This window comes from Panthera pardus, unplaced genomic scaffold (genome assembly GCF_024362965.1).
Source record: "Panthera pardus isolate Hobbes unplaced genomic scaffold, ASM2436296v1 HiC_scaffold_11, whole genome shotgun sequence".
Taxonomy (NCBI): Eukaryota; Metazoa; Chordata; class Mammalia; order Carnivora; family Felidae; genus Panthera; species Panthera pardus.
In genome coordinates, this window is record NW_026526666.1 from 295,094 (window position 1) to 359,762 (window position 64,669).

A 64,669-nucleotide genomic window follows, 5' to 3' on the forward strand; every position below is an offset into this window, starting at 1 on the left:
AATGTGGAAATATATATATATATATATACATATATATATATATATATATACACACACACACACATATATATATATATACACACATATATGTATATATGTATACATATATACAAATATATATATGCAAAGAAGTATTACTCAGTCATCAAAAATGATGAAACCTTGGGGCACCTGGGTGGCTCAGTCAGTTGAGAATCCAACTTCAGCTCAGGTCATAATGTCACGGTTCATGAGTTTGAGCCCCACATCAAGTTAGCGGCTGTCAGCACAGAGCCTGATTTGGATCCTCTGTCCCTTCTCTCTGCCCCTGCCCTGTTTGTGCTCTCTCTCTCTCTCTCTCTCTCTCTCAAAAATAAATAAACATTAAAAATAATGAAATCTTTCCATTTTCACTGACATGGATTGAACTAGAGGGTATTATGCTAAGTGAAGTAAGTCAGTCAGAGAAAAAAATACCATATGATTTCACTCATATGTGGAATTTAAGAAACAAAGCAAATGAACATAGGGGAAGGGAAGGAAAAATAAAATAACATAAAAACATAGAGGGAGGCAAACCATAAGATACTTTTAACTATCAAGAACAAATTGAGGGTTCATGGAGGGGAGTTGGGTCGGGGCGGGGAGGCTAAATGGGTCTTGGACATTAAGGAGGGTACTTGTGATGAGCACTGAGTGTTACATGTATGTGATGAATCACTAAATTCTACTCCTGAAACCAATACTTGCTATATGTCAACTAACTTGAATTTATACTTGATCTTAGCCAAAGAAGTGATCAACTAACTTGAATTTAAATAAAATCTTGGAAGAAAAGAAAAGAAAAAAAAATCCATTGCATTTCATAAGAACTCCACCTAGTGTCTCTAAGATGTTTTAGCTCTTGACCAATTCCTGTGATTTGTATCACACCATGATTCTTGCCTGTCAAGGACACAAGATCACCTAAGTTTGCACCGAAAATGCTTGTTCCTAAAAACCACAGGTGATGAAAAAAAGTCAATGTCAACTCCTGGAGTTCTCTGAGCTCTAGATTAAGTTGGCCCCTTTTCCCCACAAAAGAGCTGAATTTTCCCTTTAGGAACATTCATCACTGTTGTGTTTGATGCCTGTCCTATTGGTTAGTTACCAAGCTCTCTGAGGGCAGAGGCTGTATCTCTCTCTTTCACTGGTGGATCTTTGATGCTGAGTGTAGTGACTGGCCTACAGCTGATGCCCAACAAGTGGTTTTTCAATAAAGAAGCATGGGGATGAATGAGTGAGAAAGAATTCCAGAACAGAAAGCAGGTGATGGCTCAGGCCAAATCTCAGTCTTGTGTAATGGAAGACAGGGAAACAGATAAGAACTGGGCTGGCAGAAGGCCCAGGGTTCCCTGATGGTACCCTTTCCCTCAGGCTGCCCTCCTCCCTCTGCCATATTCTCATGCCCAGCTCCACTGGGAAAGTGAGGGTGGTGGTGCAAATAGAGCTAAGTTTCCTTCCACTCCCTCCTCTCCTGAGCCACATCACTTAGTCTGGCATTCCACAAGGGCTTATTTTCATCCTTTGTAATTGTCTCTTTTCATGATAGTATCTCCATGGGAGGATGGAATGAGTGGGTGTGAGCTCTTAATAATATAAAGGTAGTGTTGCTTCCAACCTAGCTCTGAGGGTAAATCAGAACCTAGTACCCTGGGGACCCCATTCCGCAGGCAGGAGTGTGTTCCTCAAAACATGGTTGCTTGCCCCAGCCTCTCACCAGCTCCCCATCTGAATCCCAATTCCCTGTTTTCAATTCCACAGAATATTTGAATGAACTCATAGTATGGCAATTGTTCAAAGGAGAGCAAGAGGCAAACGGGAAGAAGGAACTAACATCCTCTTAGTTGTATTTTGTGCCAAAGGAGAAGTATGTTATTCTACGGTCTTCCATTTACTCTGACCAAAATAATGTTATGTTTAAGATCACAGTATAATTTAAGTTCATAATTATTAGAAACTTAACACCATCTTAATTGTGATGATTTTCTTTGAAAATGTCTAGTATAATAAAAAGTTCTTTTTGATTCATAACAGTGGTTTTCCTTGGGAAGCTATAACATATTTTATTATATTATTACAGAAAGATTCAATATGAATTTATCACAAATATTAATTTAATTTAAACCAAATGGAAAATAAAATTCAGTTTACATGAATTCACCATATACAAACCTCAAGGATTACCAAAGCTATTCATTAAGTAAAATGCATACAGCTCCATCGACCTCATCATTATCAACTAATTTAACAAAATCTTCATCGATTATCAATATAACACGTAGAATTAGATTCAGCCTCATACATCCCACAGATAGCTGCAAACAAATGTCCTTTGTGTTTTCCATTAGCCCCACAGATGAAGGTCACATTTTTACATCATCTTGCTCCTGCAAGGAGACCTACCCCGCACTGCTTCTCTTCTACTCTCCCCCACCCCCACGTCCCCACCCCTCACTGCATTCCAGATACCACAGGTTCTCTTAAGGTCTCTGTGTCAAAAGCCATGGTCCCAGCCCCATTCTTCCACTTCTTACCAACTCGCTCCCCAAGATCCAGTAAGTTCAGCTTAATTAACACCCCTAAAACTTCACCCTCTGAGGGTGCTGCTCTACAGAGCAGTGGGGGATTGACCCCCAAAGTGGCCCTGGGCATGATGCCTTTGCACACACCTGTGCTATGTCAGTGAGAACATAAGCTCTACATAATTGTCCAGTGGTCCATTCTGTCCTTCTGAGACACTGAGCTAGCCAAGGGCAGCTCTGTTTGTCTCCATATTACCAGTGCCCACAAGGATGTATCCTGAGGGCAGGCTATGTGAGCCGAATGTATAAATAAAAGCAGAATGGCAGCTAGTGGGACTGAGCCGGGGGTAACTGGACTGTTACCGAGATTTCCTGCTTCCTTTTTGTCATTCCTCAAAATCCGTGGAAAATGTGGAAAGCTTAGTCCTGGGTTGAGAAGAAGGACACATACACTTGTGCCGCTGGTCATAACGCTCAGCATACGAGGGCTCAAGTCCTGGGCTCCTTGGTCCACAACTGCCTGAGGCGGAGCCTTCTTCTGTTTCCACAGAATCAGTAAATGTCCAGCTGGGGGCAGCCTGAGCTGATGGGGTTGAGCAGATGTGTCTGTGCTTCAGCAAAGAGAGGGGAGCCGGAAGACAGGATAGAGGTGGACAAAGAGACCCACGGCGGGCAGCTGATGGGAACCGGGCTCATGAGGAGGAAGCGTCCACAAACCCTGAGAGGGGCTCTGTGACTCATTTGACCTCAGGGCCTCTCCTTCCTTGTTTTTCCAGACGCTTCCTCCCCGCCTGCTCACCCCTGGGTGGTTTACATCCTCAGGTGCAGAGACGAGGGGCAGTGTTGCAGTGCGCACCGAATGCCCACAGGGGGGCGTGTTCACTGCGTCTGCGGGACAGGCCCGCTTTGGGGGCGTCGTGGGGGAGAGAGGACGTGCAGGTTGGGGAGACTCCTGCACAGAGCAGGGGGCAGGACAGCATACCCCCAACCCCCGGCGCTACTCCAGAGAGTTTCCGGTGCCCGCCTGCTCTCGGCTTGGGGAACAGTGGACCAGAGAAGAAGGATCCACAGATGAACGAGGAAACAAGGCCCGAAGCCTCTGCACTGACACACACTTGGTTTGGGTTGTGGTTTGCTCAGGCTCCCTGCCCTCCCGCCGCAATGTCCTGCGGGCAGAGCCAGCAGCAGTGCTGGCCCCCTCCCAAGTGCCCCCCGAAAAGCCCAGCACAGTGCTCGCCCCCAGCCCCACCCCCCCCCCCCAACTGTGCTCCAGTCTCCGAGGGCGTCTGTGGCCGCAGCTCCGGAGGTGGCTGCTGCCTGGGTCACCGCAGGCGCCACGGATCCCGCAGATGCCAGCGCCACAGCTCCAACTCCTGTGACGGTGGCGGTGGGCTGCAGTCCGGGGGTTCCTGGTGTGGCCATGGCTCTGGGGGCGGCTGCTGACCCTGGTCATGAGATTAAGTAAAAGCATTTGGGGGGAAAAAATTCCAAAATGACTGAAAGCCACCTGAGGGGGTGCATCTTCTTCCTGTCCCCTCTCTCTGGCAGAGATACTCCTTAGATTTCAGAGTATTCCCCCAGAGGGTGTATCTCCAGACCTCCAGAGGGAGGTCTCCAGGAGGTCAAAGCTTCCCCTCTCCTTTATGTCCCTGTGAAAAAACAAAGCTTCTCATTAGCATTGCAACCTTTGTCTAACATGTCCAAGTCTTTGCCCCAACAGGCCTTCTCCTGTCTCAGGAACAGAAACATAGCCATTCATACCCACCTCCCCAGCTCACAAGAACCTTTGGGGGTTTGTGCATTACATAGAAGGGGGTTAGGCAGAGGTATTGGTGAAGACAGATTGGTGAAAGCCTGGAGTTTTCCTGTGTGAAATGAGGTGAGATCTAATGTGATGTTGGGAGGCCCAGGGTCTGCTTACCGAGTTCCTATAAGAACATGGTTCTGAGCTCCCTGACTGAATGACGGGGTGAGAGGGACAGGGAATCAGAAGTGGGCAAAGAAGAATAAGACCAAAATGGATGGTGGAGGAGAGCATTAAGCCACCCATCAAATGAAGACCAAGAAAGGAGAGGTTGCAGTGTATAAAAAGTGAAGAATTTGAAATGGGGGACAGGGGAAAAGACTGCCAAGGGAGGGGTTCTAAGGGTGTGGGCCTGGCAGATGCACGATGGAGAGCCTGGGTCGATGGGGAGGAGCACTGTGAAGAAGAGGAGGAAGTGGGGGCAGCAAAGATGTCCCATGACTGCAGGGTCCTGCTCGTATCAGGGTCAAAACACACGAGGCCTACTTCCATCATGATTCCTGATGTTTTACCTGACTCAGTTTCCAAAGACTCCCTTTGAATGGAGGAAAACCTACTTCTTCACCCTCCTCTGGTCCTGTGGTCCCCATCACATGCAGCATAGGGCTGTTCTCTGGGCAGCAGAAGAGAAGGGAAAAACCCAGGTTGTCTGGGAAGGGGAAGGTGGGTAGTGGAGCGGTACAAATGCAGCCCACAGTCAGATAGTGTTCAAGTGGAGAATCTTTATGATTCCACAAGGCCAGAGACAGTGGCATAAGTTGAGATAACACAGACCTCTGGAGAGCAAAAGGAATGAGCTTCATGGGCCAGTTCAGACCCTTAAGGGTGCCATCGTGAAAGCTCAACCCCAGATGTGGCAGAGAGGAAGAGGAAGAGAAGCTCCAGACTGGGACAGGCATGTGCTTCCTTGTTTCCTCCAACTCTGATGCTCTGTGGTCCTCATGACACAGGAGAATAGCCCCTCCCCCTGCAGGGCCACAGCAGCAACTGTGGCCTCCAGAATGCTCTTATGGTGCTGTCAGTAGCATTTGTGGGTCTCATAGTGGCTCAGGGAGCAGCTTCCCCTAGAACTGGAATCACAACAGAAAGAGAGGTAGAGCCAGACTTCTAAAGGATATTTGAGGTTAGGCAGTTGGGACAGGCTGACACTGCTATTGATTTATCCTGACAGGACTTCTCAGTCCAGTAATACTGGAGGAAATAAAGAATAAAGTAATCCATTACCTCACGTTGATACAGGAGTATAAATGTAAAAATTACTATAAACCCTGTCCTGTTGCCCCTTTACCACTATTGCAGATCCTGACCCTATGACCCTCAGCCCACAGTTTAGGTCATCTACAGGCAGCAGGGAAATAGAAAGGGTGTCAGGCGGAAATGACCTGGCTCAATATGATTACTGATCAATCCCAAAATTTTCTTTCTTACTTCTTTGATTTAGGCAGGAAAAAAAGGTGCTGAGACATGGAGAGTGGTGACAGTGATAAGTTATAATCTGAGTAGCAGATCTTTAGGTCCAGGCCTTCAACATTTCCTCATTAGATGGCCAGATGTTTTTCTGATAGCAGGGAAGTCCCTCCATGGCCCAAAAATATCTGGCCCTGACCCTCAGGACTTTTGAAGGCTAGTTTTTCATTCATTCATTCATTCATTCATTCAAACATGAATTGAGTGCACACTTCAGAAATGTATACAACAGTTCCCACTCTTGAGAATCTTACAGTGCAGCAGGCATAGTGCAGAGTGATGAGTAACAAAGTTATTATGAGCTAGAATGATACCTGCTATAATGTAAGTGTGTAGGAATTCCAGAGGACTTATGTCATAGCCTTTGGTATCAATTTCCCGTTGCCCTGACAGGAGTGAGGTGTCCAGACATTGTAACTAGTCTCACTTGTGGGTGGTGGGTGAGGTCTTTGGCCTTCAAAATGGCTTTTGAATAGGAGGCAGAAGCTGAGATGTCCTGTGGTGGTCCCGTTAAGGTTGTTTAAAAGAACACAGGGGACCCAAGAGCCAGGAATGCCTGGGCAGGAAGTTTCTTGGAAGAAGGAGGAAATAAAGCTGCCATCTGAGGGAAGTTGAATCTGAAAGGGGAGGAAACTAAGATAATGGGAGGCAGGACAATGTGCTAACTAAGAACATAGACATTGGAGTCAAAAATCCCATCCTTCCTCTTCTCTTTTAAATAGGAAGATAAAGCTAGAAACGTCTAAGAAAAAAAAAACAAAGCTAAAACCACAACCATTACAGGCAAAATGAACCAGAGATGTTGGAATTAAAAGCAGAGCCAGAGATTAGCAGTCTACACTTGGCAATGTGGCAAGACTCGCAAATCTAACTATGTTGTTTGTGCTATTGATCAAAGAGTCATGGGAGTGGTCAGAGATAGGGATGCTCATGTCCTATTGGCCAGAAAGCTTTGGGGCAAAAGGAAGATGAGATTTGAATAACAATTGGTGGAAATAATAATGATGTGATTGGTAATAGAAGTGGCTGATATCATTTTACTAGTGTTTCTGGTAGATATATATTAGTTTTGTAATATTTTCTCACTGTACTTTATTTTAGTTTCCTAGGATGAAATAATAATTTAACGTGACATAGGTAAAAACCTTTGATATCTTTGACAGGACGTTATCATTGCAATAATGATTCTAGGTACATCAGAGCTACAGGACCAGCCATCCTCTTCAAAGCTTGAATATATTACAACCATGGCCAAAGCTGAGTCCTTTAAAAACACTGTGGGAACACAAGTTTACACTGGGGCTCCAGTAATAAGTAATGTGAACTGGAGAGAGGACGAGGATAGTGTTCAATACCCCCATATGATAGTTTTTTTAACTTTTCCCAAAATTCTTTGGCATGTATCTCATTGAGAGATGGGGACTGTATTCTCCCCTTTTGAATCTAAGCAGGCTTGTGATTGCTTTAACCTACCAAATATGGTAGAAATGATGCCATGTGACTTCTGCATGACAAAAGGTCATGCAGATCTCATCTGGTGCTCTTGGGAGGCTCTCCCTGGGAGGTGTCCCTGGGGAACACCAGGTATCTTGTAAGAAGTCTCAGGACAACCCTATAATGTCAGAGAGGCCATGTATAGGTGCCAGCTGTAGATCCCCCAGCTGACAGCCAGAATCAATAGCCAGCCATCTGAGTGAGCCTTCTTGGGTGTCCAGCCCAGTCAAACCTTCAGGTGACCACAGTTCCAGTCGACATCTAACTATAAATACTTGAAAGACTCAAAAGAGAATTGCCCAGCTGACCCCTTCCTGAATTCTTGACCCACAAAACTGTTAGAAAACTGCAGTAGTTGTTTCACACCACTAAAGTTTGAGGTGGTTTGTGATGCAACAATAGTAAGCAGGGCCCCCACTAACCTTTTTCCTTTAATGACTTGTCTTTCTCCCTCTAGTATTGTTGGCTCTGCTGAGGGGCCCATTGTCACTAGATGCCCTTGTTAACTCCCACACAATTCAACATCTTCATGCCTCAGATTTTGCCAAGGCTGAGTTTATCCCACCTATGCTGGTGCCCAGCACACACCAGATGAGAACCCAGCTTGTCCATTTCGTCAACTGTAATAAAATGCTAGCAACAGAAATTGGTTTCTCATAGTTCTGGAGGCTGGGAAGTGCAAGGCCAAGGCACCAACAGACTGTCTGGTGGGCACCCGCTTTCTAGATGGCCATTTTTTTCTGCAACCTCACATGGATGAAGATATGGGGTCTCTTTTATAAGGGCACTAATCCCATGGGACTTCATCACCTCCCAAATGCTCCACCACCTAACACCATCACTCTGGGGGTTAGGACTTCAAAATATGAATTTAGGGGATGCCGGAGTTCAGCTCCAGCAGGTCCAGAGTTCCCGAAGGATGAACAGCATCAGTGAAAAAGTGAAAATAAAACAAAACTAAAATAAAAAACTAAAATAAAAACTACAATAAAAAGCTAAAATAAAAGCAAAAAATAAAAATGGACACAGACAACAGCAGTGTGTTGAACTGGCTGATTTATTCCAGTAAACGTGGCATTATATATGCTAGTGATTTCCTTGTAGCATAAGTCATCTATGTTTTTCTAACATTACCTAATTTTGAAAATGTTCCTATGTATAAACAACCTTTAAGAAATAACATGGTGATTTTCCCCTAACTTTCCTGCATACCCTTTGATTATAGATCAATTTCTTACATTATTCCATTATGCATCTGCGTTTATCTATAATCTACAAAGCATTTGCTTTGCTGTTCTTGTGAAAGGCCCTCCATTTCCTAACACCTCAAGTGGAACAGTTACAGGGACATGACCTCCTAACCACATGAGGCCAGAAGAACAATGTGTTTGCCTTGGTCCAAGGTGCCAGAAAGGGGCTGAAAAAGCCTTAGAAACTCATGCCTCATACATTCTCAGAGAGACAAGGCACCTAGGAACTAATGAACCATTCTGTACCTTAACCAACTAGGTTCAGTCATCATCTGGAATGCCTCCGGGGGCCAGGTGGGCCTAGGGGTTGAAGTCACCTGTGCCCAGAGATACACTCCTTAGTTGCCGGAGTGGGGCTTTCAAATCCATATGTCTTTCCTTTACAGGCCCTCTTTGCTGGCAAATGTATAAGGCTATCCTTCCTGTAAGTGGAGTCTCCTTAGGGGATGGCAAGGGCTAAACGTAAGGCTGCACAATTTCTGGTGGAACTTTATTTTCTTCCCTAATAGTTCTTTTCCCAGGGGGCCTGCCGAGGGCAATTCCCCAACAGACAATACCCCAGGTACTTTAATAAGGCCAAATTACCTAAAAGCGGGAGTACAAGAAGCTTCACTGTCGGTGGGCCGCCCCGCAGTCACCAATCCGTCCAAAGCCCGGGCCCTGCCACTCGGGCTGGGATAGCTGGGCTTCCAGCAGGGGGAGACATAAATATTGAGACCATAGCACACTGGATGCACACCAAGAAAATCAGTCCCTACCTGCAAAGTCCCCACTTGTGTGTCTGCTCCAAGTGAGTAGCAACTTCGTCTGGTTCCCATTGTATCCCCACTGCCTAGAATGGCAGGTGGCACGCAACACATGCTTAGTAAGTATTTGTGTTATGAATGACTGAAAAAATGAATTGATGGTCCCAGGATGGCTTGATACAACCCTAACCAAGTATAAAGAATGGATTTTTCCTCCAGCTACTGGAGACAATGTTTAGTGTTGGAACCATGCCTAATTACATCTGACTTCCTGTGACTGCTCTAGTGTCTCATGTCTGAACTATATTCATTGACCCTGCTTCTTTCTTTCTTCAACCAGATTAGATATACCAACAGCAGGAATCCTTGGAAGCTTCTGAATTTCAGACTTTATTCTTTCATTCTTCATAATAAATGCCAATAAACACTAACATTTAAGTAATTTTCTGCATTATTTACATGCATTAACATAATTTAGTCACTACACAAAACACAATGTTATTATCCTCATTTTTTAGATGAGGACACTGACAGTCATTTGCTGAGCTCTTAAGTTGCATAGCTGGGATTTGAATTTAAGCACTCTGTATTCTTATTACACTGCTCCCAAGTTGATGTGCAGCTAGAATTTTTTTCATGTTATTTAAATCCAAGTTAGTTAACATACAGTGTAACTATGGTTTCAGGAGTAGAATTTAGTGATTCATCACTTACATATTACACCCAGTGCTCATCACAAGTGCCCTCCTTAATCCCCATCACCCATTTAGCCCATCCCCCCTTCTAATTCCCCTCCATGAATCCTCAAGTTTGTTCTCTATATTTAAGACTCTCTTATGGTTTGCATACCACTCTGTATTTATGTGATTTTTCCTGCCCTTCCCCTATTTTCATCTGTTTTGTTTCTTAAATTCCACATATGAGTGAAATCATATGATAATTGTCTTTCTCTGACTTACTTCACTTAGCATAATACCCTCTAGTTCCATCCATGTTATTGCAAATGGCAAGATTTCATTCTTTCTTTTTGACTGCCAAGCAATATACCACATCTTCTTTATCCATTCATTAGTTGATGGACATTTTGGCTCTTTCCATAATTTGGCTATTATTGATAGCACTACTATAAACATTGGGGTGCATGTGTCCCTTTGAATCAGCATTTTTGTAGCCTTTGGGTAAATACCTACTACTGCAATTGCTGGGTCATAGGGTAGCTCTATTTTTAACTTTTTGAGGAACCTCTATACTGTTTTCCAGAGTGGCTGCACCAGTTTGCATTCCCACCAACAGTGCAAGAGGGTCCCCCTTTCTCCACCTCCTCAACAACATCTCTTGTTTCCTGAGTTTGTTTTATGCAGCTAGAATTTGATCGATGAATCTCATATGCTAGCCACCTGAAATGTACATGGCCCCTGTGGATTTGAGGCCAAGCAGAACAGACTGATCAATGTTTGTGGCTTTGCGCAAACATAGTTGAATGTGGTGGCTTGCATGTTTCAACAGCAGGCAGCAAATCCTCTGCACCGAGCTTATGCGTCCTTTTTCCTTTTTTCTGTTGTGTATTTAAACTCTTACATTTAAAGAATATCTCTCAAGAATGTTTCAAATATCCAAGATCAAGTAGCCAATCATGTTCATTTCAAACTCTGCTTGAATGTAGGCCCCATGTCTGTGGCCACTTCCTCGAGGAGTTCTAAGCAAGTGTAAGCAAGTTGAGTGATTGGACTGACAGAACAGATTTGGGTTCATTTTGACACTTTTTATTTCAGTTTCTTAAGAAATTATATGTCCAAGAATATTGTAGCAAAACTAATTTTCAGATTACTACTTTTAAAAAATGAAATGACAAAAGTATACTTAATCCAGTTGAATTCCCAAAATATCACACAGATCTTGTGCTTTGTCTATAATTTCCAAGCTCTAACTCTGATTTCTCTCAAATATTTCAACTCTGCCTGTAGCCATAGTTACATAATGTCTTTTCATCTTTCTGAAATCATTTCAAGAGCCATCCTGGCTTGGGTGTAACAGACCCCCATTGTTTTGTACCATCTATTTCAAAAATCTAGTGATACAAGTGAAACAACAAATTTGGTTCTCATCAAGAATGACAAAGTCAGTTTGGCATACAGATAAATGTTCCCCTATTCCAAAGTTGGGGCGGGATCTCCCCCACTTGGGACCCCATGTAACTGTAGCATTGCCATGTCTCCTTGATACGTTGACTTTGAAAAGTGGCATTCAACGGCCAAAAAATAATGAAAATGAGTTTCATCCTACCTGAGATCTCTTGAAAGAAATTTATAGGTGTCCAATCTGTAACTCCCTGAGACATTTCTCATGTTCTATTTTTTTTCTCAGTTTTCTCAGAGCTCAGAGCCCCTCACACACTGAATGCACCAGGCACTCTCTCAGGGAACGCTCAACTCAGATTTATTTGGGATTTATTAACTTTGCAGCTCACCCCTCTTTCTCAAACCCATCATTTGTAGGTTAACTTGATCTTCCTCCCTCAGATCTTCCTTTCTGCCTCCTCTTTGGTTTCATTTTTCTCAATTTCTGATCCACTCTACTACCCTCAACAGAAATGTGGATTCCAGCATCAGATGGTCTCTTCCCACCATATCACATAAGCACGGTCAGGCCTTGGCTAGCAGACCGTGTCCACACTTCCACCCTGAAGTTCTCAGGGTCCCTCTGTATGAGAAACATACGAGCCCTTAATGTCTTAGTCCCATGCCAGGATTAGTCCTCGTGCTGGCATGCTGGACCCGCAGGAGTTCAGGGAGGGGACCCACTAAGTATCCTGGAACAATGCAGTCAAAGGACAAGTGAGAGACAGTTGATGTAACAAGAAGCTTTATTTTTCTACCTTGTCAGACAGAGGTGATAATGCTATGAAGCACCATGTGGGCTCCTGGAAAAGACATCTACAGAACCCTCTGGGGAGAGCTCACCACTTCCCCATCTCCATGAACAGATCATGTGCTCAGCCAGGAAAGGGAGATTAGGGGATGTTGGAAAGTCTGCATCACCAGGAGATTTCCCAGGCACTTTCGATTCTCATTCCCTCTAGGAGCACTTGTCTCAGCATCAGGATCCCAAGTCAGCAACCACCCACAGAGCCATGGCCACACCCAGAGACCCCGGACTGCAGCGCACTGCCACCATCACAGGAGCTGGAGCTGTGGCGCCGGCCTCCATGGGATCCGTGGCACCTGCGGTGGCTCAGGCAGCAGTCACCCCCGGAGCTGGGGTCACAGCTGGCCCCGGAGCCTGGAGCACAGCTGGAGGAGGCTGGGGGCAAGCACTGTGCTGGGCTCTTCGGGGGGCACTTGGGCAATGGGGGGCACTTGGAAGGAGGCTGGCACTGCTGCTGGCTCTGCTGGCAGGACATTGCGGCAGGAGGTTGATCTGGAACAAATAAAAGAAACATTTTTTTATGTGAACACAGAAGCTTCAGACAAAAGTCCCTTCCCTCTGGGTTTTGTCAAACACTTGTCCCCATGACCAAGCTGCTTCCTAAACCAAGCTGTGTGGGACGGACATGGGGACACGGAGTGGACATGCACACTAAGACACCAGATGGGTCTGTGTGCACCCCTGACCACATACTCAGAATAAGAATGGAAGGAATCCTGAAGACCTGAGACTTTGAGGGTTCACAGCCCCCTGACAGGTGCCTCAGTAGCTCTTTCCTCACCACCACCCCCTCCCCCGCTGGTGCCGCTGTCTGGGTCCCCTCCTGCTGGTTCTGATCACATCTGGACTTGTCTTCCCCACGCTCCCAACTGAGGGGACACTCACCAGATACAGAGGAGGCAGGATAAAGCTGTTCCTGAGGATGCTGCGGGTGAGGAGCCCAAGGTAGGAGCACTTTTATCCTGTGGCTGGGTTTGTCGTGCAGGCTGGAGCCATCTGCTGCTTTCACAACCCAGAGAGGGGACAGCCTGGCACACTCCTAGGACTGTCCTTGCATTCGTCACCTTCCTGTGACTTAGCAGGACATCTGATAAGGGAAACAGGAAATTTGCACACTGTCTACCTTCATGCCACCTGCATCATTCATTCAGCTCACATTTCTTAACACCAGGCTCTGCTCAAGGACTTTGCAGGAAACCAGGCATACATGGATGAATATCACACTTGTCTGTTCTTGGGTAGCTCACAGTCTTTCAGGAGAGAGCGACAGAACTATTAATACAAACACATTCAAAAATATGGAGTCAAACATCACATGCTAAATGCTGTAATGCAACTGTGCATAACATCTTCAGTCGTGAGGTCACTGTCTTTGGTGTCAGCCTTCCTTCACCCTGCACACAGCCCAGCACTCTGGTACATGCACAGAGAATTGCTTACTGTCTCCTGAGCTCCCAGAGTGAGATCAGGAGGTACAACAATGGAAGAATAGAGCTGAGACCCTGTCTGGGCTGACTGGGGCCTCAAAGAAGATTCATGGCACCCAGGGACTGAACTGGGATTCCTGGGAAAGAGAGCAGGAGGGCTGAGCTAATGTCCTAACATGGAGGACAACCCAATGTTCAAATCTCTTGCAGAAATGAACACTTATTTTACATATTTTATGACTCTCCAGAAGCAAGGACAGAGGCCTGTTTTGGCCAAATGGGTGAAATCTTGAGTCCTTTGGGGCAACAGTTGAAAAGTAACCCCAACAATTTTTTTGTAAAGTTCCAAATTCAAAGCATTCAAAAACTATCATTGGCTGTTTCTCTATTCTTGAAATACAAGTCACCTTCTGCTGGGTTTCCCTCAACTCCATCCCTACCTGGTTTAGGTTGGGGCCACAGAGAGGAATTCGTGAAACCCAGGAGTCACAGGGGTCCCTGCAAAGAGAGAGGTGATAAAGCTGATGATTGAGGGCAGATGTGGCTGATGGAAGGGACTAGAATGTTATGTTCATTAAGAGCATTGATTATAGAGTTAGATATCCATGGCTTTGTTTCCTTGGGTTTTTTTAAGCAATGGCTGTCTTAAGGTAGAGCTGTTTAGGGAGGGAAAAGGCTACAATGTTATCAAGGCAAAATGGACCATAGATTTTCAGAGTTGAAATAGAGATAGAAACAAGAAACTAACCTACATGTAATGAATGATGTGTCAGTAAATCACTCACTCTGTGTGTTTCTGGGTTTCAGGTTTTAGGAGTAGTTCAGAGGAGGAGGTGATTCATCTAGGCTGGAGTAGTCAGGGAAAATTTAGCTGAAAGGTGAGTTATCATTGGTAGAAGGTGAATAACAATTGGTACCTGTGGTAGTGTTATTATCTACACTTACCATGATGCAACTGATGTGAATAACTAACATTTGTAGAAATTGCATTTAAATCAGTTGTGTAGAATTGTCTCATTCATTTTATTATAACACTAGAGATTCTGGGATATAATTATGCATAAGAATAGACAGATGTTTTATATCACAGCTATAATTAAAAATAATAGCTGTGATAAAACATTATTAATAGTAAATGTGTTTGTTTACCTGCCACTGGAAGACCTGTGGTTGTGGCCACCCACTTTGAGATACTCAAACACAGCATAACAGGGAGCAAATGAGAGTACCTGCACAGCACTGGTGCAGGCATGGTTTTTCACTGGGACTTTGGAAGGAGCGAAGGAGAGAAATCCAAAAAGGCATGAGGGCAGAGGCCTATGTGTGCACTAGTAGGCTCCCCATCATAGTGAATAATTCATCCCTTGTTCTTACTTGACAATTGCCTGTGGTATGGAAGCAATAAGTCTCCACATGAACTTTTTTCCACCAGCAAAGCCAGTATGTTTAAGACTCGATATTTTTCCCAAGCTGAGGTCCTTTATTGTGTTAACCAAACGTACATCCCTGCTTCCCCAGTCCAAGAGTATGAGAAGCCAGCTAGACAGAGGGCTCCTTGTGCCTTATTCTACTGTGCTGCCAACAAACAAGGGGACTGTCTTTCTTGTTCTCCTTTATGTCTCAGGACCTACAGTGGTTTCTGCACATAGGAAATAAACATTTTCTGAATCAATGAATTATTGACTATTGAGTCCTGGACTGGGTGTTGGGGGCAGTCTTCTGATGAAAACTGGGCATCTCTCTACCCATTGAGCTCTCAGCTGTTGGGGTCCTCTCAGGGGCAGCATTGTAAACTGCATAACTTCTGGGTTTTTTTGTCCTGGTGTTGCAGGTCCAAACCTTATGGGTTTGTCCAACTCCTGTTTCTTCCCCCTCCTGAGTGGACTTATTGACTGCAGGAGTTCTTGGACACTTTGGCATTGAGAGCTTGAAACCAACGGGTACTTCTGAGGCTCCAACTATCATTCTACAGTACTTAGTGGATGTCAGGCTTTATTTTTTCAAAGGCTGAGTCCTATTTTTCTGGTAGTTGGTGTGCTACTAGGAATGTGGGCCAAGCTCCCAGCCACTTCTGTACAAGTGCGATAGTTCTGCCCAGATCTGTGTATTTTGTGATTCTGAGTCCACCAACCTCCCATCCTATGACTCTGATCTCTCAGTCAAGCCTATTCACCCTAAACACTTTTTTGGCATTTGTTACCTTTATATTTTTAATTTACATCCAAGTTAGTTAGTATATAGTGCAACAATGAATTCAGGAGTAGATTCCTTAATGTCCCTTACCCATCCCCCCTCCCACAACCCCTCCAGCAACCCTCTGTTTGTTCTCTGTATTTAAGAGTCTTTTATGTTTTGTTCCCCTTCCTGTTTTTATATTGTTTTTGCTTCCTTCCCTTATGTTCATCTGTTTTGTATCTTAAAGTTCTCATATGAGTGAAGTCATATGATATTTGTCTTTCTCTGACTGACTAATTTCACTTAGCATAATACCCTCTAGTTCCATCCACGTAGCTGCAAATGGAAAGATTTCATTCTTTTTGATTGCTGAGTAATACTCCATTGTATATGAGTATATACTCCACATTGTATATGAGTGTGTTTACTCCACATCTTCTTTATCCATTCATCCATTGATGGACATTTGGGCTCTTTCCATACTTTGACTATTGTTGATAGTCTGCTATAAACATTGGGGTGCATGTGTCTCTTCAAAACAACATACCTGTATCCCTTGGATAAATACATAGTAGTGCAATTGCTGGGTCCTAGGGTAGCTCTATTTTTAACTTTTTGAGGAACCTCCATACTGTTTTCCAGAGTGGGTGCACCAGTTTGCATTCCCACCAGCATTGCAAAAAAGATCCTCTTTCTCTGCATCTTTGCCAACATCTGTTGTTGCCTGAGTTGTTAACGTTAGCCATTCTGACAGGTGTGAGGTGGTATCCATTGTGGTTTTGATCTGTGTTTCCCTGATGATGAATGATGAACATTTTTTCATGTGTTGGTTGGCCATCTGGATGTCTTCTTTGGAGAAGTGTCTTTTCATGTCTTTTGCCCATTTCTTCACTGGGTTATTTGTTTTTTCGGTGTTGAGTTTGATAAGTTCTTTGTAAATTTTAGACACTAACCCTTAACCTGATATGTCATTTACAAATATCTTCTCCCATTCCATCAGTTGCCTTTTAGTTTTGCTGATTATTTCCTTTGCTGTGCAGAAGACTTTTATTTTGATGAGGTCCCAATAGTTGATTTTTGCTTTTGTTTCCCTTGCCTCCGGAGATGTGTTGAGTAAGAAGTTGCTGCGGCCAAGGTCGAAGAGGTTTTTTCCTGCTTTCTCAAGGATTTTGATGGCTTCATGTCTTAGATTTAGGTTTTTCATCCATTTTGAGTTTATTTTTGTGTATGGTGTAAGAAAGTGGTCCAGGTTCATTCTTCTGCATGTCATTGTCCAGTTTTCCCAGCACCATTTGCTGAAGAGACTGTCTTTATTCCATTGGATATTCTTTCTTGCTTTGTCAAAGATTAGTTGGCCATACATTTGTGGGTCCATTTCTGGGTTCTCTATTCTGTTCCATTGATCTGAGTGTCTGTTTTTGTGCCACACCCTGTACATTTTTTGAGGCATACTTTCATCATGACACCATATTGTTTTGGTCCCATAGGGAAGCAGTATCCAGGAATTTCTAAGGTTTTGAGGGGCAAGTAGTTCATGGTGATAGATCCAGACATAGAAGCTGTGGTTCCCACCTTAGAAAATTATGCTGAGCTGGAGAGTGGATCACACCTGGTCAGAGTATGTCTCAACAGCAAACTCCTTGGGAACGCTTTATTAAAATTAAATCCTGAAGACTTTAGAAACTTTGAGTCCTTGGATATTAAAGTGAAAATAAATAGCCAGTTTGATATTTTCTAAGAACAAAAAAACCTTTTTTTAAATTCAATGTACTCCCAAAGTGCTACACAGCATTACTATTTTGCTCTCTATATCCTGCCCTGCACTGATTTCTCCCAAGATTTCAATTTTGATTTCATTCAGGTTCTGTGATGTTCCCTTGGCTTTTTCCAACCATTGGTTGGCTTTATCCAACCATTTGGATAGCTTGGTTGGAATGCTTTCTACTCCAGTATTTCAACAGTCTAAGAGAGTGAGACTAATCTCTAAGCAGGTGATCTCAACATAAGGGCAATTGAATTTCATATTAAAGTTCCAAGTATGGAAGAGTAAATTTTTTTTTAAGTTTTACTGAAATTATAACACATGGCTGGGCTTTTGCTCTGCAGATCTAAAAAAAATAATAATAAAACAAAAATAAAAACCAAACACAAACAAGCCAACATAAATGCTAAGTGAAAAAAGTCATTGTTTCAAAGATCCCATGAAAAGTCTCTGGCAAAGACCAAATGGCAAGGAGGTCCAGAGCATGACCTCTGCAGCCCATCAGCTACACCACCTACTGGCTGTGTGCCCTCCGTCCTGGTACAAAACTGGATTCTTAGTTTCCCCATTTATAATCTGGCTCTTAAGAGCACCTACCTTATGGGTTGTTTAGAAAACTAAATGAGCTCATGTAAGTCAGTTAGGGGTTCCATGCATATGACAGGCAACAGTAAGTTTCTCATCTAAGTCCCAGAATCACTTCTCACAACCCCTTACCCTTTTTCCTGTCTCCTAATCCACACTTTCACATTATCACACCTCCTAAGCTTTCATCTCCACCTCTCTCAAAACCATAACTTCTTAGATTCTTTCTAATTCTCTCTAATTCTCTCTCCCTCCTCTGTCATGTCACCTTTCTCTGGGATGTTTACTGAGCAGATGGAGTTGGCTGTCCTGATGCCATTCCTTCCTCTCCCTAGCTCTTTAACCTACCCTGATGATTTTCAACCTTGGCATTTTGACCCAGATAGTTCCCTGTGATGGGGCTGGGGACATTGTGAGGTGCTTCTGTGGCATGTGTAGCTGTAGCCTTGGCCTCCCCCACTGAATGCCAGTAGTCTGAGATGCTGCCACCTCGATATCTAGAAACAACCAAAACTGTCTCTCAATACTGACAAATGTCCCTAGAAGGAACAGATTCCCCCACATTGGCAACTGCCTATCTGCCTATTTTCTGGTAACTGCCTACTATGCATTCTGTTTTTTAATGGGGAAGCTAGAGACAGCACAGAAGTCAGGGAGCCCAATGTGAGGGGAACACCCATCCACCTCACCTTTTACTAATGGTTACAGGCTCAGTTGGACCCTCCTCTCACCCACTGCACCACACGACAGAATAAAAGACCCACAGTCTTCCATTTTCTCTAGTCTAGAACTATGATTCACCACCCTCTGTACGGCAGCACTGGGCCTGAGGAGAAGACAGAGGATGTACATCAGGTCACCTGGGGAGGGGTAGAGTGGAATAACAAAGGAACCACCCAGGGTAACAGGAACAGAACATTTATTTTTTCATGACCTCAGGCACAGGTGCTGACAATCACTGACAGGTGCAGCAGGAAGGGGGCTGTGCCATCCTGGACCAAGCAAGGAGACTGGGACCCTCCCCAAGGATACCCCCAGCTCAGCCTTGACAAGAGAGAATGGGGGGTGCAGGAAAGGCTCTGTACTCGTGGGATGGGAAGAATGGCTTTTTCTGGCTCTTTGGATTCCCATTTCCTCTAGGAGCTCTTGTCTCAGCATCAGGATCCCAAGTCAGCAGCCACCCACAGAGCCATGGCCACACCCAGAGCCCCCGGACTGCAGCACACTGTCACCATCACAGGAGTCAGAGCTGTGGCACCGGCATCCATGGGATCCGTGGCACCCACGGTGGCTCAGGCAGCAGCCCCCCATCCCTGGGAGCTGGGGTCACAGCTGCCCCCGGAGCCTGGAGCACAGCTGGAGAAGGCTGAGGGCAAGCACTGTGCTGGGCTCTTTGGGGAGCACTTGGGCAATGGGGGGCACTTGGAAGGAGGCTGGCACTGCTGCTGGCTCTGCTGGCAGGACATTGCGGCAGGAGGTTGATCTGGAACAAATAAAAGAAACATTTTTTTATGTGAACACAGAAGCTTCAGACAAAAGTCCCTTCCCTCTGGGTTTTGTCAAACACTTGTCCCCATGACCAAGCTGCTTCCTAAGCCAAGCTGTGTGGGACGGACATGGGGACACGGAGTGGACACGCACACTAAGACACCAGATGGGTCTGTGTGCACCCCTGATCACATACTCAGAACAAGAATGGAAGGAATCCTGAAGACCTGTGGCTTTGAGGGTTCACAGCCCCCTGACAGGTGCCTCAGTGGCTCTTTCCTCACCACCACCCCCTCCCCCACTGGTGCCGCTGTCTGGGTCCCCTCCTGCTGGTTCTGATCACATCTGGGCTTGTCTTCCCAAAGCTCCCAGCTGAGGGGACACTCACCAGATACAGAGGAGGCAGGATAAAGCTGTTCCTGAGGATGCTGCGGGTGAGGAGCCCAAGGTAGGAGCACTTTTATCCTGTGGCTGGGTTTGTCATGCAGGCTGGAGCCCTCTGCTGCTTTCACAACCAGGGGAGGGGACAGCCTGGCATGTTGGACTAGGCTTTCAGCCTTTTTCCTGGGCTCTTGCACAATGTCCAATTAACAAGGTTCAACCAGGAAGCTTGATGACTGCCCACATACATCCCCCTGGGAACTGCTGGGAACTTAACACTAGTCTTTCCTGCATTCCTTTCTGAACCCCTTCCTCCCTTCCTTCCTTCCTTCCTTCCTTCCTTCCTTCCTTCCTTCTACTCACATTACTTAGTTCAGATTCTGTCTCATGTACCCTCCTGGGAACAGGTATGGCTATGAAAGAATTTTCTTCTTGTATTCAGAAGTCTACCAAGACAGACACATAGATAGATGAAAAATTCATAACACAAATTCCAATGAATAAAATGTAATTTAATCTGCTCAGTGTCTCCAGGCTGCCCCTGTGACCATGACCTTCTCAAGTAATCCACTACTACCTCTTGAGCACTTGGCTTTGAGATATGGGCAAGGGTGGGGGACTGGTGTTACAGCCCTCTCTGGGGAGCCCTCAGAAGACCTCATGGTACCCAGGGAGCAGCAGAGAATTTCACAAATGAAAGGAGCAGAGCCAAGTTAGGTGTTGATGCACAAATAAATAAATTGTTCAGAACCGAAAATGTTTACTTTCTTTTAGTGAAGTCATCTAAACTCAAAACTTCTCACATATTTGAATCTATTAGTCAAGGAAAGGTAATTAGGACTACACAAACTGTAATTATATATGATGCAAATAATTCTTACTATTAAAAGATATTATATCACGGATTTATATTTTCTACTGAGAAAAATGTTCATGGCCTTTTGTGAACTGGTAAAAAGCAGTACACACAATTAATTAAATGGTATTTCCAATGCAGTCTTTTGTATAGGGGATGTGTCTTATTTAAACCTATAGGACTGGTTTCTTGCCTTTAGAAGATTTCATTTTCCTCACTTCACTGTAAAACTTACCCACACTGAAGCAGGATCCCAGGAGTTGTTTCAACTCCCCACAGAGGAAGAACTGTGAAGGGGCCTTTGGAGTGTTAACTCAGGGTGGGGTGGGGGTGAGGGTGGGGCAGAATTGCACCCTCCTGACATTCTCTTGTCTTCTGGAGAGGCTCTGGACCCCCTGAGGCCAGGCTTTCAGCCTCATCCTCAATTCTGCTCAGAGGCCACTTCCCTCACTCCATGGGAACACGCAACTAGATACTGGATTGGAAAGAGCAAAATATGAGGGCAAAAAAAGGCATCATTTTCGTGAGGTCTCCAGTGAGGTTGCACAGAGAGGGGATAGAAAGTCATTTCCATTTTCATCAGCTTTGCTGGGCAGGTGACCCTTAGATAATGCCACAAAAATAAGGCTACTCTCCCTCCTGGTGCACCTGGGGGGGTCCTAGCTACAACTGGTGTCCTAGTGTAACTACTCAGTGGAGTCCTGGTTTGGCCAAAAATATCAAAAGATTGGCCTAATGGAAACGATGCTAACATCACACTTAGAGCCTCCTGAATATGCAGCCTGACCTTAGGGTGTGGCCAGGAGAAGGACATCACCCACTGTGTTTTTTCTCACGGACCTGATACTCCTAGTGCTAGCCCTCACCACTTTATCTCATTCAGTCATGAATTCCCCAGTTCCTACGTTTGATATACCTTGAATGAGCATGAGCTGTGGGTCAGGCACTCTGTGCCACACGGGGCATGCAGACAGAGGAGCGAGAACAGTCTGTCCTCACAGGATGGGCAATCCAGCAGAGAGGAGAAGACAGATGGTGAATTACAGCTGTAGTGTCCATTAAGGAGAAATTGCAGGTGCTGGGGGCATGTAAAGGGAAGGCCTAATCTAGTCCGGGAGTTCAGATATCTGCAAAAAATGGATAGTTTAGCTTTGGCCAGGGGTTCAACAGAAGCAAGTACAAAGGCTCTTTTTGGTCTACATGGTTTTAATCTTGAGTCATTAGGCAATAAGGGTTGGAGGGTCACATCTGTCTTCATGGTAGAGTAAGTTGCAAAGTTTCTGAGTGGCTCTGAGCAGGGAGATTTTCCCCTCTTCCCTGGAAATGCAAGTGGACTTCTATGTGGCTTCCGCTGGGCCCATCCCTGGTTTTCCTTGTCTTAGGGAAGAGGCTGTTTTAGTCCTGGAGTTGCTGCTCACTGATCTGAGGTCCACATCAATGAGGAAGAGGAGCTCCCTCTTCTCAAGCCTTCACCTGTCTCCCAGAGCAGCTGTTCCACAGGCCTGCAGAGCAAGCAATGTCCTTAATGGCAGAAGCACAGCAATGAGGCCACCACCAGGTGGCTCCTTCCTGGCCCAGAGGATAGCTCCCTGAGGGTCAGTGCTGACAGCAGCCCATCCCCAAGAGCCCAGCACCCTGGGGCATGGAGCTATCAGAAGGAACCCTGCTTATTTCTGCTGCATTGTCTCTTAACTGCACTCAGAAGAGGTAAACCTTGGTTCAGCAAGAATAAGAAATGAAGCAAACACAAAACTCTTCTCCCTCATCTCAAGGACAGGACCACAAAAGGACAGAACTGTGTGAAGCCTCTTCCCAGGACAAATGGCTCAGAATCTCTCAGAAAAATGGGGTGAGGCAGTGTGAAAAACTACCACCTAATCTTCTAATTTGAGGATATTTGATCTTGGCTTATTCACATACCAACTTAGATGGGGTCTAGCATTTATGGCATGGAAAGTATCTCCTCACAACCACTGAACACATTCCATATGGATCCAGGCTCTAACGTGATGCCAGTTTGTGACTTTTCTTGGTATGAGAATTTCAACGCAAACCCCAACCCTGAAACCACAGCACCTCAATACTCGCAATTCCTAAAGAGATCCTGAAAGAGTCCCAGATGTCTTCCACATGTATTAAGACATTATAGAGGAAGCCCTGCCATTAACACCATCATGTGGAAGTAGAAAGCTAAGAATTTTATGGAAAATGTCAGAATAGAGGATGCTTTTCCTAGCAGAAGAGTGGGGAGGGGTGGCTCCTTAACTCCTCTGGGCAGGGTGGACTTTGAGGATGTGGGCAGGGTCAGGACAGGAGGAGCCAGGTGCACTGTGTGGTAATGAGAGCTGTGTGGTGACATAGGTGTCTCTATGACCATGTGACACATCCCTTTGGAGGTTCCAAGAAATTACATGGAGCCACTTAATGACTATTTAGACAGCAGGTTATTTCCAGCTACTGTGATTTGAGCAAATATATTTATTGTGATCTCATCTTTAACTCACAGGCTGAAAAAAGCTTATGTTTAGGTTGCACATTACATGAGCCATTCATAACTTGTAAAATTATGCCTCTTTTGTAGATGTAAAAAATTTTAGATGAGCCAGAAATTTTACAGTCTTGGAATAGTTGAGATACTGCTACATTCACATCAGACTAAAGAGAAAATAAAAACATATAATCATCTCAATAGATGCATAAAAACACTTGAAAATATCCATTACCAATTCATGATTAAAAAGAAAACTCTCAGAAAGGGGAACCTGGGTGGCTCAGTTGGTTAATCATCTGACTCTGGATTTTGGCTCAGGTCAGGTCTCATGGTTCATGAGCTCGAGCCCTGAGTGGTAATGCCACTCTGCCAGTGCAGAGCCTGCTTGTGATTCTCTATCTCTCCCTCTCTGCCCCTCCCCTGCTCATGCTCTCTCAGTCTCTCAAAATTAATAAATAAGCTTTAAAAAAAAGCCTTCAGAAAGCAAATAAACCTAATAAAGAGCTCCTCAACCTAATAAAGGAGCATCCTCAACCTAATGAAGAGCTCTACCCCTAATACAATACTTAAGAGAATGAATGCTTTCCTCCTAAGATCAGGAGTAAGGCAAGGGTAGAAAGTTATGGAAAAGAACACAGGTCCAAAAGTAGACCCAGAATACATGATTAATTTATTTTGAGCAAAGGTACTGTCAATGAAAAATGAACAAACCTTTTTGTTAATTGAAAGGGCGGGCCTACGGGGGCGGACTCCATCTTGTTCTGTGTCCTTCACCTTGACCACACCTCCTCCCCTTGAGTAACCGCCCCCCTCACCTGCCTAACAGGACTCGGACCCTTCCCCAGCCAATCAGCTGAGGCCATACCCATTACCTCACCAACTGCCCCTAGGCCCCAATAAAACCTTTGTCCTTTTGAAACTCGCTTTCTCTCCCCCCAGCATCTGACCGCAGCATCGGTGCAGGTAGGGGATTGAGCTCGAGCTAGCTCGAATAAAGGCTCTTTTGCTTTTGCATTGGACTCGGCTCCCTGGTGGTCTTTGGGGATCACGAATTCTGGGCATAACAATAGCGCTTTATTTCATTTTAAAAGTAGGCTGCATGTCCAACATAGGGCTTGAACTCATGACCCTGAGATCAAGAGCCCCACACTCTACCAACTGAGCCAGCCTGGCACCCCTAAACAAACCTTTTAGAATTTCTTTTAAAAAAGGAAGAGTTTTATTCAAGTCTAGGTGAGAACAGCTGACCAGGATACACAATCTTCACAAAGAAGAGAGTGCTCCTGAGAAGTGTTTAACGAGGGGTTACATATGTTTTTTGTTACATCAAGAGTTACTAACCATCATGATGAAGGAAATTTCAGAAAATTACAAACTTTATCTTAAGCTTTTAGTATGTGCAAGCTTGCAGGCTTTGGAGGCATGGGAATTGAATTTAAAGAGACTTTTACTCTTTAGTTTGAAATGTGTGCTTTAAGGTTATTTGTTTAAAAAGCAGATGCACAACGTGTGCTCGGGGCAGAAACAGAGCCCATGCTCTGAAGTTTGGTGAAGTCACTCTGACCTTGGTAAAGGTATAGCTTCCCAGGGAGCTGAGGATCAGGGCCCACAAACATTAAAAGTTGAAAATTTCTGGGGTGCCTGGGTGATTCAGTTGGTTAAGCGTCCAACTTCATCTCAGGTCATGATCTCACGGTTCATGTGTTCGAGCCCCACGTCGGGTTCTGTGCTGACAGCTCAGAGCCTGGAGCCTGCTTCGGATTCTGTGTCTCCCTCTCTCTTTGTCCCTCCCTCACTCATGCTCTGTCTCTCTCTTTCTCTCAAAAATAAAAAAACATTAAAAAAACAAAAAATAAAAGTTAGAAATTTCTTTTATCAGTACAAAGGCATCTGAATGGAAGGACAGTAATTCCAACGAATGGTGCTGAAACAGTTGGACAACCATATTAAAAAAATAAATTATATCTCATATGTAAAAAATTATTATATATAAAAATTAACTCCACGTTAATAATGGATCAAAGGGTAAAACAAAACATTATAAAACTTCTAGAGTAAAGCATAAGAAAAAATCTTTGTGACTTGAGTTACACAAAAAAATTTTTAGAAATGGCAATAAAAGGGTGATTCAAAAGAAAACCTTCATAAACTCAACATTGTCAAGATTTTAAAACCCTGCTTTATATATATATATATATATATATATATATATATGTATATGTATGCATATATATAATACCACAACTTCCTTATCTATTCATCAATCCATGGACACTTGGGCTCTTTCCATAATTTGGCTATTGTTGATAATGCTGCTATAAACTTGTATGGAAATGTTCACTAGTGATTGAAGCTAATATTACACTGTATGTTAACTAACTGAAATTTTAATAAAAATTAGAAAAGGAAGGGCCTTAGAAATAATGCTGTCTTTAGATGACAAAATAAACAATCAAACAAAAAACAAAGCAAGCAAAAAAACTGCTTTTCAAAAGACACTGTTAAGAAAAGGTAAAGAAAACTCACAGACTTGGAAAAAAATTTGTAAAATACATATGCAATGAAGGACTTATAGCTAGAATATATGTTAAAATGCTCCAAACATAGGGACTCCTGACTCAGTCAGTGGAACATCTGACTCTTGATTTCAGTTCAAGTCATGATCTCAGACTCATGGGATCAAGTCCCACCCACATCAGGCTCTGTGCTGAGCATGAAGCTTGCTTAAGATTCTCCTTCTTTCTCTCCCTCTGTCTCTCTACCCCACTTGTGCTCTCTTTCTCTCTAAAATATAAATACATACATACATACATACATAAAATGCTCAAAAAAAAAATAATAAGAAAATAGACAACCTGGTTAAAAAATGGGTGAAAGATTTGAACAGACATTCCAACAAAGAAGATATATGGATGGCAAATAAATACATGAAAAGACCCTTAACATTATCAGTCATTAGGGAAATAAATATTAAAAGCAAAATGAGATATCACTCTACATACATTAGAATGGCTAAAATAAAAAAAATAAATAACTGATAATACCAAGTACTATCAAATATGTAGAGCACTTAGTTCACTCAATCATTGCCAGTAGGAATACAAAATTGTACAATCACTTTGGAAAATAGTTTGCCAGTTTCTTAAAAAATGAAACATACCCTTATAATTTGCCCCAGAAACCCTATTCTTAGATATTTAACCATGAGAAATAAATTTTATATTTACAGAAAAACTTGTAAGTCAGTATTTATGGTGACTTTATTAAGAATTTCCCTGAACTGGTAGCAACCCCAGTGTCCTTCAACTGGAAAATAGTTTAAAAAATAATCTGTACATTTGGGGCCCCCGGGTGGCTCAGTCAGTTAAGCATCTGGCTTTGGCTCAGCTCATGATTTCATGGTTCATGAGTTTGAGCCCCATGTTGGGCTCTGTGCTGACAGCTCAGAGCCTGGATCCTGCTTCAGATTCTGTGTTTCCCTCTATCTCTGCTCCTCCCCTGTGCATTTTCTCTCTGTCTCTCTCCCTCTCTCTCTCTCTCTCTCTCTGTCTCTCTCAAAAATAAGTAAACACTAAGAACATAATAATAATAACAAGATACATTTACACAATATAAAGCTACTTAACAAAGAAAAAGGAATGAAGTACTATTACATAAAACAATACAGATGAATTTCAAATGCACTATTCTAGGTGAAAGAAGCTAGACTTTAAATGCTACATATCATGTAATTGCAATTACACAGCATTGTGAAAAAGGCAAAACTATAAGGACTGAAAGCAGATCAGTGGTTGCCAAGGACTGCATGGAGGAGGGGTTCACTATATAGGGTCACGAGGGAATGTTTTGGGGTGATGGAACTTTTCGTTGCTTTTTTACATGGCTGTATGTGTTAGTCAAAGCTCACAGAATTGTGTACCTAAATGGATGATTTTTTTCTCTGTGTAAAATAAATACCTCAAAAAATCTGACTTAAAAATAGAGAAAAAATTTTAATATTTTTGAGGAATACATGTAAATATGATAAAAATACATCAGAAGGGAAGCAAAGAATAGTAAATACAAGACTCAGAATGGCGATTACGTCCTCATTTTCATGTGGGGAGTGGATTTTGGCATTTTTTCTATTTAAATGATGATAGGATAGATAGATGATTGATAGATAGATAGATAGATAGATAGACAAATTCATTAAGAGAACCTTGCATGGACTGATGATGAACATATATTACAAACCAAGATGTCAATCCATATCTGTGCACCTGAGATCTGATAATAACAGAGCTAAGTGAAACTACAGGAGTAAATATCTTCCCAGAATACTACTTTTGGGCTTACTCATCTCATCTTCCTCTTTCATAGCATCAGTCATTAATTGCCATGGAAAAGGGCTGATCCTTGTTTGTTTCTTTGTTTATTCTGTTATTACTAATATGTCTGTCTTAGGAAGCTTATCCTGGAGCTGGGCCTCAGATAAAGTACTTCCTGCTCCAGAGCTAACACACAGGTTATTAGGTCATAAAATTCTCTCATAAAACCAGGTGAGTGTCTTCTCCGTGTGTGACTCCAGGTTCCTTACAATGTCAGGGCTGCTAAGACATCCTCATACTGCAGCTCACTGCAGCCTCCCCAGGCTCTGGGCTGTGGGCTCAAGTGTTCTGTGAGTTTGGACTGAGGTCTCTGTTCTGAGAAGGAAAGTGTGGACCCTGAGGTGGGCAGTTTCCAGATTAAGTAGCTCATCTGGAGAAAGGAAAGGAGGGATATCTGAGGATATGGAAACAAGGCACTAAGGCAGGGATTCAGGCATGGGACTGGAAAGAAGCCATCTTCAAGCCCATTCTTGAGGAACAGAAGCACTTTGCTGACAAGTTTTAGAGTGGCTTGAGTCACATTGATTGGGGACACCTGTTACACCAAAAGTGCGGCCCCATAGCAACTCAATTTCCACATCGCTGGGATTAAGCATATCCTCTGTGCAAATTTCTGGAGAACCACATGACATGGAAAATACTAATTCCCTCTGCAGCCGGTCTGGAACCCTGAGACAGTTCCACTTCAGTTTACCCTGTAACACCTACATTAGGCTTAGGGTTCAGTTATCACAAATGTAAATACTTTGTTGTTTGTTGTCCTAACTGTATGCTTGTGTGAAATCATACCCAGAGGCAAACTGGGATCTTCTTTGAAGCAGAGAGGACAGCAATTGTGCCCTGCTTTCCCCTCCCCACTGCCAGCACCCAGCTCTGTACCCCAGGACCATCCAGGCTCCCACATGGATCTTCAAAGAACTTTAGGAATCACTGATTCAGAATGAGTAAGTTGTGGATTGGAGAGAAAAAGAAAACTATAGCCTATGAATTTAGTATCTACAAATGGGTATTTAAGCTAACAACAAATCAAAATGTAATATATTACATTTGCTATAATGAAGTTTTATTTAATTTAATTAAATTTAAATATGTGAATGTTGAAGTCTCAATGATAATTTTATTTTTGTTATATATAATGTAATACATTTTATTATCATATTTGAGATAAAATTTGTTGAGGAATATATGTGTAATATCACAATTAAATCAAATGGAACAATAAGGGTGCCTGGGTGGTTCAGTCAATTGCGCATCCAGCTCAGGTCATGATCCCAGGGTCATGAGATTGAGCCCCATGACGGGCTCTGCACTGAGCATAGAACCTGCTTGAGATATTCTCCCTCTCTCTCTCTCTCTCTCTCTTTCTCCCTCTCTCTCGGCTCCTCTCCCCTGCTCGGTGCTCTCTTTTTCTCTACAAATAAAATGAATCTTTAAAAAATGGAAAGATAGTATTCAGTTTACATAAAGCTTAGCCATTATGAGGTTTATGCTATCAAGCAAGGCCCACATACCACCTCCACCACCATCAACCTCACAATTACCAACCATGTTTGCAAAATGATTCATTATCATCATTGCATTGTTTTTTCCTTAGTTCCTCCAAGCACATGGGCCACTATCTTCTATCACCTTCTACAGTGTTAGAATCAATAGTATATATCCCACAGTCTGAGAGATGTGGACATATGGAACAACAATGAAGAGGTGGATCTATTCTTTACTTCTCCTCCTCCCCCTCCTCCTCCTACTTCTCGTCCTCCCCATTTCCCTCTTCCCCCTTCTTCCTAATAATATCAGTTGTGAATCTTGTCCTATCAAAAGTCGTTGGTCCCTTCTCCACTCTAAATTTTATGCTGCTCTCGCTACTACCATATAGGAACCAGGAGGTCCCCCTAGGAACCTTTCTCTCTTAGACACAAACTGGCTCCCAACCTCCACATCTTACCCTACCCATCACACCCTCACAGGACAATGACTTTGTTCAGCTGTCACCTCCAGAAAACATCTGAAGTCTCCATCACCCTTCTGGTGCAATGGGGGACTGACCTCCAAAACCTGGGATCTTAGGCTTGAGGTCTTAAGAAACACTTCCGTTTAGCATTTATGTTATCAGATGCAATATATTTGCTTTTCCATGTGATTGTCCATGATCTGTGAGGTACTTAAGGGAAGAAATGTGTATTATCTCTCTGTATTATTAGTGTTGCATGTACTAAAAAGGGACAGAGCCTATGCCAAAGCATGGAAGTGAAGGACTGAATAAGGGCACAGCAGCTGGTCCAAAGCAGACTAAAGTGGGAAGTAATTTGGTAGTCACAGGACATCCTGGTTCTACCTTAGAAGAATTTTAGGGTCATGCCCAGGAAGACACTGGAGGCAGACAACTAGGAACCATGCCAGGCTGTCCCCTCCCCTGGTTGTGAAAGCAGCAGAGGACTCCGGCCTGCATGACAAACCCAGCCACAGGATAAGAGTGCTCCTGCCCTGAGCTCCTCACCCACAGCATCCTCAGGAACAGCCTCATCTTGCCTCCTCTGTATCTGGTGAGTGTCCCCTCAGCTGGGAGCTTTGGGAAGACAAGCCCAGATGTGATCAGAACCAGCAGGAGGGGACCCAGACAGCGGCACCAGTGGGGGAGGGGGTGGTGGTGAGGAAAGAGCCACTGAGGCACCTGTCAGGGGGCTGTGAACCCTCAAAGCCACAGGTCTTCAGGATTCCTTCCATTCTTGTTCTGAGTATGTGATCAGGGGTGCACACAGACCCATCTGGTGTCTTAGTGTGCATGTCCACTCCGTGTCCCCATGTCTGTCCCACACAGCTTGGCTTAGGAAGCAGCTTGGTCATGGGGACAAGTGTTCCCCAGAGGAAAGGGACTTTTGTCTGAAGCTTCTGTGTTCACATAAAAAAATGTTTCTTTTATTTGTTCCAGATCAACCTCCTGCCGCGATGTCCTGCCAGCAGAGCCAGCAGCAGTGCCAGCCTCCTTCCAAGTGCCCCCCATCGCCCAAGTGCCCCCCGAAGAGCCCAGCACAGTGCTTGCCCCCAGCCTTCTCCAGCTGTGCTCCAGGCTCCGGGGGCAGCTGTGACCCCAGCTCTGGGGGGTGGGGGGGCTGCTGCCTGAGCCACCGCAGGTGCCACGGATCCCATGGATGCCGGCGCCACAGCTCTGACTCCTGTGATGGTGGCAGTGCGCTGCAGTCTGGGGATTCTGGGTGTGGCCATGGCTCTGTGGGTAGTTGCTGACTTGGGATCCTGATGCTGAGACAAGAACTCCTAGAGGAAATGGGAATCCAAAGGGCCAGAAAAAGCCATCCTTCCCACCCCATGAGGACGCAGCCTTTCCTGCACCCCCCATTTTCTCTTGCTCAGGCTGAGCTGGGGTTGTCCCTGGGGAGGGTCCCAGCTCTCCGTGCCTGGTCCAGGATGGCACAGCCCCCTCCCTGCTGCACCTGCCAGTGATTGTCAGCACCTGTGCCTGAGGTCATGAAAAAATAAATGTTCTGTTCCTGTTACCCTGGGTGATTCCTGTGTCATTCCACTCTGCCCCTACCCTCAGTTCTTTTGCCAACACTACCCAAGTCTGTGGACAGAATCTTCACTCTGGATCAGGAATAAGAGCAGATCAGTTCTCCGCCCCACACTTAGAAGGGAAGTGGAGAGGTTTTAGGCCTGATGGAGACAGAGGATGAGGGGTGTATTTATTTGAAGCCCTGCAACTCTCAGTAAAGGGACAGATTTTTCCTGTGAAATCTGAGTGTCGATCCAATCTGGAAATTGCCATTGTGTGATAAGGTACTTGTATTTATTTTGATAAACTATTTCTGTGTCCTAATTAAGAAACAAGGAATCGGGAGGCAAATGAACAAAATACACAGAGGAAGAGCTGAATGAAAAAATGGAGGAAGGAGACAGAAGCCTCCAGAAGGAAAGTTAAACTAAAGGGTCTGTGAAGTGCAGGAAGAGAGATGGAAAGGAGAGAAGTGTTTAAACTAATAAGGTCTGGAGGGAGTGATGTGGCGGGAAGTTCCATCAGTGAGATGGTAGGAGTGTGTGACATTTAAACTTTAGGAACAAGAAAAAGGGAGAAAATGAGTAGTGCTGCTGGGATTATAAATGTTTGTAATTTCAGGAGCAAACATTTATCAGACCCTCAGCTCCATGCATGCCTACAGTGGCAAACCTGGAGAATGGGAGCACACTGGCTGGCAGGGCCCGGGAAGCGGCCTTGGAGCCTCGGAAGTGCCCCTCACTGCCACTCTCAAGAACTGACAGCTATCCCTCTGGTTGAATCCAATCTAAGTGGAAAGGGATCAGGGTTAACCCACAGAGCTGCCTGCTGGGACACTGGAGAGATCTTGGGAAACTAGAAATGACAAAACAAATCTTTCAAATGAAGTCCCAATGGGGAGTTCCCAGCAATGGAGGAAAGTAGATTCCCCAAACCTGAGCAGGGTGACACCACGTCCTAGCCCTGGACCCACTTATTCACTCACTGAATTTTTATTGAGCATCTATGTGCTCAGTTCTAGGCATTAGAGATACAGCAGAGAATCAGAACAAGTTTCTTCTCTCAGGCACTGACATTCAAATAGGTGTGTGGGTGACAGTCCCCGATATTACACGACGCAGAATGAAACGCAGTGGCACTCTATTCAGTTGGCCATTTACCTTCTGGGACACTGAGGCTGGTCTAATAAACCTAGAGAAGACATCCAGCCTGGGCTTTGAGATAGTGGCTTTGGTGGAGACCAAAAAGGATGTGAATATCTGCTAACTACCACATCAAAAGACAACAGCCAAGAAAGGAGAGGGCACGTGTTGTTAATATTAATGGGACCATGCTGGTGCACAAGCAGCCTCTGTCCCTGTGTCCTCCCCTCCCTCTCTCTGCAGCCCCTCTGGAAAACCTTCTGCTCAGGTTCTCCTTTTCTCCCATGAATATCATTTATTTGATCACCTAAAAAGGGACAGCTATCCTCTAGGTTTAATGTAACAGGATAACCAGACAAATCATTTTCATCAATGTTTATAAAAAACAATAATTCTTCATAACCACTATAATTAATATTTGCGACTTAAAAGATCTTTTCCAGGGCACCTGGGTGGCTCAGTCAGTTGAGCATCTGACTTTGGATCAGGTCATGATCTCACGGTTCATGATTTCGAGCCCTGCATGGGGATCTGTGCAGACAGCTCAGAGCCTGGAGCCTGCTTCGGATTCTGTGTCTCCTTCTCACTCTGCCCCTCCCCAACTTGTGCTCTGTCTCTCCCTCTATCAAAAATAAATAAACATTTTTTAAAAAGATCTTTTCCTTTCTTAAATGTGATGTTTCAGAAGGCAATGCATCTCTAATGTTATAACAAAATTCAATGGAGAAATTCCACATGGCTTATGTAATCGTAATTTCCCAAATTGTTCATGAGCCTCATCCTTATCACCCTCACCATCACCATGCCCACTAAGCATGATTCATAGCTCAGCTAACCTCCCTTAGCCACCCCAGCCAACTTGAATCACTCCTTCCCCTGAACTATCCCTGGAGCTCTTAGGATAAATAGCACAGTCACAGAGATATTGATACAATGGTCCTCACATGTATCTCAATTTGCAAACCTTGTCACTGCAGCTTCTGTAAATTTCTTGTCTCTGTCTCTGATTTCATTCCTTGCATCTTTGGTCTGTTGTGCCTCTATCACCTTACAGAGTTTTCTTTACCAGGTGCCGGCTGTTAACTGGAGAAGAAGGAATTCCAACGCAGGAATGCCTGACTCCAAATGAATGCTTAAAAAGCCCATTATCATGGCCTCCACATTGTCTTAGATCCTCCACTGTCCCCTCAACTACACTCACTGTCAGTACCAGTGTTAGCTCTTCCTCCTCGTGAGGACTCCTGGGTTCTGTGAGTTCCTCTTGGAACTGCCATCTGGGCTGACTACGCATGGACAGAGCAAGGAACTACACCCCTGCTCCTGCTGCTTGTCCAAGTACTGCTCTTACAGGCCAGGGGCCTCATCCCACCTACCGGCCCAAGTGATAGCAGGTGATGCCATCTGGACACATTCTACTGCTCAGGGTCACTGCAGACAAAGGGGTCTGACACCCAAAGGCTCTGTCCTGAGACCTGAGGACTCCCCACACACATATATGACAGCACTAACCCTTGGATCAAGCTTATTTTATTACTTGTCCATCTGCCCTGCTCACACAGTGTGTTAGTTACTTAAGAACAGTGACCAGATCTTATTCACTTCTGAATCTCCTTGGGTACAGCAGAATGCTTGGTGGGCCGCTGTATCAAGGCAACACATTCTTTTTTTTTTTTTTTAATTTTTCTTAATGTTTATTTATTTTTGAGAGAAAGAGAGACAGACAGACGTGAGCAGGGGAGGGTCAGAGAGAGAGAGGGAGACACAGAATCTGAAGTGGGCTTCAGGCTCTGAGCTGTCAGCACAGAGCCCCACATGGGGCTCGAACTCACTAACCATGATATCACTACTTGAGCTGAAGTCGGACGCTTAACTGACTGAGCCACCCAGGCGCCCCAAGGCAACACATTCTGTGTGAATAACTGAGTGGATGGATGGATGGATAAATGAATGGATGGGAAAATAAAATGGCAAGCCTACAGGAAATGAGTCACTGGTATTTGAAGAGTCTTGTGACTTTCCTCACAGGAAAACTCCTGGCACCTATCTTGGAAGATATGGAGGATCCAAGGATGGAGATCACAAGGAGCTGAATCAGCTCAACACATGTTAAAGAAGGAGGAAGGGGGGGGAAGGATAGAAAGAAGGATAGCACGAGTAAGAGAAAAATAAGACATGACAGACTCACAGAAAGTTTAAAAAGCAGGAATTTGAACAATTTGGGGACTCCTGAATCCTTCCCATCAGAAAACCTCCTGCTCCCTTTCCCCTTTTCCTCCCAATCATCAGGCAAAGAAGCCCACAAGGAGTAGCACTGAGGGCTCCTCCCTTCCCTGTGATGCCTGTGCCTTGGTCAGGGCATCGGAGGACCCTGAGAACCCAGGATCCATCATTAAATGTCCCTTCTGCTCACAGCACAGGCACATGTTCTTCAGGTCCTTGGTGTGTCCATCCTCCTACACACCATGAGGATGTGCAAGAAGTTGTGAGAAAATGCAAGGCAGGTGAAAAACTGGAATCAAGATACAAAGGAAGCATCTAGCAGGAGGTGAGGCAGAGAGATTCCAGGCTATTCTGAAAATAGCAGGTGAGTAGCACACGGCTGCTCATACCGTCTAAACCTCCATCTCAGGGGACTTGATTTTCTAAGAAGTCCTCATCAAAGGTTCTAAGCTGCTCCAGGGACCTCATCTTCTTTGATCTTCAAAGCCCATCTTCCTCTATAACTACATGGCTCCCCCTTCTGGGATAAAGGTGTGTGCTTTTGTGAGTGAATGACTCTTCCCTTCTACTCCATCCACCTGCCCTCCCTCTACCATCCTGGGCACCTAAAACCCCTCCCTCTCTGTTCAGTGATTTCACTCACTCATCAGCACTCCCAGATCCCCAAATGAACACACAGGGAAGGCTGGAGCCTGGAGTAATGCTCTGGAAGGGAGGAGATGAATTCCTGATCACCTGCAGGTGGCCATAGGAGTGGAGGTCTGGGACAAGGTGAAGTTTGAGGACATAAAGCTTCTCAGGATTAATATCTTATGCAGCGTTTCACAGGATCTTTGTCCATGAAGCACTGTTTTCTTGGAGTAATGATTGAGAATACCAAGAAGGAACACTGTCCTGAATGCAGCTCAGGGAACATGGCCCAATCCTTGGGATTATGTTACTGATGAGTTGATAGTAGAAAGGGAGAGAGACCTCAGAGAAACTTTGGGAAAGAGATCATCAGAAGGCCTTCTACTTGCTTTATAGAACAATCTAAACTCAGTGAATTCTGAGAGGAAAACAGTTTTACTTTCATTTAGTCACTGCCTTCTACATAAAATCCCTACATCAAATGCTCCCCTCCCCAGCACAGTCCTGCCCCTCTGTTGGATGATGGAAAACCACAGCTGAAGAACGTGATGCAGTTGTCATCTCTCTGCTATGCATCCTGGACCAGGCTGGTGGGGCAACTGCAGGGGCCAGGACAGCTCTGCATCTTCTGAACAAATTCTGGGGGGATGAGTCTGAGACTCTCTAGTCTTTCTTTCAATGATGACTATGTATAGATCCTTTTGTTTCTGGGTCTGGCACTTTAGCCAAACTCTGACATAGCAAAAAAACGCAAATACCTTCTAAGTCTTAGATCATTCTGGAACATTCTCCATGGTCATATATAAGTGCTATATATCTCAAAATGCAAAAACATTATCTGAGGGGAGGTTAGGATTCAGAAGAGAATAGAAGGGAAAATGTCTTGAGGTGCCTGGGTGGCTCAGTCAGTTAAGCATCTGACTCTGGATTTCGGCTCAGGTCATGATCTCACAGTTCTCGAGATTGAGCCCCACATCAAGATCTGTGCTGACAGTTCTGAGCCTGCTTGGAATTCTCATTCTCTCCCTCTCTCTCTCTCTCTCTCTCTTTCTCTCTCTGCCTTTCCTCTGCTAGTGCTCTCTCTTCCTTTCAAAAATAAATAAACTTTAAAAAAAAAAGAAAAGAAAGGAAAATGTCTTTAAATTAGAATAACAGGTGGCAGACATTTTCCTAAGAATGACTCAGCTGTTTATCATGGCCTTGCTGAAGTTTTGGTTGCAGGAGGGTCCTAAGCTCAGAAGCGGCTGTGTTTTTCAATAAATGGAGAAAAGTTTTTCATTGTTTGATTCATCATGTATTTATAAAGTATGTGGCCTGATAAAAATGCACTCCAAGGAGCCAGACCTAAACTGCTCCCCCACCTAATGCCATCATCCCATCAGCATTACCAAACCATGGAAACATCTAGAATTTATCCAGCCACACTGGGTTCTACTCCAGGAATCCAGAGCTCTAAGGATGACATTCCTGGTAGAAATGACCCTCAGAGAGTCCCCCTCATGCTTGCAAGCAAGTGGCCAGCCTGCGGTGTCTCAGCCATGTCATCACACAACACATGTTCAGCCTTAGGGCCTGTGGAGCTCCCACTCTGGTGAGAAATGGAAGAACTGAGAAGGCAGAACTCCTCATGGAGGGGATTGATGAACAACACCACCAGGATGCACATGGAACCTCCCAAGCCATGCAATCTGGGGTGGAGCTTCAGAAAGACCCACAAACATCACCGCATTTTATGAAGAGAGAAAGCTCCATATTCACAGTTCTGGGATGTTCAGAAACTTTAGAACTTATCCCCCAAGAAGCAAAAATGGCCACTCTACTACAGCTACCATGAAAAAGTGCTCATTCCATCTTCTTTAAGTGCCTCTTTCCAGTGCAGGATATACTCAAAGAATCCTCAATGATATGAGCAAAATGGCCACTCAATCATTGTTCTGGGGATGATTCTGAAATTACCTCCCAGCAAGAGACAAGGACCACACACTGGAGGCAGCACAAAATTGGTGGGGATGTAAAGGCCCACACCCTCCCCTCCCCCATCCATATCCAGGACCACCCTTCTTCCCTGTGGCCCAGTGCCTTTATGCTCCCACAGGCAACTTGAAGTAAGTCACAGCATTGCTCTATTCTCAAGTGCCAGGCAGAATGTGTAGATGAAAATTGCACCGCCTTGTAATTAACGTATTTAATAGGCATTGAATATCATAATTTAATTTAAATATGGATAAAGCTTGGTTATAATACTGACTCTGATTTATATTAAAAAAACATAGAAAAATATATTTATTCTAATATTAGAAATTCATTGGTTGGGGAATTCATCTCTAAAATTAAAATGAAATTCACAGGGGAAATAGCATTCAGTTTGCATCAATTGATCATACATGAAACATGGACACCTCGAGGCTGACTCTGTTACATGAAATGCGCCTAATACCACACAGACCTCATAAGCAGCAACACACTCAACAAAACTACTTCCATGAAACCCATCTGTCATTATTTACCTTTGCAGACCTCCCTTAATTAGTTCAAGCAGATGAACCACTCGTGACTGTATGTTTATGGTATTTGAATGAAGAGCACACATTCTCTGGGATTTGATAGAAATGTCACACCCTTTGTAATGTGCTAATTGTGACTCTGTCACTTCAGCTGTTGTAGTTTCCTTCTCTATATTTACCCTCCAATCAAGCACTGATGTGGTTCCTCTCCTCCCTGCCCAAGGAATCCATGCTACTTCCTGGGTGTCAGGAAGTTCTTCTCAGGAGCCCCACTTCCTCTAGCTTCACCCTCTATCCATTTTCCACACACAGCTCATCCAAAACATCCAGGCCCTCAGCTCAGTCACCACCCCCAAGAGCAAGTGCTGATTTCATATAGGTGTCCAATTTCTCCAGAGAACATGCAGGAAAAATAGAGGTCACACAAAGAACAATGGACTTTGTAGTTATTTGTTTACATTACAGCACTTAGAACAAAGGAACAGACTCCTTATTTATCTATCTGTCCAGGTTATGCATCATCCTCAACTCTACATCCCATTGCAAAGTGTGAACGTGGGGCATGGACACTGTTAAGTATGTCTACAGGCATGAGTGGAAGGTTGCCTAACTCTTTTTGGTCAAACATATCATCTTGCACCTGGAGCTGGGCTGGGAGACTTTGGTGTTGCCAACCTCCCCAACAATACACTAACCCAAGAGCTCTTGTCCTGGACAACTCAGTCCCACAGCCTACTTAGAATCAACTTTCTCTGTCTTTCACCCAACCAGCTGAATGTCCAGCTAGGGCAGGACCTGAACAAGGATAGTTAGGAAGACAGGCCCAGGCCTCTATCAGAGGAGAGGGAAGAAGGGGGTCCAGAATGGAGACAGCAGGAATAGTGAGGGGTTAATGAGCAGGTTTATGGGATATTTCAGTGCTTCTGTGACTTGCAAATGCCATGGGTGTTTATAGGCCCATCCTCTTCCTAAACATGTTCTGAGACATAAACTCATCCCACCAGACATCCTGGAGGAAACTTTACCCAGAAGGGTTTGTTCTTCTCCATGATTACATGGAGACAAGACACCATGGGAGCCAAATTAGAAAAGAGTCAGTGTTCTTTTATAGAAGGAGGTTAAAGAGGAAAAAAAACATCTCTCCAGGCTGAATTAACTCCAAATACATTTTCTTCGCTTTTCCACATTCCTTAGTTCACAAGTAGAACATGGAACCCATCAGAGAAGAGACATTGGCCAGAGACTTTTTCAACACCCTGCTTTTACTTTATTCTCTCCAGGGTCCTTGATCCTGCTGAGATGCCCTGCTAGCAAAACCAGCAGCAATGCCAGCCTCTCAATGTCCCCACAGTGTCTACCTCCATGCCCAGCCCGTTGCCAGTTTCCTGCTAGCGACCCTGCCCTGGGGGCTGCTGTGGCCTCAGTTCTGGCTGACATCAACTTTGAGTGTCATCTACCAGGGATCTCTAGAGACAGGTTCAGAGACTTAGCAGTGTTCGTTATGTGCCACTAGAACTCCTCTTGGTGAACTTAGAGGTGTGGAGAAGTGGAACCAGAATCAACCAATAAAATTTAGATTTGAGACAGAAGCCAGGAGTTTTCTGTTATGATTCCATCACTAAAAGCTGTCCCTGACAAGTGAGTTCTCAATAGTTGTAGAGAGACAACTTCCCAGACCAACCCCATAGCCATTTGTTCAAGCATTCATTCATTCAACACATATTTATGTGGCACCAGTCTAGGTACTTGAATCAGTGAGGAATGGGACAGACAAAAACCCCTCCTCTCAGGAAGTTTACATTCCAGTGGGTCTGTTGGAGGTATCTTCTGGTTTCCTTGCAAGGCAACATATTTAGACAAAGGTGGCTGAATATAGATTCAGTTGGCTTCTCACACTTGAACATTGGATAGACACTAGTAAAAGGTTGCTAAACCCAGTGAAGACACTCACAGGCAAAATTTCGAGAATTGGATATTGTTAGTTGGGTGGTGACAAAAAAAATCTAATGTCTGCTTGCTTCCACACCAAAGAGCAAAGTAAGGCAAGGGGATATAGTGCTGGTAACAATGGAGAAATATCTGTTTGAAAGTTGGCCTTGTTTCTTTCCCACTTTTTCTTATTCAGTCTCCAAATCTCAGTAAAAACCTACACTGATACAAGAATCTTGAAAGTGCTTCAGTTTCCTACTTGGCTACAAAATATGGGAGCATCTAAAACAGGATGTCCACACTAATGGCCTCTCCTGCATCAGGATAATCAGATATGCTTAATATGTAGTAGTGTTTTATCAAAATCTGTCATTGTAAGATATACTGAAATGTAAATGATTTGTCCCATTCTTCAGGATTTTTAACATATGATTCAGGGTGAAATAATATGTCTATCATTACAGTAAATTCAATGAGAAAAATACTACACAGCTCAGGTGACTACAACTTTCCACAACCTTTGTCCACTTTATGTCAGGTATTCACAATTATCACCATTATCTGCCTCATTATTGTCACACCTATCAATTATCATTCATTTATGGTCTAAACTCTTAGCTACCTTGGCCAATTTGAAACACCCTCTTCTCTGAGTTACTACTCCTGGCTCTCTTATAATCAATGCTATAGTCACTAAGAGACTGACAAAATGGTCCTTAAATGTGTGTTAATTTGCAAGACTTGTCACCTCAGCCCTTGTCAGTTTCTTATCCCCATCTCTAGATTTACCTGTAACAGCTCTGGTTCATCATACCTCTTTATAGTTTTTCTTTCCTCTGATGCTCCTGCCTTAACACCGCTATGAAGAGAAGGGAGGGATTCAAAACTGGCAGTGTCTCTCTCCAAAATAAATGCTCTTAGGGACACCTGGGTGGCTCAGTCTGTTGAGCTTCCAACTTCAGCTCAGGTCATGATCTCACGGTCTGTGAGTTTGAGCCCCGCGTTGGGCTCTTTGCTGACAGGAGCCTGGAGCCTGCTTCGGATTCCGTGTCTCCCTCTCTCTCTGGCCCTCCCCTGTTCATGCTCTGTCTCTCTCTATCTCAAAAATAAATAAACATTTTTTTTTTTAAAAAGGCTCTTAATGAGCATATATTTCTGCCCCCAAGGTCTTAGATGCCTTCAGTAGTCCCTGGGCCCCCTTCTCCCCTCCACACCAGCATTATCTCTTTCTCCTGATGGATACCTGGAGGTCTCTTGGGTTCCCTGAATTCCTCCTAGTTGCCTTACCTGGGCTTTCTATGCATGGACAGATTATAGGCTTTACATCTCCACTCATCATCAATCATCCCAAGTGATAGGAGGTGACATCTGGTGGCATCACTCAGAGTCACTGAAGAGTAACAGGGGACTGATGTCCCAAAACTCTGACCTCAGGCCTGAGGACTGCCCACACATGTGTATTACAACACCCTCAGTTGGCTCATGCTTATTTCACTACTTGCTTCTCAGCTTCACTATGCTGCCAGCCTAAGGATGGGGACAGCATCTTCTTTGTTCTTGAAACTCCTTTGCTCAGGAGAGTGTGTACTATCTCAATATATGTGATTTTTAAATCTTTTAAAAAGAATGAATGAATAATTTTTATGTATCAATTAATGAAAATCAAGGAAGGCAGACCTACAAGAAGACTGAGGAACAGGTATTTGAACAGTCTTGGGGGTAATTGGATTCTCTCTCTTCTCAAAACTCTTGACACCTGCCACAAAGGGCCTGGGGATGGAAAGTGTAAGAAGCTGCCTCATAAGTAGGACTTTCCACCCTCACCCCTTCCCAATCCCAGCACCCATTTTCTGCCTGCAAACTAAAACAGGGAAAGAGCTCCAAGATTTGATCAATCCTCTGGAACCAGAATCCCTCAACACAAGTTACTTTCTACTTCCCTACTCCTCTTTGCTCAGGAATTTTCCCTAAGCTCTGGGTTTAGAACCAGAAGCTCTGAAGTAAATAGAATCATTTTTAAGTTGATAAAATCACATATAATTCTTTGTCTTTTTACTTTGTCCAGATAGAGTCCAGCTAAACTTCCCCCAACATGTCCTGGAAGCAAAACTAGTAGTAGTATCAAGCCCCTCCCAAGTGTTCCCCCAAAGTGCCTACTCAACTATCCTGCTCAGTACCCACCTACAGTCTCTTCCTGCTGAGCCTAAGCTCTGGGGGCTGCAGTAGTATCAGCTGTAAGGGGAAACTGGGGTCTACATAAGAGCCTTAGAGATACATGCCTTCAAGTTGATACTGAAGGTATGTGGCAATTTCTGGCTACCTCTTTCCATTTTTCTTAAGAATGACTCAGCTGCTTGCCATGGAATATATTTGTTATGGGGTGGGAGGAGGCAGAACAGAATGGAGAAGGAACTGTGAGATAAGCAAAAGAAGAAGGATTTTGTGTTTGTTGATTCATCTTTGACTGCTGATATGGAATGTCCAAAATGCTCTCCAAGGAGCTAAACCTGAGATCTACACTGCCTGATAAAATGTTCCTATAACAGCAATTGTAATGACTAAATCATGAAATTTATCTAAGGCTCTGAGGATGGGACTCTTGGGATTAGACATTCTCAGGGAGTTGCCCTGGCACTCTGGGGGAAGTGAGTAGGCTTACAGCTGTTCTCTGTCAACACAGGATGGCCACTCTGCATGTGGGACCTGCAGAGCACCTGATCGCATGAGGAAAAGGAAGAATAAGATACAGGAGCAACTCATCAAAGTGGAGGTGAGATTAGTGGGCTCCATCTTTGGGTCTTGTGTGGAGCCTTCTAAGACAGACAGAGGTGGGACTAAGAGCCTAACAGACATCCGTTGGTGTTTCATGAAGGACAGGGAAAACAGTTATTTACAAGGAAACTTTAACCCTTTGAAACTCTTCATAGTATGTGATTTGTGTTACTTTTTCACAAATTGCTCACTCTTCTCTCCTCCACTATCCCACCCCACTCCCTTACTTTCCACCCATCCCCCCCTTCACCAGTAACTCAGGGCTGCAACCCACAGTGTGGGGGGAGGATGGCATTCTGGTTGCTGCTGTGTTAAGGACAAGGCTTGCTTCTGTGCCCCACGGCACTTCACTTCTGTATGGGTACTATTTATCATTGGTGTAATGAATACTCCTATGTTTGTTCAATTGGCTATACTGAATGCTCCCTGAAGAAAGGCACCATACCCCCTCCCATTTTCACTGCTCTATTCCCACTACTGGCCATGACACTGGACCCATAACTGTTGTTGAGAAAAGAGCAGTCCCAGATTGTTGGCAACAAGCTACCTTAGATCTAGTAGCTAGGTTATGTGTTCACCAGTTAAATACAAACAAGTTCATGGTATTCCAACCTCAGACAAGCTAAGTCTGAGATTATGAGGAAGCAAGGCAAAAACAAGACCCTGAGCACCAACAAAATAAGATCATTGTCCAAGCCACAAAAATGACCAACGTCCCCTTTGCTCAGCCAACTAAGGAATTGCTACTTCTTAACCAATTACATCTTTAGCTTTGCCCCATTCCTCCTGATTCTAGTTAAAAATTATCAAGATACCGTATAATAGAAATGCTTCTGATTTCTGACAGTACCCAAGCCAGAGCAAAACTTCACTTCCTTGAACCTTCCCCAAAATTACCTAACACAAGTCTAAATCCTATAACAAGCTCCCCTTAATGTCTTCCGCATGGTGTACTATCTCCCTTATTGCAACAATCCAACCAACACAACTTTATTTTACTATAGTTATGTTCCAATACAGGTGGTCTTTGGATGAGGAATATTAATGATGTTCAACAGAATTTCACTAAGTAAAAGAATACAAGAATGAATGAATGACTTAAAGGAGAAGGCATTTCATATCAGGGTTCATGGTAGCAGTTAGGAAAGGGAAGGGGTTCAGGGAAAATACAGGACCTCTGAGAGGAAAGATAGGACTGTCTCCATCAACAGCCACAGAACAGAGACCAGGGTGGACTCTTTAGAAAGTTCAGAATTCCCTGGTACATATCATAGTTAGAATTGCCCTCTTCCTGTCTGGCATTCTTGGGGCCTCCATCACCAGTGAAACTGGAAGAAATAGCCGTGAGATTTTCAGCACTGTATGAACCTCTTTAGCTTTATCACCCAGACTGGTATGAGAAAGTACTCATTTTACCTTTCATGAGCAATTCCTTCCAATGTATTATTAATTGGTGCAGTCCTCAGAAATGTGATGGAAATGGACACTCTAGTATAGTCCTAGGACTAAGCCTACAAATATCCCCTCAGCAAGAGACTCTTTCTGGAGACAGAAGAATAGCATAGAGGATGGCCAAGGCAGCTCCAACCCTTTTCCCCTTCCTCCATCCCCAGCCACCATTTATTGTGCAACTCATTCTCCTACAGGTATCTCAAAATAACCATGGAACCCCCATGGTCAAAAGCTGTTAAGTTGTAAAGTGCATACCCTTATAAGGAATTTTATATATAAAAGCAATAAAACCATAAAGTACAGAAAAGAAACATATATACTGACCATAAAAATATTTTATCTATAATTTCCACATAATTTAATGTTAAACATTAATTATTAAAATTAAATATTAATAATTAATGTTCTGTTGTTCTAACTGTAATCTTTTAGATACAAATAGCAAAATGCAGTAATTATAAGATGAGATCAATGAGAATTTGTCTTTAGTACTGTGATAGAATTCAATGGGAAATAGGATTAAAATTTTTTTTATCTTTTTAAGTTTATTTTGAGAGAGAGAAAGAGGGAGAGTGCAAGTGAGGGAGGGGCAGAGAGGGAGAGAGAGAATCCCAAGCATCACCCCACTGACAGCCCAGAGCCTGACACAGGGCTGGATCTTGTGAGCCTTGAGATCATGACCTTAGCCAAAATCAAGAGTAGTATGATTGACTGAGCCACCCAGGTGCCCCTCAAATTTTATTAAACATAACTACACACAAACTTTAGAAATGATCAGAGTTGTTCTATGAAATGTAATGCATACAATGTCACCACCATCATCCAGCTCATCATTAGCAACATACTGAACAAATCATCTTTATGACTCCCATCAGTTACATTAAATATTTCACACTGGTAGATAATTTCATTTTTCATTATCAATATTATTACATCCCACAGGAAACTAACATAGATAAATTGGATTTTTATCATACTAAGTATAAGTCTTGTGATCTCAACTTTGTAGGTCCTCTTAATATTTTGTCTGCTTATTTATATAATCCTCCCTCCCTCCATTCTCTGAGGGGCCCACCTGTCCCAGATGGGGTATGATCCCATCCTCCACCCATTTCCCAACATGCGTCACTCCCAGGGTCCAGTGCTCTCGGTCACCCAACATCTCCAGAAGTCAGGGGCCGGTTTTATCTGAAAAAATCAGTACCCTTGAAAACTGATGTCCAAAAGACAGAGTTGTTTGGAGACATTTGTATCAGAGGACAAATCACATGGTAGCACACTGACATGTTTGCTTCTCTGAGGTCTGTCCAGTTAAACTTGAAGTGCTAAAGGTCAGGAAATGTGCCATGTGCATCTCTACCCAGCAAAAATGCAAGGAGCAGAGCTGAAGTGAAGGCATCTGAGCTGAACACATGAGTGAAAAAGAAATGGTCCCCAACACATCTGGGAAGCAGTCATCAGGAGTTCCTGGTTCCCTCTTGCCAGACATTTGGCAAGCATGCAGGAAGCAGCCGGAGACTAGGATATGAGGGTGCCAGGCCGTCACCAGCTGGAAGCCGAGCTACCCAGCCTGAGTGGCAGGGCCCGGGCTTTGGACGGCTTGGTGACTGCAGGGCGGCCCACCGACAGTGAAGCTTCTTGTACTCCCACTTTTAGGTAATTTGGCCTTAAAACTACCTGGGGTATTGTCTGTTGGGGAATTGCCCTCGGCAGGCCCCTGGGAAAAGAACCATTAGGGAAGAAAATAAGGTTCCGCAAGAAATTGTGCAGCCTTACGTTTAGCCCTTGCCATTCCCTGTGGAGACTCCTCTACTTATAGGAAGGATAGCCTCGTACCTTTGCCAGCAAAGAGGGCCTGTATAGTAGAGACATAAGGATTTTGAAAGCCTCACTCCGGCAACTAAGGAGTGTATCTCTGGGCACAGGTGACTTCAACCCCTAGGCCCACCTGGCCCCCCAGAGGCATTCCAGATGATGACTGAACCTAGTCAGTTTAGCTACAGAATGGTTCATTGGTTCCTACGTGCATTGTCTCTCTCAGAATGTATAAGGCATGGGTTTCTAAGGTTTTTTCAGCCCCTTTCTGGCACCTTGGACCAAGGCAAACACATTGTTCTTCTGGCCTCATGTGGTTAGGAGGTCATGTCTCTGTAACTGTTCCACTTGAGGTGTTGAGAAATGGAGGGCCTTTCACAAGAACAGCAAAGCAAATGCTTTGTAGATTATAGATAAACGCAGATGCATAATGGAATAATGTAAGAAATTGATCTATAATCAAAGGGGATGCGGGAAAGTTAGGGGAAAATCACCATGTTATTTCTTAAAGGTCATTTATACATAGGAACATTTTCAAAATTAGGTGTTAGAAAAACACAGATGACGTATGCTACAAGGAAATCACTAGCATATATAATGCCAAGTTTGCTACAATAAATGGGCAAGTTCAACACGCTGCTGTTGTCTCTGTCCATTTTTATTTTAGTTTTAGTATTTTTTATTTTAGTTTTTTATTTTCCAGTTTTTTATTTTAGTTTTATTTTATTCTCACTGACGCCGTTCTTCCTTCGGGAACCCCTGGACCTGCTGGAGCTGGACTCCGGCAGTCACCTCCCTTGGTTGTGAAAGTGGCAGCGTGCTCAGGCCCTGCATCATGAACATGACACTGGATGAAAGCGCTCCTGCCCTGGTCTCCTCATCCACAGCCTCCTCAGCAACAGCCTCATCCTATCTTTTCTGAATCCCATGAGTGTCCCCTCAGGTAGGAGCGCTGGGAAGACAAGCCCAGATCTTAGTGGGAAAGAGGGAAGCAGAGATGTCTGTGGAGCCAGCGAGAAGATCTTGGAGGGCAGCAGAAGAAAGGGCTGGGGACAGTAAACCAGGAACCTTTGTGAGATGCATCAGGGTCAGTGATGCACCCACACCCTAGCTCCCAGCAGCCCATCTATCCTTAATCCTGAAAGATGTGCTCGTGCCAAGAGACATTCTTCAGGAGTTATCACCTCATTGGGTGTGTCTGCCTCCAAGCTTCTAGAAAGCCAGTCAGACTTGGAGCCCAGTAAGAAGACATCAACATTGTTTTAGAAGGAGGGCAAAGTGAGGGGAATATCTTCTTAGGTCAGTTAACTCGACATCGGTTTCCATTCTCCTCCTGAACGTCCAGAGCTCAGGAAGCAGCTGGTATTAGGAGCAGGGGCTTCATAAAACTGTACACAGAGGATACACTGGCCTAGAGTTTGCACTGACTATTTATTTATTATTTATTTATTTATTTTCCCAGTCTCCTTGCCCTCCAGCCGCGATGTCCTGTGGGCACAGCCAGCAGCAGTGCCGGCCCCCTCCCAAGTACCCCCCTCCCCCCCAAGATCTCAGCACAGTGCTCACCCCCAGCCCCCGCCCCCCCAGCTGTGCTCCAGTCTCTGGGGGCGGCTGTGGGCCCAGCTCCGGGGCTGCTGCTGCCTGGACCACCATAGGCGCCATGGATGCCGGCGCCACAGCTCCGACTCCTGTGACTGTGGTGGTGGGCTGCAGTCTGGGCAGCCATGCTGGCTCCGGGTGTGGCCATGGCTCTGGGGGCGGCTGCTGACCTAGGATCCTGAAGCCGAGACAAGCGCTCCGAGAGGAAGAATCCAAGGACCGTCTCAGCCCAGTGTGTTCTCTCCAGATACCCCAGTCTCCGAGCGCTTGGCCAGTGGAGATGTCCAGGAAGCCGCTAAACTTCCCGGGGTGGCTCCTCCTATCTGTTCTCCAGGACCAGCCTGAAGGCCCACCCACCTCCTGTCTTCTAGAACTTGCAGTATCCGCCCCATCAAGTGTTATCACCCAGGTCTGGACCTATGGAAAAATAAAGTTTTAATTCCTCAGCACGATTAGGCTGGCGTGGGTGCGCTCCCTCTCTCTCTCTTTCTCTCTCTCTTTCTTAATTAAATGAGTCTAATCCAAATGCTGAAAACACTGCATGCTGGAAACATCACAGAGCACATAACACTCAGTGTTAGTAGCTATTGTTACTATTCTGACCTTAATGCTTTCGGTAAGAAACTTAATATGTGTATTTTATGTAGAGCTATAAATCAGTCTATATTGATTGTAGCCTAGAGTTGATCTCTTCTAAATATACTATGTATATACTTTCTCTTATGCTATGCATTAATTTCTTTTTCTAGTTTTTTTATTGAGATATGATTGACACATGATAACGTATTAGTTTAAGGAGTACAACAAAATGATTTGATATGTGTGTAATATTATGAAATGATCACCACAGTAACATCCATAAGCACACATAGTTACACTTTTTTTTCCTTGTGATGTGAATTTTTTTAAATTTCCTCTCACAGCAGCTTTCAAATATGCAATACGGTGTTGTTAACAACAGTCACCATGCTGCACATACACCCTCAAGACTTATTTATATTATAACTGTACATTTGTACCTTTTGACCCCCTTTGCCTATTTCGCCCACCCCACCTCCCCACCTCTAGCAATGTTCATCCATCAATGAACGTTTAGGTGGTTTCCCCACTAAGCTCTCTTTTACTTTGCTCTGTGGGTCTCTCCCAGCTGGCCCTCCACCACTACCTTGGATAAGGAGCACATACTGAGTCAAGACCAGAAAAGTAGCAGTTCTAACTCCTGCAAAAGAGCCTGTAGGAAAACTTAATGTTGGGACATGAAGAGAAGGGGTACTGGTTTGGACCCCACCAATCAAAGGCCTTATCTTCCCCATAATGTGGTGTGGGAAAGGCTGTGACTCACTCTTAGCCTCTGTGGGGAGGCAACCACCACCATCAGATATGAAAAGGTATTCCAGGACCCCCTGCTGAGAGACAGGGACTAGGGAGGCAAAAAAAAAAAAAAAAAAAAATCCAAATCCTAGCAGAAAAGTTGTTGGGGGGGGGGGGGAAGGAAGGCCTCAGGGATGACTATTAACTCAATTTCTTTAACAAAGATCTGTAGGCACAATGGTTTGAGAGCCCTGTCTGAAGGGACTGCAGATGCAGGGGAAAAATGGGGCCCTGGCTTGCAAATAGGTGTCTGATATGAGGTGAGAAAATTGGAAGAAGGGAGAAGTGCAAGTGAGCCAGGTGGTGGCTCTTAAAAGGAAGAGAGTCATGAGATCAGATATTCACTTCAGACCTACCCTGAGCCATGCATGATTCTGTTGGCATACAGCTCCTCAAAGCCTCCTCCCAACTACCCTCAGATGGGAGCTCTTATTATCTCATGTCACAGAAGTGGAAACATAATCATCACACGTTTTCCTAACTTGCCAAAGTCCCCCAGAAGTCTGGCTACAGGACCCCCAATGTAATCACCACATCATTCTGATTTGCTTCAAAGCAACAAATAGAATTCTTTCTAAATTACTTTTTCCCAGCCCAACTCAATGTGTTTAATAGTGCTTTTTAAAACTGTATACCAATAAGTGTAATGCCCAAAGTTTTAAAACCTCCCACAAAAGACCACCAGAGTCGTAAGTCAAAGCCAAGCGGCAAGGGTCGTTTATTGCAGGTTTGAACCTGGTCCTCTGCGCACTCGTCGCCGGTGACGCAAGAGGCCACGATTAGGGTTGGTATAGCGTTTTTATAGACAGAGACAAATAGCACAGGGGAGGTTTTTACTTGTGGCGGGAGGAAGAAAGGGGGAAGGGGGTAGGTGAGGAATGTGCTAAGCAAGCAAGTTTACAGAAGCGAGAAATGCCGGTTAGTTTGTATACAATCACTTATTTCATTACATATCAGACTACATTTAGGAAGTTTTACAGCCCATTCTACTACACAGCGGGTTACAATCAGGAAAGGTCTCACAATGCTTGTAAAACAGACTTCTCAGCAATTGTATTTCTTATCAAAGATCCATAATAAGCAGAAAAGAGAACCTAGCTTTAAACTAAGGCAGGGCTGTCATTTGAATTCAAAGCTGTTCCTTTCATAAGCTTCCAAACCATGTAAGTCATAGCTGCTACAGGACCCCATCTGGGGCAGGAAGATGCCATCCCTGATGTTAGAAAAAAAAAAAATACAACTGTCAACTGACCCACATCTCCTGAGGCCCTAGAGAAACCATCATTTCATGTGTGAACCAAGAGCGACATTTTCCATTGATTACAAATTGTTGAGATAATGGGAAAGCAGAAATGATCAACTAGACCTAAGCAAGGGTATTCCTTAAAAATGATGCTAGAAAACCAGTAAGACATCATGGAATTCCACGGCTAAGGATACACTTATAGAACTGAAATCAGGGACTCAGATATTTATACAGCCTTGTTCCCAGCAGCACTATTCACACTAACCAAAAGGTAGAATCAATCCAAATGTCTATCAACAGATGATGTATAAACAAAATGCAGTATATACATATAATGGAATATTATTTGATCTTAAAAAGTAATGTTACAATGTGGATGAACTCTAAAAACATTATGCTAAGTTAAAAACACACAAACACAAAAGGACAAATATTGTATAATTCCACTCATATGAAGAATCTAGGACAGTCCAGTTCAGAGACAGAAAGCAGAATAGAAGTGACCCAGGGTTTCAGGGAGAGGAGAAGGATGATTATTGTCTAATAAGGACAAAGTTTCTGTTTGGGGTGATAAAAAAAAAGTTCTGGAAATGAATAGTAGAGATGATTGCACAACATTGTGAATGTACTTAATGTCACTGAATTGTACACTTAAAAATGGCTAAAATGGGAAATTTCATGTTGACGTATATTTTATCATAATAAAAGAAGAAATAAAGAAAAAACATGATAGAGCCTGAGGTAAAGCCAAACTGGCACAGTGCCAAATACTTCCACAAAATTAAGCTTTGGGTGGGAAATGCTCTTGAGAAATGACAAAGTAGAAATCAATTTCTCCTCCAACATTAATGGAAAACTAGTTCCTTAGATGTTAGGAAGATAAAGGTACCAAACACAGTGCATAAGACAGAGTTGACATCAGATCTGCTCTGAAATACACACCCCGGCTCAACTACTGGAGCTAAGAGTTTTCAAAGACATAGGTATGGGACTCGCACTATAGCAGGCTCTAGATTCACAGCATAGAGAGGCCATTTGCTACCCTAAAGCACAAGAAATCCTTAGGTAGTACTCAGCCAAGGGGTATAAAGTTGTTGAGTCATGGCTCAGATACTACACACACCACACATAATATATATATGCTTCATACGTAATACATATGCACACATGAACACACAACACACATGTGCACATATGCCTCGTGCGTGCACACACACACACACACACACACACACACACTGATGTTCCAAGATTGAAAAGCATGGCCTCAAATTACGATTTGTTTCTGTTTACTTGAGAGCCTTGGTTTTTTAGTAGACACCAGCATAGCTTTGATAAATTCAGGGAAGATCTCAATCTGAAGAAAACGTTAGGTTTGGATAGGGTAGATCTGGTGGTGGCCATCAGTCCTGTGGAACCATGAGGTCTCTAATCCCACACCATTGGTTCTGACTCCCCAGTGCCCTCCCCACGCCCACCTGCTTAGTGCTCCCCTCCCCCACATGTCAGAGCCTAGCCCGGCCTCTGCACAGGGTGCAGTGACTGACTTCCAATGAAGAGGAAGATGAAGGCATGTTCTCCCCACCTCAGGGAAATCGGTGGGCCCGAGCAGAGAAGACATCAGCACCCCTCAGGGAAAGCTGGAGTTACACCTTCCCTCCACCCTCCCCCTGCCACCTGTGATTCTGCAGGGAGAGGGCATCGCCAGCCGCATGCAGGGGACAGTACACCCTGCACTCACCTCTCCTTCACGCTGAGCACCACAGAGGCCTGTGTGAAGCTGTGGCACTTCAAACATTGCATTTTACTTCAGTAGTTCCACATGTGCTCACTGCAACCATGAGATCCTAGAAAACAGTTTGAGTCCTCCTAGAATTGCCAGCAATTTGCAAGTGCTTGGCGCATATTCATACTTGAACAAGTCAGTGAGAACTAGCAGGTCTAAGAGGCAGAGGCAGGGCTTCCTGGGTCCTTCTGGGGGAATATCTTAACCCCATCCAGGAAGGTGCTGGAGCTGGACATGAGGAGGATGCATAGGCTGTCCCTCACATGGAAAGTCACCAGGCCCAGGTGACAAGGCTGTTCCAACTTCTGTTGTCCCTGTACATGAGTCTTACCTCTCTGCACTCAAACTTGGAATTTATTGTGCTAAAAGGGCCTGTGTTCCCCTCCTGACCTCTGATTCTATGACAAGGACTCCTCTTGTCATTGAAGGGCTTCTTTGACCTCCTTACTGCTTCCTAATTCCTGGGTATTTTTATTGGCTCCAAGGCAGATGAAGAGAGTGAAGGGCAAAACGCAGTAGTGACCAGAGGGAGGAGAAAAGGGAGGAGGGGCTTGAGAGGTGTCTGGCACACAGCTCAGTGACAGAGCAGTTTGGGACAGAAATGGCAGGATTTCGTGCCTGACTGGAGTCTAAGAGGTTAGGGAAAGGGAGGAATCAAGCATGACCCTTAGGCCTCAAGACTGCAAGGGTGACTGGAGTGTTACTTCATCCTTGAATGAAGAATAGGGGATGACATACTGGTTTCGGGGGACACTAACAAGTGCAGCCCTTAGACATGCTCAGCTTGAAGTTATCGTGAGATTTACAAAGGTGTAGAATGCTTAAAATCACTGGGAGGTAGGGAGCCTGTGTAAGACCTTTAGGGTCAATTTCCCAGATTTTATTCCCAATTCGGCTATTTTTTTAACACTGAGCCTGGACAAATTATTTAACTTCTCTCAACTAGTTCTTCATTCCTAAAGAGACACTTTTGGCTCCTCCTCCCTAGTGAGTGCTGCAAAAAGTAACTGAGATAAAAGCATCAAAGCACAGTATCTAGCACATAGAAAGTGTTTCATAAATGGTAGTAGTAGTAGTAGTTGTTGTTGTTATAACATCAGCAACCAGTCAGTAAGTAGAATTCAGTTCTTCTCTTCTCCCACCATACCAGCTCTTCCCAAGTCCTGTTACTGACACAGAGTCTCAGTTACAGGTCCTGAAATCCTACAGTGATTTCAGAGTTTGCCATCCCTCATAGCCCGCAACCCATAGAGAGTCAGTGGTCAGCCTCTAGGAGGACTCACACACCCACCCCTCCTCGTCATCTCCAGAGTCTGTAGCCTTGCTAGGTCCTTGCCAGGTCTTACCAGACAGTGCCCAGAACCTGTGTCTCTCCCTCTTCTTTGTACATTCTCATTGGCCTCATGGCAGATAACACTTCTGGGAGCTCAAGTCAAACCACTCGTCAAAAACTATCAAGGAAACTGCCACAAAAATATAAACAGGCTCGGCATGTTCTAGGAACAGAAAGGGAGCCAGTGTCAAGAACGTGGAGAGGCCAAGTCAGGAAAACGAGGCAGACAAGGCACCAGTCACATAGGACTGTGGGGCCAAGGTCAAGAATTTGGGTTTCATTCCAAATACCATGGGTATTTTAAAGCAGAGGGACAGTCAAATCTAATATATGTTTTTCTTTATTTTTTAATAAGCAACTTGCATGGGGAAGGGCTGGGGACAAAAATGACAGCGGGAAGGCACCAAGAAGGCTACCACAGTACTGCCTGAAAGAGATGATTGTGACCCAAAGGAGGCAGTGAACATTAGGGAAGGAGGGATGCCAAGTGAATTCAGGAAGCATGTAGGCAGTTGTTGATGATTGGACTTGGGGAGAGGGGTTTCCCAGGGGAGAAAGAACAGTGGATGCTAAATTCTTTTTCTGCTCCGAGTTCTAACAACAAGTACTCTAGGGTGCTGCCCCTCTTCCCCATTGGAGTTCCTGACTTTTGCAACCACCCCGGTAGTGAGTCAAAGCCATTATGTCCTGGGTGATGAGAGCCCCCTAGTGGCCATCTGAGGTGGGTGTTCCTCAGTCCCTCCCCAGAGCTGGCTTCCACCTCATTGGGGAGCAGCCCCACCTGGCCAGACAATTTGCATCTCCAAGCGGCAAAAATCACCCTAACAAAGTTTAAAAAAGGAAATGACAGAGTAAAAATGTTTAGGGTATTTATTCCCCAACATTAATACTTTACATATCATTAGTGCTACACAACTCCCATATAGCACAAATGCAAAAAGTCCTAACATATTAAGGAATAAAAATTATTTCACAATTTTGAAATGCTGAGAAAGAACAAATGTAATCACAGAGGAATTGTAAATGGACAAAAACATGAAAATATGTTCAACTTCAATAAGCAACAAAAATATTTTCCACCTGTCTTTTTGTAATTACCAGATTCCAGGCACTTGAGTTTGTCAGGAATGGACAAACTCACAGCAGTGGTAGTGGCCAATTTAGCAGCGTGTCCAAAAAGCTTTAAAAGTTATTGGATTTCAGACAACAAAAGGAAATCAAAGGCATCAAAATTGGCAAAGATGAAGTTAAGCTTTCACTTTTTGCAGATGACATGATATTATACATGGAAAACCCGATAGACTCCACCAAAAGCATGCTAGAAATGATATATGAATTCAGCAAAGTCACAGGACACAAAATTAACATACAGAAATCAGTTGCATTTTTATACACTAATAATGAAGCAACAGAAAGACAAATAAAGAAACTGATCCCATTCACAATTGCACCAAGAAGCATAAAATACCTAGGAATAAACCTAACCAAAGATGTAAAAGATCTGCATGCTGAAAACTATAGAAAGCTGATGAAGGAAATTAAAGAAGATACAAATAAATTGACAAACATTCTGTGCTCATGGATTGGAAGAATAAATATTGTTAAAATGTCAATACTACCCAAAGCAATCTACACTTTCAATGCAATCCCAATCAAAATTGCATCAGTATTCTTCTCAAAGCTAGAACAAGCAATTCTAAAATTTCTGTAGAACCACAGAAGACCCCGAAGAGCCAAAGTAATATTGAAGAAGAAAACCAAAGCTGGAGGCATCACAATCCCAGACTTTATCCTCTACTACAAAGCTGTAATCATCAAGACAGCATGGTATTGGCACAAAAACAGACACATAGACCAATGGAATAGAATAGAGACTCCAGAATTGGACCCACAAATGTATGGCCAACTAATCTTTGACCAAGCAGGAAAGAATATCCAATGGAAAAAAAGATAGTCTCTTTAACAAAGGGTGCTGGGAGAACTGGACAGCAACATGCGGGAGAATGAAACTAGACCACTTTCTTACACCATTCACAAAAACAAACTCAAAATGGATGAAGGACCTGAATGTGAGACAGGTCCCTAGACCTGTGAGAAAACCCTAGATGAGAAAGCAGGAAAAAACCTCTCTGACCTCAGCCACAGCAAATTCTTACTCAACACATCTCCAAAGGCAAGGGAATTAAAAGCAAAAATGAACTATTGGGACCTCATCAAGATAAAAAGCTTCTGCACTGCAAAGGAAACAACCAACAAAACTAAAAGGCAACCAACAGAATGGGAAAAGATATTTGCAAATGACATATTGGACAAAGGGCTAGTCTCCAAAATCTATAAAGAGCTCACCAAACTCCACACACGAAAAACAAATAATCCAGTGAAGAAATGGGCAGAAGACATGAATAGACACTCTTCTAAAAAAGACATCCAGATGGCCAACAGGCACATGAAAAGATGCTCAATGTCGCTCCTCATCAGGGAAATACAAATCAAAACCATACTAAGATACCACCTCATGCCAGTCAGAGTGACTAAAGTGAACAAATCAGGAAAATATAGATGCTGGAGAGGATGTGGAGAAACGGGAACCCTCTTGCATTGTTGGTAAGAATGCAAACTGGTGCAGCCGCTCTGGAAAACAGTGTGGAGGTTCCTCAAAAAATTAAAAATAGATCTACCCTATGACCCAGCAATAGCACTGCTAGGAATTTATCCAAGGGATACAGGAGCGCTGATGCATAGGGGCACTTGTACCCCAAAGTTTATAGTTTGTAGTAGCACTTTCAACAATAGCCAAATTATGGGAAGAGCCTAAATGTCCATCAACTGACGAATGGATAAAGAAGATGTGGTTTATATATACAATGGAATACTACTTGACAATGAGAAAGAATGAAATCTGGCCTTTTGTAGCAATGTGGATGGAACTGGAGAGTGTTATGCTAAGTGAAATAAGTCATAGAGAGAACGACAGATACCATATGTTTTCATTCATATGTGGATCCTGAGAAAATCAACAGAAGACCAATTTGACAATAAATTTTATATTTAAAAAAAAGTCATTGGATTTGACAGAATAGTAACTCTTCGTAGGAAAATGCTCCCGGTTAAATCAATTGCAAACCTTTTAAATATGTGACACATTCTTTAGGGGAGCAGTAAAGTAAAACTTGCTTCAGTGTCCAAAAATAAAGGACACTGAATTTTATGGATGAATGGATGGATGAATTCTTGCTCATTGAAACCACTTTTAAAGATGGACAGATTCTCACTGTGTAATGTGAAAAAACAACATATACTTAGAAAAAACAACATTGACTTAACTTAGGTCAATTTTGTATTCACACAAACAGTACTTTCCATGTTTCCACCGTCTTTGAAATTTAGTCAACGTGCATTACTTTATAAGAAAATAACTTTAGAGGCGCCTGGGTGGCTCAGTCAGTTGGGCGTACGATTTCGGCTCAGGTCATGATCTCACTGATTGTGAATTCCGTCCCATGTTGGGCTCTGTGCTGACAGCTCAGAGCCTGAAGCCTGCTTCAGATTCTATATCTCCCTCTCTCTGCTCCTCCCCCTCTTGCACTCTGTCTCTTTCTCTCAGGGATGAATAAACATTAAAATAATAAATAAAAAAAAGAAAAGAACTTTAACTTTATTTTTTAAGTAGGCCGGATGGATTCCTAGGATTTGAGGGGTCTTCATATATCCTGGCCCAGAAGAAGTAGGGCTAAGTGTCCACCCCCCTCATGTCATCAGTGAAGAAACAGACATCTCTGCTCTTCCCTGGTCACTTGAAGCAGTGACCCCCCTCTTCTGCCCACTATGAGGGAAAGGGCAGTGCCTTAACCAAAAGGAAAGAGAAGAGGGACTGTCACCCACCTGCAGCTTCCCTTTGGTCCTGCTGTGATCCAGGAGGGGGACCATCCCAGCAACTCCCAGCAAAGCCAGAAGCTTGACCCAGATTGGCCTACATTGCCCAGAACAAATAAAGCCTGTCCTAGGCCCTAATCTCAAAGGTGACCTCTCCAGTCCAGCTCACATGTGCAGCTGCTCATGGCCTTCCATGGACATGGTATCACTTTTGTTTTTTAAAAAGCAAACCTCTTAATTCCATTGCATACATGTGAATTTCCCTATGACCGTTAAGCATTCAGTTCTTGAAATCTTATTTCAAACAAACCAACTCAAAGGTTCTGGGGATGCTTCCTTGAATCCCTTCTGAGCAGATAAGGGATGGTGGGAAAGCCACCTCATTTTTTGGCTCTATACTGAGCCTGCATCAAGCCCCTTTCTACAAAAAACCTTCTGCTTCTCCATGTCTTAGGAGCAGAGCAAAGCAGGGGAGAGGCTTCCTCAGGTTTTGAGTGATCACCTTGGAAAAAGGTGGCATGTGTCTCCTTGTCCAGCCTCGGCTACCTCTGCCCCTCTGCTTCCCCAGGTCTGTAGTGAGTGAGCGGGCAGATGGAAGGCAAGAGAAACACTTTGGTGTTAAACAACACAGTATGATCATCACTCTGTCATACTGGTACACTCACCCAGTAAAGGAAGTTATAGTTCCTCTTTTCTTCTTAGTTTTCAATCCAATTTGAAATTAAATTGAATTAGAAAGAAAAATAATAAACCTACAGTCAGTATAAAGTCAGGGAACATTTGGGGAATTTCTACTGTGAAATGCATCCAAACTATACCTGGGACAGCACAGGCTCTGCTATGTTGTCTTCTGAACTGTCATCCTCATTCATTTCAAATCTACTTTCCTCTTCTAAATGGTCCCCACATTTGCCTGAAGGGTGATTCCAGGGATGATGCTTTTGTGTACTATTTCACATTACCATAGTAGGTGTTAGCAGAAAATGACAGCTTTGGGGGATAATTTGTTTCCCTAACAACACACACACACACACACACACACACACACACACGAATATGCAGATGCTTATTCACACATATTTACTCATGTGTTTTTCTAACTCCAGACACCAAGCACTACCTGGAGTCTAAAAATAGCTGGCATACTTATTTTACATAATTCTAGAGTAGGAGGAGTAATCACTGAAGCAAGAAATCTGTTTTAATTTGGATGGCTACCCTAAGGGTAACCAGATGGCTGGGTCTCTTTGATGAAACTTGGGGAGCCTGCAGAGGGGGTATGTGGCTGGGGAAGAAGCTCAGAATTCAGTCCCAAGGTACTTAGTCTAAAGGGCAATGCTTCCTCCATAAGGGAAACAATGATGGTGATAATTACTTTCTTGCCTACATAAAAGTACTAGAAGTAAGAGTTAAAGAAACTGTGGGTTAACCTAAAAGTAATAAAAATATTACATGTGGAATAGGGAAATGGGACAAGGAAAGAAGCCTGACCTCACCAAATGTGACTTGCTCTATAGTTTTGACTTCAGAATAATGCAAATACTTAATACATGATTAAAAACAGAAGTATTAAATTTAAAACTCTCTCAACAGTGAAAACAAACTACAACAAATGTGTGGTGGGGTCAAGAGCAGGCCACCCGAAATGCACTGGAGGCATACTGGTGGTTTTGAACTGGAACTACTTGGGAGGCAGCTGGTGCTGGGACACTCAGACCCTCCTCTGACCCCCCACCACCCCATCCTGAAAGCAGGAAACACATCTCCCACATGAAAGGTACCCTCCCTGCGCTGAGAAGTAAAAGCACATGCTTCTCACCAGAGATAAAGACTTTAAGGCCGAGAAAAGTCGTAGAAACAAACCTTGTTGTTGTTGTTGTTGTTTCTAATCTACCTCAGGCTGGATTCTACTTAGAATTCTTTACAAATTGAAGCCCCCAAACATCTGCTTTATTGATTTTGTTAATTCCTCACAGATTTATTGTCTCTTTGCCTAAAATGTTTAAAAACTGCCCACTTTGGTCATTTCTTTGGGTCTCAGTTGCATTATAGGGCCTCCATGGGCATATAATAAAATTTTCAGGTTTTTTCGCCTGTTTGTCTGTCTCATATCACTTTTTCTTTCTAAACCACCTAGGAGACCTTGGAGGATTAAGACTATTCCTATCATGATGAGCACTGAATAATGCAGGGAATTGTTAAATCCCTAGAGGAGACTTCGATAGCTCAGTTGGTAGAGCGGAGGACTGTAGTGGTATGGAATTGTTAAATCCCTATGTTGTGTACCTGAAACTAATATAACAGTGTATGTTAATTATACTTCAATAAAAAAAAGAGATAATTTTTAAAAAGAACCCTGGGAGGAAAGGAGGAATATTCTCCCTCCCCTACAGTGTCTAAATGTCCATGAGGCTGATGACATATCTACACTGAGAAAAGAATTACTTCAACTAACTTTAAAACACAGTATTTTGACTACACATCTATATCCCAAGCTCAAAGAAACCTCACAGAGCACTAAATTATCTTGTCTCTAGTACTAATATTGGCATCATCGCTTGGAGAATATTACAGCTATATTGTAGGATAAAACAAAAAAGAACCAAACTTTCAGCATAAGAAGAAAAAGATACAAGAATAATATGAACAGGCATATATGTTAATGTTAATTTGAATTGAAATATCTTTCATTCATGTTTTTGAAAAAAAATGTATTCCCTAGTGTTGTCCACGAAAAAGACCAGCATCAATAAAAACTTAGCAGTATTTTCATCAATAGCGACCATATTAAGGCCTCTAAATACCATTTCTACTAAAAGAAAGTGGGCTTCTTGGAGAAGTTTCCAAGGCTACACTGAGATGATACATACGATGACCCCGGGACATCTTACTACATCAGAAGGCAAGAAAGCTACTGGGCAGTGTCAAAAAGCACAGGAAGTTTTAAAAATGGGACAATTGGAAAATTAAATTTTTCTTTTTTGCAAGTGATCAATTGCAATTGGTCAAGTCACATCAAAAATATAGAAATCCACATGTCCAAAATAATACTCCTTAAAAAAAACACAGTTATCTTTGGAAATTGCCAGGCCACCAACTCATTATTCTGATAATTGGCAAGAGAAAGAATTTAGCATTTATTCTGTCTTTTGTATATAAACTGTATTTCAGGTTACCACATGGTTAATGAAGAAAGTTGATTTTGATAAAAATAATAGTAGTTAATAAATGGAGAATGAACGATAGAAAAATCACTGGTAGAAAAATTTCTGATAGAAAAATCAGAAATTGAGTTTTTATTAACTCAAAAAAAAAAGAATAAAAGAATGGTTCCAGCAACAATCACCAATATATACTGATAGAATTAGGAGAAAGGGTTATAGAGAATTTTAAAATAAATGGATGGGTGGTACAAATACCACCCAACCCCACAGATCAATCTTAACATCCCTAAAGTAGAATGTTCAGATGGCTTGTGCCTCTTGTGTGGTGCAAGAAGAAGCACCTAACGTCTCACCTGAGAATGTTTGCCACACACACAAAAAGAACATGAATTTAAGCTTCTGGATCTAATCACAAGAGATACTAGTGACTATGAGAATGTCACAGGAGAGTTAAATGGCAGCAGAGAGACACAATTAGCTGAAATCAAAATTTGAGAAATTCTTCAAGGCGCATAATCTATTTCTCTAAAGAGTAAATGATGTGAGGCGTGCCTGGGTGGCTCAGTCAGTTGAGCTTCTGACTTCGGCTCAGGTCATGATCTCACACTCTATGAGTTCAAGCCCCACATCATGCTCTGTGCTGACAGCTCAGAGCCTGAAGCCTGCTTTGGATTCTGTCTCCCTCTCTCTGCCCCTCCCCTGTTCATGCTCTGTCTCTCTCTCTCTCTCTCTCATTCTCTCAAAAAAAAAACTAAATAAGCATTAAAAAAAGAATAAATGATGTGAAAGAGGAGGGGACATCTGCAGATTTAGAGGAAATTTGAGAGACATACTGTAACAGCATTCCAGCTGGTCTTATGGGTTAACTTGCGCCCAGATAACATACTCCTTACTTGCTAGCCTAAGACCCTAGGTTTGTAACAGAGTAATTTATTTTCTTTGAGATTTGCAGACCACTGGCCTTGGAGAGTGAAGAACCAGAATCTTCCCAGGCCACAGAGGCCAGCAAGTCTGTTTGAAGCTGCCTCAGCTTTCTGATTAACCAAGCAATTTTTCTAGCAAAATGTTTTTCTTTGTTTAGGTCACATAAATGATCTCACTGACCTCCCTTTGTGCATCTGTAGAACTTGCCCTCCTTTGCAGAAAGAACAGAGTCTTCCTGCACATCACAAAACAGACACCAGACCTTTGATGTAGCTGGTATCATCAAGGTCCCACGAAATCAAGAAATGTTGCAGGCCACTGCACTCCCTTTGCTGATTAACTTCCCTAAACCCCTTAAAAAACCCCTGAGCCAGGCTGAAACCTCAGAGGTGATCTTTGGACAAGAGTCTGCCTTTCTCCCCAGGTGGCCAACCTCCTGAGTAAAGTTCATATTCATTTTCAGTCAAAACTAGTCTCTTCAAGGGCACCTGGGTGGCTCCGTCAGTTGAGCTTCTGACTTCGGCTCAGGTCATGATCTCACCGCTTGTGAGTTCAAGCCCCACGCCAGGCTCTGCTCAGAGCCTGGAACCTGCTTTGGATTCTGTGTCTTCCCTTCTTCTGCCCCTCCCCTACTCACACTCTGTCTCTCTCTCCCCCAAAAATAAAAAATAAAAAAGTTAAAAAAAAACAAAAAACAAAAAACTAGTCTCTTCAGTAATGGCCTCTCAAGGGACAGGCAACAGAACTTGGGTACGTGGTCTCTAATAATCCCAAGTGCTAAAGATGTTGTGAATTTTAGACTATCTATGTCTAGAAGTTTTTTTAAAGCATATTTTTAACTAAATAAGTAATACAACCATCATCTCTTCTTTATTATTGATAGTGAATTAGTTACAGAATGGATATGATGTCAAAAATGATCCCAGGTATCTTCCCTGTGTTTCTGGACTGGGTGGAGTTCAGGGTTAATGTGCTGCTTTGTATTGAGAATGCACCACACCTTGATGTAATTTTCTGATGAGTACAAAGTACAAAGCAAGGATTAAATTATAGCGTTTATGCTGTCAGGACAATCAATCAACAGTTGCTTTTGAGCAACTTCTATATAAAAATCAAAGTGCTGAGTAGACAGGAAAAATGTATAGGACACAGCCACTGTACCCAAGAAGCTCCAAGTCTTAGAGTATAAGAAATCAGCCTCCTGTAGCAATGGAATTAAAATCAGTAATCAGTCACTGGGTTTTAGCTTCCCTTTAAGGTTCCCTTAGTCAAGAACCACTGATCCCTCCCCAGGGCATGCTTGACTCTAAGCAAAGCAGAAGTTCTTTCCCTTGATTTCTCATAACACAGACAAGACAACCTAGAACTTTCAAAGAACCAGCTACCAGTTCTGGCAATATTTCTTATTAGAAAACTTTAAAATATTTACTCTATAACCACCTCAAGTGTTAGATAAAATAGAATGAATATCCTTTTGATGCATATCTATGCTTGCAAGAAAGTAAAGAAAAAAAATTTTGAAGTTACATAATTTAAAGAAGAATTAAAAACCAAAACGAGATTAGGAAGTCCATAAGTGGATATGGCAACTGCCTGAGAGCAAAGAGATTCACTTTCCAGAGGTTTGAAATCTAAGGTCATAGAGAAAAAGACACAATGTTGGAAGCAAACAAGACACAAGGAAACTTGCTTGCCTTCTTCTGGGCTAATGGAGGGGTGGGAGTAGAAGGAGAGAATAAACCTTTAAAATTTATAGCCATGAGCATGTGCTTCATATTAGTTTTCCATTAATCTAAACTATACCATACATGTGGTCTAAGAGTGATTTGTCTTCTACCTTTCTTTGCAACACCTATGGGGTGACACTTACTCTTTTGGTTCAATACACAGTTCCAGCCATCAATATACAGTCAAAGCAGGGAGAAGAAGGAAGGATGAAGAACAAAAAGGGGAAAGATTATGGGTCTATCCTTTAAAAAAGAATCCCGAAAATACTTCCACTGGCATCACATTGTCCAGAATTGTGTCATATTGTCACACTTAGCTGCAAGGGAGGCTGCAATATTTATTCTGGACACCTATGGCCCCAACTGAAAAATATGAGTTTTATTAGTGTAGAAAGAAGAAAGAATAGCTAGTGGAATAAGCAGGTGGCACGAAATATATTTTTAAAAGAACCAAAAAGAGAAATCATGAACTGGAAGATAGATATGTTGAAATAATTTAGAAGGCAGTGGTTTCTGGAATATAAAATGTAAAATTTCTACATGCATCCAGTAAGAGTTCCTGAAAGAGGAGACAAAAAAAGGAAAAAAAAAAAAGAATGAGTGAGTGAGAAAAATATTTGAAGAGATATTGGCTCTAAATTTTCAAGAATTGGGGCACTGGGGTGGCTCAGTCAGTTGAGTGACTGACTTCAGCTCAGGTCATGATCTCACAGTTTGTGAGTTCAAGCGCTGCATTGGACTCTGTGCTGACAGCTCAGAGCCTGGAGCCTGCTTCAGATTCTGTGTCTCCCTCTCTCTCTGCCCCTCCCCCACTCATGCTCTGTCTCTCTCTGTCTCAGAAATAAATAAACATTAAAAAAATAAAAAATAGGGGCGCCTGGGTGGCGCAGTCGGTTAAGCGTCCGACTTCAGCCAGGTCACGATCTCGCGGTCCGTGAGTTCGAGCCCCGCGTCAGTCTCTGGGCTGATGGCTCGGAGCCTGGAGCCTGTTTCCGATTCTGTGTCTCCCTCTCTCTCTCTGCCCCTCCCCCATTCATGCTCTGTCTCTCTCTCTCTCTCTCCCAAAAATAAATAAAAAAAAAACGTTGGAAAAAAAAATTAAAAAAATAAAAAATAAAAAATAAAATAAATAAATTTTCAAGAATTAATGAAAGTCATGAATCCTCAGAAACAAATCTCAAGGGAAAATTGTAAAAAACACCAGAAATATGAAACCAGTTACCTCAGAAATGACAATTAGGCCAACAGAATCCTTCTCAACCATTAGTGTCAGCAAATAGTAAAAACAAGATCTTCAAAGTAATCCAAGACAACATATGTCAACCTGGAATTCTATATCTAGCTAAACTATCACTGGGTGAGGACCAAATTAAGATATTTTCAGATGAAGATTGGTTTTACTACTAATATAGTAGCTAAAAGAAATACCAAAGTATTTACTTCAGGAAGAAAGAAATTGAATCCAGAAAGAATGACCTGAGGCAGGCAATGGTGAGGAGGGAGGCAGGGAGGTGAAATGTGGATAGAAACAAAGAAGCATTGACAGTATAAAATAGTAGAAGTAATGATGGCAATGAATGTAATGCAAAATGAGGACAATTAGAGTGCAATTAGAGGACAATTAGGTATTTAACTGTTCCAGAGTGTGTAAGTGTAAAGAACTGTCTAGCAGATGTGGAACTGAGTCCTGATCCCACAATAGGTGGCTTATTCCCACCATAGGTAGGTGTGGATTAAGATTTTCAACTGCAGTGCCCTCTGGCACCACAGGATAGATTTCTTAATAGATCCCTTACTTCCAAACTTCCTGCCCATTTTCTGTTGAGGATTAAAGATAATGGTGGCCTAGATAAAAAGAAAAGAGCAGAAAGGAAAGCCACTGGCAAGGAAAAAGCAACATAGCTTGGTGA

At 43.4% G+C, this 64,669-nt stretch overlaps 3 protein-coding genes, 1 long non-coding RNA gene and 1 pseudogene across 4 annotated transcripts; 3 read left to right on the forward strand and 2 right to left on the reverse strand.

Annotated features, from left to right (window-relative positions):
- Nucleotides 1-3,704: 3,704 nt before the first annotated feature.
- LOC109256979 (late cornified envelope protein 3A-like) lies at nt 3,705-3,986 on the forward strand. The gene has a single exon (XM_053888822.1). It carries the CDS (start codon nt 3,705-3,707, stop codon nt 3,984-3,986), a length of 282 nt encoding a protein of 93 aa, XP_053744797.1.
- Nucleotides 3,987-12,149: 8,163 nt separating this feature from the next.
- Nucleotides 12,150-13,208, reverse strand: LOC109256993 (late cornified envelope protein 3A-like). Its single transcript, XM_019432778.2, has 2 exons — nt 13,115-13,208; nt 12,150-12,721 (listed from the first exon to the last, which is right to left on the reverse strand). The coding sequence occupies exon 2, from the start codon at nt 12,702-12,704 to the stop codon at nt 12,414-12,416; it is 291 nt and encodes a 96-aa protein (XP_019288323.1). The 5' UTR covers nt 12,705-12,721; nt 13,115-13,208; the 3' UTR covers nt 12,150-12,413.
- Nucleotides 13,209-19,132: 5,924 nt separating this feature from the next.
- Nucleotides 19,133-20,163, reverse strand: LOC128772930 (late cornified envelope protein 3A-like; annotated as a pseudogene).
- A 10,037-nt stretch (nt 20,164-30,200) lies between these two features.
- LOC109257001 (late cornified envelope protein 3A-like) lies at nt 30,201-31,276 on the forward strand. The gene is made up of 2 exons (XM_019432798.2): nt 30,201-30,307; nt 30,694-31,276. Exon 2 carries the CDS (start codon nt 30,711-30,713, stop codon nt 31,005-31,007), a length of 297 nt encoding a protein of 98 aa, XP_019288343.1. The 5' UTR covers nt 30,201-30,307; nt 30,694-30,710; the 3' UTR covers nt 31,008-31,276.
- Nucleotides 31,277-46,368: 15,092 nt separating this feature from the next.
- LOC109256992 (uncharacterized) lies at nt 46,369-47,784 on the forward strand. The gene is made up of 2 exons (XR_002075864.2): nt 46,369-46,679; nt 47,199-47,784. It is a non-coding gene; the product is annotated as an uncharacterized LOC109256992 (long non-coding RNA).
- The last annotated feature ends 16,885 nt before the right edge of the window (nt 47,785-64,669 follow it).

Coding starts and splice junctions, on each gene's coding strand:
- LOC109256979 (XM_053888822.1), top strand. CDS start 3,705: ATGTCCTGCGGGCAGAGCCAGCAGCAGTGCTGGCCCCCTCCCAAGTGC.
- LOC109256993 (XM_019432778.2), bottom strand. CDS start 12,704: ATGTCCTGCCAGCAGAGCCAGCAGCAGTGCCAGCCTCCTTCCAAGTGC.
- LOC109257001 (XM_019432798.2), top strand. CDS start 30,711: ATGTCCTGCCAGCAGAGCCAGCAGCAGTGCCAGCCTCCTTCCAAGTGC.